The sequence below is a fragment of the Eschscholzia californica genome, unplaced genomic scaffold (genome assembly GCF_041429995.1).
Source record: "Eschscholzia californica isolate CP2 unplaced genomic scaffold, dmEscCali1.0.p SCAF_1, whole genome shotgun sequence".
In the NCBI taxonomy this organism is placed as follows: Eukaryota; Viridiplantae; Streptophyta; class Magnoliopsida; order Ranunculales; family Papaveraceae; genus Eschscholzia; species Eschscholzia californica.
In genome coordinates, this window is record NW_028238198.1 from 65,679,903 (window position 1) to 65,749,827 (window position 69,925).

At 36.2% G+C, this 69,925-nt stretch overlaps 7 protein-coding genes, 1 non-coding gene and 1 pseudogene across 14 annotated transcripts in view; 5 read left to right on the plus strand and 4 right to left on the minus strand.

The window, feature by feature from the left end:
* Positions 1 to 1,975: 1,975 nt before the first annotated feature.
* LOC147568347 (uncharacterized) lies at positions 1,976 to 15,695 on the minus strand. The gene is made up of 16 exons (XM_086654808.1): positions 14,915 to 15,695; positions 13,622 to 13,684; positions 13,403 to 13,512; positions 13,143 to 13,207; positions 11,972 to 12,024; positions 11,810 to 11,863; positions 10,691 to 10,750; positions 10,465 to 10,511; positions 10,159 to 10,375; positions 8,583 to 8,901; positions 7,585 to 7,632; positions 5,541 to 6,291; positions 5,002 to 5,124; positions 4,106 to 4,206; positions 3,748 to 3,820; positions 1,976 to 3,693 (listed from the first exon to the last, which is right to left on the minus strand). Exons 1-9 carry the CDS (start codon positions 15,563 to 15,565, stop codon positions 10,237 to 10,239), a joined length of 1,242 nt encoding a protein of 413 aa, XP_086510934.1. The 5' UTR covers positions 15,566 to 15,695; the 3' UTR covers positions 1,976 to 3,693; positions 3,748 to 3,820; positions 4,106 to 4,206; positions 5,002 to 5,124; positions 5,541 to 6,291; positions 7,585 to 7,632; positions 8,583 to 8,901; positions 10,159 to 10,236.
* A 105-nt stretch (positions 15,696 to 15,800) lies between these two features.
* On the minus strand, positions 15,801 to 16,535 carry GNA1 (glucose-6-phosphate acetyltransferase 1). The gene has a single exon (XM_086654809.1). The coding sequence runs from the start codon at positions 16,407 to 16,409 to the stop codon at positions 15,942 to 15,944; it is 468 nt and encodes a 155-aa protein (XP_086510935.1). The 5' UTR covers positions 16,410 to 16,535; the 3' UTR covers positions 15,801 to 15,941.
* Positions 16,536 to 16,544: 9 nt separating this feature from the next.
* On the plus strand, positions 16,545 to 16,618 carry TRNAV-AAC (transfer RNA valine (anticodon AAC)). Its single transcript has one exon. It is a non-coding gene; the product is annotated as a tRNA-Val (tRNA).
* Positions 16,619 to 18,304: 1,686 nt separating this feature from the next.
* On the minus strand, positions 18,305 to 21,174 carry LOC147568350 (cytochrome b-c1 complex subunit 9, mitochondrial-like). The gene is made up of 3 exons (XM_086654810.1): positions 20,954 to 21,174; positions 20,563 to 20,610; positions 18,305 to 18,620 (listed from the first exon to the last, which is right to left on the minus strand). The coding sequence occupies exons 1-3, from the start codon at positions 21,071 to 21,073 to the stop codon at positions 18,570 to 18,572; spliced, it is 219 nt and encodes a 72-aa protein (XP_086510936.1). The 5' UTR covers positions 21,074 to 21,174; the 3' UTR covers positions 18,305 to 18,569.
* A 1,905-nt stretch (positions 21,175 to 23,079) lies between these two features.
* On the minus strand, positions 23,080 to 28,065 carry LOC147568351 (cell division protein FtsZ homolog 2-2, chloroplastic-like). Of its 4 annotated transcripts, none has more exons than XM_086654811.1 (8): positions 27,735 to 28,065; positions 26,779 to 27,551; positions 25,598 to 25,897; positions 25,144 to 25,234; positions 24,624 to 24,748; positions 23,868 to 23,960; positions 23,476 to 23,544; positions 23,080 to 23,400 (listed from the first exon to the last, which is right to left on the minus strand). In XM_086654811.1, the coding sequence occupies exons 2-8, from the start codon at positions 27,427 to 27,429 to the stop codon at positions 23,257 to 23,259; spliced, it is 1,473 nt and encodes a 490-aa protein (XP_086510937.1). In that variant the 5' UTR covers positions 27,430 to 27,551; positions 27,735 to 28,065; the 3' UTR covers positions 23,080 to 23,256. The 4 variants fall into 4 exon arrangements, with proteins under 4 accessions (XP_086510937.1, XP_086510939.1, XP_086510938.1 ...); XM_086654813.1 differs by having other exon boundaries at positions 23,080 to 23,388; positions 27,735 to 28,060; XM_086654812.1 differs by having other exon boundaries at positions 27,835 to 28,022.
* A 1,821-nt stretch (positions 28,066 to 29,886) lies between these two features.
* On the plus strand, positions 29,887 to 31,209 carry LOC147568352 (uncharacterized). The gene is made up of 2 exons (XM_086659384.1): positions 29,887 to 30,520; positions 30,887 to 31,209. The coding sequence occupies exons 1-2, from the start codon at positions 29,887 to 29,889 to the stop codon at positions 31,207 to 31,209; spliced, it is 957 nt and encodes a 318-aa protein (XP_086515510.1).
* Positions 31,210 to 36,196: 4,987 nt separating this feature from the next.
* On the plus strand, positions 36,197 to 40,725 carry LOC147568353 (pentatricopeptide repeat-containing protein At1g33350 pseudogene; annotated as a pseudogene). 2 transcript variants are annotated; one of them, XR_015231022.1, is made up of 3 exons: positions 36,226 to 37,988; positions 39,674 to 40,050; positions 40,536 to 40,725. The product of XR_015231022.1 is annotated as a pentatricopeptide repeat-containing protein At1g33350 pseudogene, transcript variant X1 (transcript). The 2 variants fall into 2 exon arrangements; XR_015231023.1 differs by having other exon boundaries at positions 36,197 to 37,988; positions 39,674 to 40,687.
* A 6,612-nt stretch (positions 40,726 to 47,337) lies between these two features.
* Positions 47,338 to 52,753, plus strand: LOC147568354 (transcription factor TGA2.2-like). 2 transcript variants are annotated; one of them, XM_086654817.1, is made up of 13 exons: positions 47,338 to 47,686; positions 47,898 to 48,059; positions 48,225 to 48,316; positions 48,633 to 48,709; positions 48,811 to 49,059; positions 49,818 to 49,862; positions 50,147 to 50,206; positions 50,285 to 50,362; positions 50,492 to 50,540; positions 50,929 to 51,200; positions 51,829 to 52,098; positions 52,213 to 52,355; positions 52,452 to 52,753. In XM_086654817.1, exons 2-13 carry the CDS (start codon positions 47,944 to 47,946, stop codon positions 52,543 to 52,545), a joined length of 1,545 nt encoding a protein of 514 aa, XP_086510943.1. In that variant the 5' UTR covers positions 47,338 to 47,686; positions 47,898 to 47,943; the 3' UTR covers positions 52,546 to 52,753. The 2 variants fall into 2 exon arrangements, with proteins under 2 accessions (XP_086510943.1, XP_086510944.1); XM_086654818.1 differs by having other exon boundaries at positions 47,418 to 47,657.
* Positions 52,754 to 68,812: 16,059 nt separating this feature from the next.
* The window catches only part of LOC147568355 (uncharacterized), a 5,927-nt gene continuing 4,814 nt past the window's right edge, over positions 68,813 to 69,925 (plus strand). The window contains exon 1 of the mRNA XM_086659400.1: positions 68,813 to 69,278. Coding sequence (XP_086515526.1) covers positions 68,813 to 69,278 — 466 coding nt within the window. The remainder of the gene's footprint in view (positions 69,279 to 69,925) is intronic.

A 69,925-nucleotide genomic window follows, 5' to 3' on the forward strand; every position in this document is an offset into this window, starting at 1 on the left:
TCCAGAGGACTATATGACTATAACCAACGATCATCATATATTCATATGTCTATAAAATTCAACGGTCAACTTTTAAAAATGAGGACAATTTAGTCGGTCAACCTATTCGGTCACTCGTACCGGTCGGTTAGCAGTCGGTCCTTCGACATAGAATTTTGACCGTGACCGTCCGCCAATTCTTTCGGGCCGGTCGGACACTGACCGTTATGACCATCGGGTGCCCATGGACACTTTTTATCTCGGTCGAACAGATCGGATAGCGGTCTTTCGGATCTTTTTCCCACCCCTACTCTTAAGTGTTCCACCAAAAGGAAAGGTTTCCTTTACCGAGACCATCTTCGTCTGAGACCGTGGAGAATATTTCGGTGGCCACTACGCGGACAACCAATTTTTTTATGTGGACAACTATTTTCGGTTCGGTTGCGAGTCAATTATATTTAATTTAGTTGATTTTTATTTAATAAAGGGACAACTCTATAAAGATTCGAATATTAATTTTAACTAATCTGAGGACCATTTAACAAATACAATAATTAGAAATGAAAACCCTAATTGTTGAAGTATGTAGAAGCTGAATACATCTCGTCTCTGACTCTGAACAGTCAAATGATCTTTCAACCAACCAAACCTTGAGAGGTTATTAATAATAAATGATAGGAGGATGAGGATCATAATCTGTTCCATCTTTAGGTTATTAATACTAAATCGAAGGAGGGGATAATAACCGGTTTCAACTTCCAACTTGGGGGAGCAGTGAAAAGGTATTTCATATTTCTAGAGAGAGAGAAAAGTTCTAAAGAGAGTGATGTGGTGATATTGGGAGACAAGAAATCTTCTCACCTCTTAAAAAAAGTTGTGTATTTCTAAATGGATCATTATCTAATGCCCTACAATAGCCAATCCAGGATTCTCCCTCTTCTTGGTGAAGAGGATGACGAAGACGAATCTAAAACGGGTTTTAATTGAGTTGTGGATTTGGTTGTTGTTTTTTCTGAAATTAGTTTTGGTTTTGAAGTTCTAGGGCTGTTTAATTCTTTGAAGAAGAAATATAATAAAGTTAGGATTTAAGGAAGAAAGGAGGGAGGATTTTAAATAAAATCTCTAACTTTTTTAGTTGAAAAATAATAAAGTTAGAAGACAAGTTGAAAAATAACAAGACTGATGTTCCCTTAAAATGGTTCCATTTAATTTTTTTAATTTTTTTAGTTGTTCATATATAATTGTTGTCCGTATAAAAAAATTGGTTGTCCACGTATTGGCCATCAATATTTCAAGCAAAATTCTAAATAGCTTGATTGAGGGAAGATGTTACATCTCATACTTCGCTCTCAATCGAGGGTCTGAAACCGTCGAGCGAGGGGTTTATCTCAGGAGAAAGGGTTTCTACGAAGAGAATCATTCCCTTTGCTGGAACACTAAGAGAGAAAGAGAAGAAAATGGCGGTGGTGGAAGAAGAGGAAAATATCTGAATTTTTTTGTGAAGGATCATCACATCATTGATGATAATTCGCCAGTTTCCCTTGTCGGCGTAAATGAAGAAAGGAGGAGCGGCATCTAAGACTTTCCTACCCGATTTTGAATGCTCCATAGACCTTTAGGATGTCCATAAGCACCCTCGTAAAATATGAGATTGATTTAAAACAATCAACTCTATTTCGGTCTGAAACACTTTTTTTTTTGTCTGAAACACTTGGTACCATAGCCTAAGGATTTTCATGTTCCATTACTATTCTTCTAATGTAAAATATTTACAAAAGATGTAATTACTTTAACATTTACCACTTACTTAATGTAGAGTTGTTTTCATACATAGAATTCAGTCCAATATTTCTTACTAAACCATAATATAAGAAATTTTGTATGTGGAAATTTAAATTGTTTTTAAGTAACTGAGAACTACATGAATGGACTCTGTTGAATGATTGTTGTAAGTTTGTTGTTTACAGAATAAAAAAAAAATGTAAACATAGAATTCAGATCAAATATAAGGTTGATTAGAAAACCCGACTGACTGGTCCAGCCAAAGAGGAATTGTCCATCAAAACTAGGTTCGTTTTTGCGACTTCGACACTAAGGACATATAGGGATGCAGATCCATTCAAGATAAATGATGCAGAAGTGTATATAAAAGAAAACAAAAAAAGTTCAACCTCATCAAAACTTCATAGCTCAAGCTAGTCACAGTGATCCTCCAACTTAGAAATCAAGATCTTCAAGACCTGAGATTGTAACTACTTAATAAAAATAAAACCCCAGCAATAGTTTAAGATCAATGATCAAAGAACAATGTACGAAAACCATATTCCGAAATGGGTTTCTACTCTCTAATGGTCACTAGTTCAAATCATCTTACTTCCACTGACGCCCGAGGAAGTAGAAAGTCTTAAATAACCACCGCACTTCCTGCACATTCATGAGTCGTACATAGAATTATCACCATAATCTTGAATTTCCCTTCCAAAATGGAATTTGGCAAAACATAATTGACATAAACTTCTAAACCTGGAGGTCCATGTTGGTTAACCGTATTCTGAAACACGGAAAACTTGATCCTCTTCCCCAGGGATCCCAGAGGAGGGGTGAATCGCGTGAAAGTAGGATACTTCAAATTCGGGGGGTGCTAACAATTTAATACTTTGTGGCTGCAGAATCTTTCAGTTTGTGCTCCTCCTATTATCAAGCCACTGCATATGAGTCGCCGGCTCATTCTTCAACAGGTACGCGGTCAGATCCCTGGTCTCCTCCCACTGCTTGGGGCTTCCAATGCCAATAAAAAGTAACCCATCCAATGGTATTTAACATCCAGAAAACTGCATGATGGACTCCCCTGAAAAAAACATTGGTGCGTGTGTAAACGAGGTGCTCTACCTAACTGAGCTATAGCCCTTGTGCCTTCGCGGTAGCTTCATCGATGTTACGTACCAAATAAAAGGCCTGCTCAGGAAGACCATCTAATTCTCCTTGCTTAACACATGCAAGTCGGACGGGAAGTGGTGTTTCCAGTGGCGGACGGGTGAGTAACATCGGTTTCTTCCTCACTTCCCCCCCCCCCCCCCCCCCCCCTTTCTTCCGTTTCTGAGGTTTCTTTCAGTTTCTTAGTGATTGACATCACATCTCAACTCATGAGAAAAGCTCTATGTCTTTTTTGTTTTCCTTGCTTGTTGATTCCCGGCGGAGGTGGAATCCATAGTTTACTGAACTCGTGTTATTGTGTTTATCACATCTTGACGATGTATAAATGTCTTTCTCATGACTTCCTAGAACCGTAGTCTAACCTTCCAAAAGAAAACAATACCACCAGGTTTATGGAAATCAGAAGTTCCACCGAGAACATGAGGGCCTAAGAGACAGACCTAAAAAGAACACTCGACAAAAGTGTAAGACTACGAAAGGAGATTGCAGTTAAACAAATATAATAACGTTTACTAAGTATTAGGATCGAATCTTGTTCGCCACCTCAGGAAATACTAACTTTCCTCAACTACCTACATGCATGTATTCTAGATGACGCTGCATTTTACCCTGTGAATATATCAAGCTCTAGGAAAACAAGACCGTCCTTTCTTCTTCAGAAACTCAAGGATTTCGACTGTGCTACCTTCGGAGAGAGAAGGGCGTCGATTGATTCCACCGAGATTTACTTCTCCATTGCCTAACTGACTTCCCTGCATTTTACCCTGAAATCGGAATTATCTGGAAGAATTCAATTCGATTCAAGGAAAGAAGTAGGAGAAGAAAGTGAGTCACCTGGAGAGGAGTCCTTCCTTCAGTTTCTTCCTGTCGCTTGAATCCGGTAGCAATTAGAGTTATACTAAGTAACCTGGATTCATACATCCAGGAAAGGGTTATTATGAAACAATATTACTTTGGAAAAATGGAGGATTAGTCTTAATCGGATCATGAATTCTAGATGACGCTGATTTCGTGAGTTTTAAGAGGAGCCCTAAGGAACAGCCTGAATGTGTCGAAACTCGAAAGATAAATTTCGACTGTTATTTTACTGTGGCTTGAAGTGGCTTGTGAGCAAACATTTGAGATTTAAACCCTGTAGTTTGGTAATTGTACGATAATGCTATTATAAATTTCAAGAGTTCTAAGTACTGACCCGAAACTTACTTGACCACTGAGTGACTGATCAACAGCTCCAAATATTGAGTTTGCATTTGGATCAACGAGGTCGTATATCACCTCCGCTGCGGCATTTACCTGGGCCAAACAGATGCAAAAAGTAGGAACAAGTGACATTAATCTAACTTCGTAGAATAAAAGTAGGTAACGGAAGCATAGTATTCAATAGACTGAAAACACAGCAAGACAAACATATTAAATAATGGTTTCATGTGGCAACAGAAGAAGAAGAAAAGAGAAAGATACAGAAATTAATTTAGCTCTTGACAGTAACCATTGAAATTTTGAGAAAATAGCTAACTCAAACTTATATCCAAGACAAAAGGGATATAATGAATCCGAGGTGAAATGCGTTGAGATTGTTTGCCCGTAGCGTATTTAATTATGCATTTCAATCAGGAGCTGGTTTGCGGCGTTTGCCTCAGATTTTCCCGTGTCATTTATAGGTGTAAATTAAGTAAAGGTAGTTCCGGGTGGCCTCTAGAGTTTGTTCCTATGGACTTTAGGGTTCATATGTATTGTTTCCATTGCGGTTTAGGAGACTATTCCATTTTGATGTGTTAATGCCATTTATTCACGACAGTTACGTGTTTATTCCAAAAAAAAAGTTATCAAGAACAAACTTAAATCGAAGAAAAAGAGAAAAGCAGAAAATAGGACAGAGTGAGGTATTATCAGTTTGAATTGTTTATCCAGATCATGTTGCTTTATTTGCGGTTTTACTACATTTTTTCAGGTTACTATAACAATGTGATTATTATAACCCATTGAGAAATGTTCTTCGGGTTTATGAACAATAAGTGAAAAAACAAACGTAATGATGAAGGAGTGACAGAAATAGGTAAAACCCAGATGACTAGTAAAACAGCATACCTATACAAAGTTAAATCAGGACCACCGGTGATGTTCCATACGATTCCAGTTGCCCTTTCATACCAATGTCTAGTAAAGGAGATTGAATCGCATTTAATGCAGCATCTCTTGCCCTAGTCTTGCCTGCAAAGAAATGATTACCATCATACCATTGAAATCTTTAACCAGGAAGTGGGAAGATAAAAACATGTTTTCTTTTTAACATGATGAAGTAAGGAGCTAATAATAGAAACTATGACTGTCGGTGGCCAACAAGAAGTCATCAATTTAAGCAAATTATCTTCTATTATTATTCTCCTAATCGGCAATCAGGTAAATGATTATATAAGAAATGGTATTTCTGTACAAATCAGCGAGGGTATCTGATAGAGGAAAATTTAAGAACGACTTCAACACTATATGGCAATATGGCATGCATGGAATATGTTTTGAATTTCATTCGCAAAACAAAGCATCTAACAAATAATACACATAAACACACATTAATATATATACGTATATATAGTCTAAATCTTTTTAACAAATAGACTATTTATTACCTGTTGCAGTTCCTATACCCATTAAAGAAGAACCAGCATTTGCCATAATTGCTCCAACATCTGCAAAATCAACGTTCACCAGACCTGGAACCTGCAAATAGTGAAGTCCAGTACCAACGACAAAATAGGATTATATGCAGAAGTTGTCATGAAACGAGGAAATCAAAGAGATTATGAAGAATTTAAAGGTCTTGCCATAAATGACCACTTCATCATCCACCTAATTGTAGCATGTACTTTCAAGGAAACCAATAAACATAAAGGAAAGTTGGGCTGAGATTTTGAAAAATCCTAGCATTCAATACATAATTATTTTCCGTGATCATGTAAGTAGAATGGTTTTATCCCTCCATTTGACCTAACTATGCAACTAGACCACTTTTTCATTTTTTTGTATAAATGAAAGTACTGTATTTGTATAACTATAACGACTTTAGGCATTCCATAGCGTAATTATTTCAGAAATACCACGAACACCTTGACGAAGTATATCATCGGTCGAGTTAAAGGCTTCTTCTGTTACAGGTGTAGATTGGGAAACAGCAGTCAACAACTTGTCTTTTCGAATGACTATCAATATATCAACATTTTCTCTCAAAGCAGCAATTCCTTCTTGGGCTTGAACTACTCTCCGTCTTCCCTCAAAGGAGAACAGAGTTGTGACGATACCAACAGTCAAGATACCCATTGACTTCGCAATTCCTGCTATAACAGGGGCCCCACCAGTGGCAGTTCCTCCGCCCATTCTAGCCTGCATACTCAATTTCACAATAAACACTAGGAAGAATAACAAAAGGTAAGAACCAAAATAACTGAAGAAAAAAGAGGAATAATGCCTTGTATTGCAATGGTTAATTTGTATTTGTACTTTTTCTAATGTTCGCATAGAAGTAAGCAACAAGATTATAATCTGGTATATCCCTCCACACTGAAAGTGGATCACCTAAAGTAGATTATATGTCTCATATAGGACGGCATTTTTTTTGCTTCAATATAGGACAGCATTGTCCTTCATAGAACGCTAGAATTTCCTAACTGGAGGATTTTGTCCTACCAACTCTGAAGAAAACAAAGAACTCCAAAAGTATAAAGCCTAAGTAGCCTCACATGCTAATGTAAAATGCAAGAAAGACAAAAATCTATGGTATTTATTTATGGGTAATTTAAATAATCATAGTTTACATTCACTCCCATAGATACTTCTTTTAAGGTTTTAAAGCCGCATCAACACTCAGATACTCGTGTCAGATACTCAGATATTCTTGCCGAATACTCGCTGTTACATCAGTGGGTATAACGTGATATATGTATGTATCTTCGGTGAATATGGTTCGGCTGGTCTGTTTAGGGTTAAATCAGTAACTGCAGTAGTGGGAGCTTCAAGTCCCAAAGGAATGAAATAACCTAGGGAAGCTACTATCTCACACAATAATATGGGGTATCTGGGAAACATGAAACGAAGCAATGGATAATAGAAAGATTCAGACATGTTCAATCACATTCGATATTTTTAGTGCAAAGCAGGCACATTTTTGTAACAATTTAGTTTCTAAATTTATTTTGGGATGCCCTGTGCCAAACTTTGGTTCCAAACTTAATATTCTTTGTTCAAAAAGATATCTGGCACGTAATCATGAGAAAAGTACAAAATATATTTCAGGTTAAAATTTTTCATAAATTACACAAAAATAGCAAAATTTGTAAGTAAAAATTGCAAGGACATAATAGCTAGGGCAATGAAACATTAATAACTATTCCTTATCCTGTTTAGACCTTTCCACTCCACGTACCTCATACAACGTCTGATACCAGAACTAATAACCATACAAGTTTCCATGTTGAATTATTTGAAAAATTATACTCAAAAGCAGTTTTCTCTCTTACCATGGACATTCATGTTTCAAGTCACAAAGCTGACCAATAAAAAACACATTAGCTAGCAAATTGCCTATTATAGCTCTGCAAATGATTCACAAAGCAAAGGTGGCACAGGAACAAAAAAGTTCAAAAGAGGATTGGAATAATCAAATACATAGTCTGTTACCTGAGCTCTATGAGAATGAAAAACTGTCGCTTTTGTAGCATTGCACGGCTGCAAAGAGAACAGGATAACTTAAGTCGAGCGGTGTGCTACTTTAAAAGAAAAATGAGTAATCTTGGTAACAGAAAGAGCTCGTAGTCAGAAAAGAAAATATTATCAGCCTCCAAAGCCATACAGCTTTGGCATCCTCCGCTCCACAATTAACCATAAGCCAGTTCTAGAATAAGAAAATATTATCGGCCTCCAAAGCCATACAGCTTTGGTATCCTCCGCCCCACAATTAACCATAAGCCAGTTCTAGAATAAGAAAATAGTTATATATTTATTAGGGGATTCACAAGACTCGTGGTTGTTCGATAAAAAGGCCGTCAAAGGAGCTTTGGTGTTTTTTACCTCTTAACAGACTACATCTTAGCTTGCAGAACAACCTGGGAAGAGGGTCCCTAAGTGAACTGCCAAAATTGATTCTTCAGAAGGGAATTACATGGCACGTTGGTTTCGTCAGGAAGCAAGAACTTATGTAAAAAACTTAAGGTCTATTAATCTTCATGTGTATCAGTTACACAGCACATAATGATAAAAGTCGTGTCTGCCATGTTTCTTATCGAAATATTTAGTGCTACTTTCCAACATAGGAAGTTGATTACCAACCAAAATGTTCAGATTAGTGCATTGTCTTGAGACCAATGAAACCTCAAGTGAACAGTAGAAATTAGGCAGTAGAAACATAGAAGCGTGTACTTTTTTCCCCGACTGGGTGGAATCAAAGCATGCAAGAAGAAAAAATGAAAAAAATCTACTATGTGAAATGCACAGAAAGTATTCAAGCACAAACTTAGGATCTCCTATCGATGATCCACATAAAGAAATGCGACATGCCACCATAACATTCAGGAATGATAGACAGGAAATAGATGATAACTACCACACTGTAAGAAATGCGACATGCCACCATGTAGCACATATTAATATACTCCAAAGTTTAAGATTCATGAACATACTTTCTAGGATCAGCTCATTCGGATGATAATTTTCTTGTCTTCGTAAATTGTAGAGTTGCAGAGGGAGTAAGATTGTGTCCACCTACTGATTGAGGGCATTCGGGTCCTTTAGAAGACTTAGGCGTACCAGTTGAAACACCAGTACAGTTAGGGTTTGAAACACCAGTACAGTTGGGGTTTGATGCATCATGTTCCATCAACTCTGATACAGAAGATGTCTCCGAACCATTGCTCCCTGCATTATGCCTCCCATTTGGCAAATCATTCTCTTTGAGAAATGGTTTAGATATCTTCCCCCTTTCATTACTTGAAGGAGCACCTGGCTCACGTTGGCAAGTGGTGACTTGTTAGCATACTTTAAGATAGGCACAGAAGAGAAAAATGAAATACTACTTCAAAATGGAAATAAGCACACGTACAAAAGGAGCACCTAAACACGTTGGTGACTTGATCAGAGAATTGGATGATGATGAACATGATTATCTCTAAATTTCAATTTTTGTAGGCTTAGAGCAATTAAATTTAGGTATTGGCATGAGTTCAATCCCGAAGTATAGAAAAATATCCGGTGAATTTTTTTCTGCTGGGTGGACATTTGTTGTTTTTTGTTGGGTCTACTTACAAAAGACGAAGTAATTCAATTCCCAATAAGATGAAGCTAAGCAGATATTGCACAGAGCACATCAGAAACAAAATGTTTCGGGTGAAGAAAAGAATCATAAATTTTCTTGTTCGGTGGAGTACATCTAAAATTTCCAATGTTTGGATGACCTGAAGTTCCAAATGTTTTTCTTATCATGGTGTCTAGAACTTGGTATTGTATTCTATCTCAGGTCTAAACATTTTTATATATAGTTATTCTTAGTCATTAGGTACTTAATTTCCCTATGACTGAGGCCCAGGAAGCCCGAAATATTGATGCATTTAGGTGGACTATGGGCAAAAATATTGCATATATGCCTAGCCTGGCCCCATCGTGTCCTATATATACTCGGGTACCTAGACCGTGGCAACCCCTAGTACCATGCTAGTGAAGAGGACTACACTAACCGAAAATTGAGGCTTGAGAGGAATTGCATTTGGTACAATCTAAAGTTTAAGCAAAAGCACTTTAGCATGGCTTGGTACTCGCCGCTGACTAAGATATGGAGCCATGGCTTGTCTGTTTTTCTCTGTTCCCAAAGGATGAATCAACCAAACATGAAACTAATACATAAACAACCAATCTTGTTGAGTAAATCATAGCTAGAAAGGATAAAAGGAAGAGATGTGATGACATGCAATCAGAAAACTTCCACCTATATGTTTGCTTTAACATCACTCACATGCCTAATTGTCTAATAACAAAAACAAAGATCTAGGGGCATCCGGTTATATGGTTCAAGTGTTCAACACTATGTAAGAACTAAAAGGTGGGTCTAAGGTCTAAACAGTCTTGAAAAGATCTAGGGGCATTTTTTCTTTTTAATATATTCATTCAAAAGTTTCAAAAAAAAATATTGGTAGCTAGTACGCTCTATCCTGAAAGTAGTCCTTAATAAAAGATCCTCAGACTCTTGTGGTATTACAGACCAACCTTTCTGTAACTTCTGACTAGATAGATGACATGTAGGCTCAACATCCATTGGAGATTCTACAGGCATGGCTGGTAAAATCATTTCAGCATCATCCATAAAAACCTCATTAGTAGCCACACCATCACCTTCAGGCGACCCAAGTTTAAGATATGTGGATGTACATGTGTTTCATTTTGAGAACTGTTCATTGAATTTCTACGTCTTCTTGGTTTTGAGCTGCACAATTCACAAGTAACTTAACCAGCTCCTAAGAAATTTATACAACCAATGTATACAACGAAATGCAGTCCAATGCTAGAAATTACCAGAACTCAAACGGTTCAGACTTTAGGTCAACTCCATCCGCAGTCATCTAAAGGAGAACATGAGAGGGGCACATTTTCAGAGAGACAACAACAAAATAAAAGATTCTTTTCAACATCTTTAAGCTCAGCGTATAGTTTCAAAAGGATATGATCTACATAACCTTAATATCAGTACAAGGATGCCAAAAAGTACTGTAAGAGGAATTTTTAGATACAGAAACCTGACCTCAGGTGTCCAAATATCTGTTCTTAGAGAAACATTTACAGCCTGGAATTCATCTGATTCCTACACCATAATTAGGGATGTCAACGGGGCGGGTTTGGGACGGGTTACCTCTTTCCCAAGTCCGCCCCGTTAGTAAACGGGTTTTACCATTCCCGTTCCAATAGTTAATCGGGGCGGGTATTTAATTACCATACCCGTTCCGATTAGAAATTAATTAACCATTACCGACCCGCCCCGCCCCGTTTAACATGAAACGGTGCGGGGCGGGTCGGATTTAAACATAAATTTCATATTTTTATTTCAAATAAGTTAGATTAATCAAAATAATATAAATATTATAAACAAAATTTTATACTACCTCCGTCCCAAATTAAGAGTCCACTATTCCTTTTTTGGATGTCCCAAATTAAGAGTCTCATTCCTAATATATCATATAAAATCCCTTATTTTTCCATGAATACCCTTTCTATGATATCTTTAATATATGGTGCATTAATTAAGTTAATTAAGATATTTGACATTTCCAATACAAAAGTTAGTTTTTCTTTGTAATCTTTCAATTACTTCAAGAAAAAGTTAATTACTTCAAGCAAAGTTACATGTATTTCTAGAATGGAAATTATAATCCTTAAATTACTTCAAGAAAAGTATTCAAATAAATAAGGGTAAACTTGGAAAAAGAAAAAAAATGAAAATAAGTTGGATTACCGATATGGGACTCTTAATTTGGGACGGAGGGAGTACCATTTTGGTTTTATCAACTATAAACACTACAACTTATTACATAATATAAAATATAAAATAGTTAAATTGATGATATAAGATAAAAAGTTTTAGAAACCTATTGTATATATAATAATACATAACATATATAATCGGGGCGGGGCGGGTTTTACTACCTAATCTCAAACCCGCCCCGAACCCGGTAAATGGTTTTATCTTCATACCATTACCGTCCCATTTAATAAACGGGGCGGTAAAACCCGTTCCATTAGGGGCGGATTCGGGAAAAAACCCACCGGTTCGGACTAAATTGCCACCCCTAACCATAATTAGCCAAAATTTAACTTCAGGTTCATAAGAGCAGCAGGATCACAAAAGACGTCAGAAGTTACATACCCAGAACTCAAAGTTGAATAGGTCATGGCTTGCAAGCAAGTGAGATCTCATACCCTACAAACAAAAGTTAAGCCAAAGCACAAAAGCCTGAATATCAGATCTTTGTTTATGACCAAATGAAACAACAAAGATTGGCTCAGATGTATGAAACTAATATACAACCCCAAAGCTTGCACACTTCAACAAGCAAAAAGGACGGGAGAAGTCTTCAGTAACTGCAATTGAGGAAATGTATTGGGTTAGTAGCTGGAATCTCTGAAAAAGGGAAGGAGGAGAACTTAGATGAACAATACAAATGAATTAAACATCTTGTCTTGAAGACTGCAAGAGCAGTTGTACGTCAACGAGGCAATCAGAGACTACGAAGAGCTACAATACACAAGAACGTGCATGTGGCAGGATACTACTTAGGTCGCAGAAAATTTTGATGACAATCGCTTTAAATAGAGGATTATATGATGACATCTATCTACGGAGTTGTGGGATGTATATGTAAATATTATATATATGTAAATGCATATGTAGTGCTAGGTCACATATAAATCACAATTTTACTCAAGAGGAGTTGGAAAAATGGAAGGAGAAGCGAACAATTAATTCACATAAAATTATTTAGATCGGATCATCGGAACAAGTTCACAAACAACATGAACCCTAACTAGTTTGGATATAAATCACAAAGTTGCACCATCATAAAAAAGAAGGAAAGGAAAGAAAACATTTTATTCGGATTTGATATATATATCACAATTATAAAATATTTGTTCTACAACATTAAAACAAGTAACTTATAGCTATCTATCTTATTCTTATAATAAAATAATTCAGGTCTAATGCAATCAGAAAGGCGATAAATGGAGAGAGGTTCTTTTTTTTTTGAAAACTTTGAATTAATATTGAGGAAAAAGAATAGAGAATACACGGGAAGAAAGAAAGGAAAGGAACAAAAATGGGGAGCTACATAAAATTACATCCAAGTAAAAACAGCCCCCCCCCCCCCCCCCCCAATTCGATACAAAATCGAGATAAGTATACGCTCTAGCCCAACCTATAGCTACTAGCCCCAATTCGATACAAAATGGAGAGAGCTACTAGCCACATAAAGCTCAGCCCCAGAAGAAAAAAATGAACGAACAACATTAGAAGTCACTAATTGCACCGAGCCAAAAAATGTATGAAAACTGAAAAGTCTATCAGGACGCAGTATGTAGTCCAAGCAAAATATTCTGAGTCTTGCAATATTTAATTGGACTTATTGAAGTGGAGAAGTGAACATTAATGGAACAGACAAATTGCTGAAGAAAAGTATGTTGGAAAATTTAGTCATGCTTACCTTCCGTCTTCATCGATTTGTTGTTGTAGTACTTGTAGTTGAAAACGATATTTCCAGTTCTCAACCTGGAAGACGGAAGCAACAAATTGATAAATCCATAAAACGCACTTCTGACGTCTCTCATTCTCTCACTTTAAATATTATAGATGAAATCAAAATTTAAAAATAAAAAATGAAAAAATTAAGAGAAAATTTTCAAGGTAAACAACAAAGAAAACATGACTCAAATAACTTAGAAAAGACGACTAGGGAAACCTTACCTGAAAATCCGAGCTAATGACGACATAGGAACATTTTCATAAGAATAAGAGTTGTAAGCAGATCTTTCTCTTGCCCCCACCTCTTGAGCAGAAATATTAACTTGCACTTCCTATAATAACGCATAGAAAATCGATTCGCGAATTCTTCAGATCTTGGAACAGTTTGCCAGAACAGTAAGCTAACCTTAAGCAAATCACAAAACAGGAGAATAAACATACCATGGTCTCGGATAAATGAGGAACCTGGAATGATATACGGCTACCCTCGATTAAATAACTAGGCTGCAAGAAAATAATGTCAAAACACAACCAAATAAACAGAAGACTAAATAATGAGTAATGACCAAGTAAAGATAAAGAGACTGACAATTCTGAACATGCATCATTTAGAGTTCTACGTAGATTGAGCATTGCCTTCAGGACAGGACAGAAACAAGTTCAGAATAACTAAAAAAATCGAAGAACTTCAATAGATTATGGGTTTTTATATGTAAAAGATATCTTAACGTCCTTGCTGACTCTCATTCGGTCATTCCCTTACCATCTATTATCACAGACTGGTTCACATTCAACTACACTTTAGGTATAGCCTAAGAAAGCGCCATATAGCAGGCACGTATTGAAACACTGGGAGGACCAAACTATTGATCAAGGCAACTCCAGAAAAATGACTACCTAGACTCCTACGTATTTCCCCCAGTAAGGAGGCGAGACCTAGACAACTTGACAAACATTAATCTTCTTGTGTTGGTGGACTTATATCACCCATCCATAAAAGGAAAAAACAACCAAGGCCTGTAAATATCATAAATAGAAATTTTTGATTAAATTATTCCAAGTTACTAGAGGACCAACTCCAAAATGTATGGTTCTGACTTGTTGACTGCAGACAAAATATGGTTACCGAAGAACATTGTATTAGACTTGCAATACAATGCATAAGAATGTTAACTAAGAAACCAACTGATACCAATACGAGCCTGAAGCTACCAATACAATCCTGAAGCTACCAATACAAGCTCTGTCCCATGCTTAATTCATGGAGAACCTCGAAGTGACTTTTATTATTATCTATATCCAATTCCATTAATTTAATATCCTATTTGGTGTCATTGACATAAGAGTAGTCTATATGGTTCTGAAATTTATTGAGACCAGCTCCAAATGCGTTGTTGACAGACTGGAGTTGCTCGAGGATTTTCTTTATTTAAACAATAAAGCTTAATACTGCTAGTGAAATCCAAAAGTTGCCAATTAAAAATCCCCATTTCTACAGTCTTCTGAATTGTAGGTGAAGCATCGAGACCTAGTAACCTTGTGTGCAGGAGATCAGAATTTTTTTTTTTACAAAAATGCTGCTTGGATTGCGATATCAACTCCATGGACCTCTCTACTCACTGCTGATTGGTTTTTAGTTAGAAGCCTACTAACTTAATAAGTTAACGTCAAACATAGGTTATAACAAGGTTGAAGAATATAATCACAAAGCGTATAATTCAACATTTATCTTACCGTTACAAATACCATGTCGGACCCATAAAGAGCCTCTTCTATTGATTCTTTGCTTTCCTTTGCAGCATTCATGCCAATATCTGGGTTCCCATCGGCACCCAGACCCCTAGTTAGCTCCTGACCAATTTGCAAGCGGTTATCAGGAAACACAGGAGAAATCTTCATTGCTTGGATATCAGTGTTGACTATCCAAAACTCCACACCTTTCATGGAACTTTCAATCATTCTATTGACAGCATTAGACCCACCACCACCAGCACCAATAACTTTTATCTTCGGTTCGTTGTAATTATCTGGTGTTGATGAATCTATTAAGTTCTCGGTAATACTTCCACCTGAACTCTCCTTTTTCGGACTAATAACTGGGTCATATCTCTCAACTCCTTGGAGCAAAGACACTTCAGGGCGAAGATTCATGAAAGGCTCGTTATTGTGAAATGAATTAACTCCATGGGAGTTGACTGAACATCTGAAACGAGAAGATATCGAAGCAATTCTTTTACCAGCACCAGAAGTCCCATTTTCTAACATCTTCAGAGGACTAATTCTAACCATACGATTCTCATTAAAAGTTCTTCCACTTAGAACAGTTAATACTCCCACAGAGTTCATAATGTCAGCAGAAGAAAAACAACGCAAGTTAGTTGCCATCTTAGTAGGAAAGCAAAACCCAAATCTCTAGGGTTTTGATAAATGAGAAATTAAGAACGTTTCCGGAGAAATTCAGATACCCAAATGCCTAAATTTCTATACACCCATCACCAACACTACCATCTAAAACCTGTCCAATTTTTTTTTTCAAATGAAATAATTAAAAACAAGAGATCAAGGAAAGAAAAATAATGCATTTTGATCTATCATTAGGACATAAACAGTGTAAACTAAATTAGATCAAGAATTAACAGATTGATTCATGTTTAATATAAATTTGGGTACAAAATGATTGCATAATCATGTAAAATCTAAGGTTATTTTCAGAAACTGAGATGATAATCAAATACTGATTCAAATCAGAAGAAAGAATCATTTAACAATTAAAATACTTAGACATCTCAATACCCTTTTGTTCAAACCCACATTTCTCATAAAACCCTTTGTTTTTCTCATCACAATCAAGAATCACCTTATAACAACCCATTGATTTAGCTCGTTCACTAAGAAATTCAACAACTTTTTGCCCTAATTTCAACCCTCTTGCATTTGAATCCACAACAACATCCTCAATGTGACCTACTTTCCCACAACTCCTCAAAAATTTCTTCTCAACAAATAAACATCCAGTTGCGATTATCTTCTTGGATTGATCGTCTTCAATGACGGCTATAAAATGGTCTTCGCCATTAAAGCTTAATTCTTGAAATCTCGCTTCAAATTCTTCATCTGAGATAGAATCACAAATGCTAAGTTGTTGGAGAAGCTCAACGAAACCCTTGGATTTGTCTGAAATCTGCAATCTTCTGATCTCAAACGGTTCATTTTCTCCTCCCATTGTCATTGTCTTCGGATTATGATCAATCTGAGGAATTTCAAGATTAGGTTTTCAAATCTCAGGCAGGTAATTGAAGAATATCAACACAATCCAACTCCTGTGATACCTATGTAATATAAAGCTGATAATTTCACCATCCAAGGTTTCGTGGGGTAGTTGGTTATCACGTCAGTCTAACACACTGAAGGTCTCCGGTTTGAACCCGGGCGAAGCCATTCAACTCCGTTTTTTTGTTTTTTATATTTTCAAGTTCTTTTGTTAGTGTTTCAACAAAAAAAAAAAAAAAAGTTCTTTTGTTAGTGGATAATTTCATGCCTTCTACTATTTTTTTTGGCCAGCGCTTTGGAGAAAGCTAAATAATTTCCGGGATGTGAAGACTTGGTCAAAAATTTGACAATTTTATTTAGCGGAAAAGCAAAATACTTCTCCACCTCACCTCACTCTCTCTCCACCTCACCTCTTTATCTTCTCCGATTAGGTCGCCGGCCGGAAAATCCACCTCAGCTCTCTCTCTCTCCACCTCACCTCACTCTATCTCCACCTCACCTCACTCTATCTCCACCTCACTTTTTTATCTTCTCCGATTAGGTCGCCGCCCGGAAAATTTTCCGGCCGGCGACCATGAAAATAAAAATTTCCCGGCGAAGGGAAATCCCTTCACCGGAGTTTCTATAGAGAGAGAGAGTGAATTTTTTTTTTCTTTTTTTTCATGATCGTCGCCCGGAAAATTTTCCAGTCGGCGACCTAATCGGAGAAGACAAAGAGGTGAGGTGGAGAGAGAGTGAGGTGAGGTGGAGTGTTTTTTTTATTTCCCCTTGAAATTTATTTCTCCAGAAAATTTCTAAAATTCTATATATTCCCTTTAAAATTTCACACCCCGGAAACTATTTAGCTTTTCCCAAAGCGCTGGCCTTTTTTTAGGAAGATATATTATCAAAATACATTTATCTCCAAATGATTATGATTGGGAGATAAGAAGAAGAGGGAGAAAACCAACCAGAGAGACAGAAGATGAAGTGCAAACCCTAAAAACAGGGTTCCGTCGTTGAAGCTGACTCGGCCAAATCAGTATTTCATGTTGGTATAGAATTGGACAGACATTAGAAAAGCTAGTAGCGATTTCGGCTTTTAATACTCTTCTGTTGATACGGAAAGTGTGTTTTTTTTTTTTGTGAAATCATTGAAACCCTTTTCATTCATAAGTGAATAAATCACTGATTTACATGGATAATTGTTAATTCCTTCGGTTCAGCGACATGAGAGTTACATAATACGGAAAGTGTGTTTAAGAGAGTACGAATTCAATGCTTACTTCTGATTTACACGAATTCAATGCTTACTTCTGATTTACACAAAATCAACGTTCTTAATTTTTTAATAAACCTTCGATCTGTAGATGGATTTTTTTCGTTCATGGTAGGCAACCATTTTCTTTTATGCTTTTAAAGATAATGGTTCTAACCAATGTTAATATGTCATGGTTGAAGTTTTTAAATTTGAAGATAGAAACTGCAATAAAATTGCAAGAGAGATCAATTTGAAACAATAGCTTTGCAGAAAAGACGCACTCAACTTGGATAGCTGGGTTAGGTTAACTCTTATATGCTTTGGAATGGATCTAAAATCAACCAAAGTCAATATAGCATATCTGAAATGTGACACAGAGAATCTAGACCTCTAGTCTCACTTTGTATCTCAATTTGAAGGAAAAGAAATATGAGCCGGAAAAGAAATATGAGCCAGAGTATCTACAATTTTAAAAAATTCAAAATGTTTTTATCCTCCCAAACACATGGGATGAGAAGTGATTCAGATTAAGGAGCTTTACTGAGACGATAAATGGGTAACCAAATATATCGTGATGAATCAAGATAATCGAAAGTTTATGCTAAAGAAATAAATGAAGAGTTAAAATTGGTTTCAATATATTGAATACCAGTAAAACAGAGATAAGACCATGAAGACATTCTGATAAATGTACTCTATTCCATATAAAACAGAAAGAGATTACAAAAGTTTTACCCAAAATCAATCGAGCTATTATTAAATCATCAGCAAAATGCTTCCGCAATTACTGATACCTCAAGAACAATAATCAGTTCGGCATTTCAAAGTCCAAAATTCAACAACGAAAAAAACACTTGTAGAAGAGTATTGCTGATATATTCATTCTTCGGATTGCCTTGTTCCCAATACTGAAATATCCTCGTATCGCTTCTGCATTATACATAAACACAAAATGTTTCAGTTAAAAATGACATTGTAGGAATAAAAATTTACCACTACTAGAATTCTTCAAGAAAAAGAAATCACGGTACTATTTCCAAGAATTCATTATTACAACATCAGATAGCCTTAGTTCCATGTTTTCAAATAGAGGAGAAAGAAAAGCCTCCTTCATGCTGGCATTTAATCCAGCTAGGCCAGCAAGACAGAAAAGTCACTACTATTTCACTAACCCGTCACAACCTAATTATGCTAAAGCAAACACAATTGAGTAGCAAATGACAATAACTATAATTTATATCAAGCAAATATGCATCCTTTTATCTTATACGCTCCCGAACTTCCTTTTTGAGCAGTTCTCTGGTCTAATATCAAAGTTTCGAACATGGGAACCCCCACCACCACTCTATTAATTGTTATGCAATAAAAACTAAAATCATATGCTTGGTTAGTGTAGCTCCATGAACGTCGAAGCTTTGACATCTAGCTCTATTTTGGTGGCATAGGTGATGATGATGCAGATGAAGAGGTTTCAAAATGGAGCTTCAAAGACATTTCTGTAGAACTTTTTTCGCACACCATGATCCGTAGTTTCTCCGACACCCTATATAGAGTTTTTGTTTCTACTGTTTGACAAAATTTAATCACCATGAGCTATATGAATGAATGCAATTGTAGAGAAGGCCGTATCAGTTGATTGTTGTTGTTCCTAAAGCAAGATTATCTAAAAGCTCTAGCCTCTAGAGTTCTAATTTCTTAGACACCCATTGCTTTTTCCTCCAAGTGGAGCAAATATCTTCCGAGGTTCTGTGATGTGAAGGCGTTCAATGGCTAGGGGACTGGTGCTGTTGTCAATTGATAAGATGAAGGCATTCTCGGCTTCTGGTCTCCCATTGGATTATCCTAGTGATCTTCTGTCCCTTTTCTCTCTCTTCATGCAATAAGAAACTACCCAAGAACTACATTTCTTTCTCTCTCACTCACTTTCTCAACAATCTATATTGAGATGCAACTTTTTGCAATATCACAATATCATTCATGCTTCAGAACAATATCATTCATGCTTCAGAAAATTGAGATGCTCCTACAGTTTCTAAGAAATTCCGGAATAGCAAAAAAAGTCCAGATCATGAATGAAATGACAGAAATGTACTAAAAGTCATTAGACTAAGAACCGAAGATTCAATTCCTACATCTTTGTCAAGTGTTAACAAGGAGTCAAGGATAATATATTGTGATCCCACAAAACCCATAGTAATTAACAAATCTCGTATAAAATGTGGTGTCAAACTCCGTAGTGATTCTCAAATGGGAAATGATAGAGTGCCCAGCAATTTTGCCCATTAAAATGCCCAACTTTCCTTATTTAGAAATAAAAGCGGTCCCCACCGTAGTCAAACTTTGAAAAACCCTTGTCTTTTAGTGATTCCACATCAGCTGGGCAATTTAATGGGCTAAAAACTGGGCACTCTAGCATCTCCCTTCTCAAATTATACGAAGAATAGTTCATCATCAGAACATCGGATTCGAAAATGATATACAAGGGAAATCCTAGGCAGATTTGAGAAGGAATCTCAAATCAACGACCAGGGTTAATTTGTCAACTTCATCTTCATTTGTGTCCTAAATCAAGATGAAGTTTCGTCCGTTGATTCGGTATTCTCCCAAATATGCTTGGGATTTCCTTGCTCTATCACTACCCTATCGTTTTTGGATATCTATTCGCTGTCGAGGTGAAAAACTCAATAAAAGAATTAGAAGTTCCATTACAAAACCCTTAAAAAACAGAACCTCTTCAACAAGGTTGGGTAGGTCTCTTCAGATAGCAAAGTTTAGAAACAAGTATGAGTAGTTAATATCAATATAGACTAAAAAACTCATGAATTTAGATTAACGAATAGAATTTAAATAAGAAATGATTTAGAAATTGTACCCCGACGTTGTTCATTTCCCATAGCCTATGAACTCCATAATCCACAGCCTGAAACCAATAAACTGAGTTACCAATCTATCAATCGAATCATAAAAACATTAAACAGGTAACAATTGAATTAGGGCATACGGTTTCTTTCTTACAAGATTCATGGATTCTAAGGACAAACACGGGAAACGTAACATTAACCCTAGAGATTAGGTATCCGAAGAATTTTTTTAGGTTTTAGATCCGAACAGAATTCTAACAAAATAAGAAACTCGAAACATCAAATCCTTAATAGATCAAACACAAAAACTATCAAATCGGAAGAATTTACGAACGAAAAAAGTTCAGATGATCAGGAACGAATGAATCAGAAGTGGATAAATTGAATAAAGAGAAACCCTACTCGTTCACCGAGGAAAGCGCCGGCAATAACAAAAGTAACGTAGACGGAGTTCCGACGCATCAAAACTCTGTAGATGCCTTCGAAGAGTCCTCCTCCGGTTCTTCTCGCCGTAGTTTCCATGGTTGTAGCTCTTTACTTTCTCTCTCTAAAGTTTTCTCTTTCTAGTTTCTCCTGAGCGAAAGCCACCCCAATGAACGAATAAAAATGCGATGCTCTTGATTGAACCCGGAATTAGGGTCCATATATATGATCCGGTTTCTACATTTTGTGGCACTTTCAGTGACGCATTTTTTGGCGACGGTTTTCGAACTTTTTTCTTTTTATTTGTAAAAGTTAGCTGAGAGCTTGTGCCGTTCCAATGGTTCACTCAAACTCTAACACGAGATGACTTTTTGGACATTTTGTTTAAAAAATATTTTTTAACAGGACATTTCGTTAGACACTCTATTACGAGGTGGTTGTATTTTTTTATAAAGTCTCAATATAGGCACTCTAAAATTAAAGTGTATTCTTGAGTTTTTTAAGTGGCACCTAAATACTCTAAACTTTAAATCAACAAAACTCTTGTTTTGTAACTACTTTTTCTTTATTGAATTTAAGAGTAACACGTGTATTAAATAGACGTGTTTTAGAGATCTCCATTAGAGATTAAAATAAAATAAAATTTGAGTGTCTCTATTTTGACATTTAAGAATGAGAATCTTAATTACAACTAGAACTTTTAGAGTTTTTCTTCGAATTGGACTCTCTATTTGACACTTCGTGAAGATTTTTTTAGAGATTTTGTTAAAAAATTCTCTAATGGGACTTTCTACTTGACACTTCGTGATGATGTCGATAATTTATTATAGAGACTCTTAAGAGACAGTCTAAAATTGGAGTGTCTTTTTTAGGCTCTCTAAATGTCACTCTAAAATTTAAACCAATAGAAACCCTTGTTTTTCTAATTACTTTTTTCATATCGAATATAAGAGCAACATGTGAATTAAGCAGATGTATTTTAGAGATATCATATGGAGACAAAAAAAAGGTTATAGTGTATCTATATTGTCACTTAAGAAAGAGAATCTCCATTGCCACTTGACAACTAAGACTTTCAGAATTTTTCTTTAGAGTGTTCCGTTAAAGATGCTCTTATGGTGGGTACGGGGTTGGGTCGGGTGACCACGGGCTTATTTCCTCATCCATTGGGCGGGTGAGCCCAGTCTGGGTCCAAAATTTTATGTCCATCATATTTGTTATGCAGACTTCACCGTATAGTTTTATTAAAATCTTAGTGTTCACAATCCATCCAAATCCATAAAGTCTTTCAGGTATGCCATGTACGTGTTCGGTTACATAATCTAAAAGGAGTGCGCCTTTACGAGTCACTCAAGAGTGGCACTTTCGGACACTGCTAACATAAAGGCATTAATGTCGAGGCCCAATAGATCACTTAAGCTTAATGGAAATTTGAAAAACTCAGACGGTTATAAATATAAGTCATCCTAACATATGTTATCTCTTTATGATATGTGATTAAATCACTTATATTTCCTCTTTATTTTTTAATGGAGAACATCAATAAGCAGGTGTTGTCAGATAAACACTATGGGTAAGATCCGAACGAGACCCACTTATCTCATCAAGCCAAGACCCACTTATCTCATCAAGCCAATCGAGTTGGATCTGCGCTTAAATTTCGAGTGTCCATGGACTCTAACAAACTCATGTGTCTATGGGGGATTTGAGTCCTCTGGCTTTTTCCTTGATTCTGAAGTCAAAGGCTTGTTGAGGAAGTTTGAACCTAGAACACCTCGAAACTCAGATCTTTAGGTTAAAAAAGAATTTCTTAACCATAGTCCAGGGTGTTTGGCTTTGGTCGATGTTCGTGGAACCTTTAACGTCACTCGGCACAACTTCCAGTCTGATTGTTTATGTTGTTTGGATCTGAGTCGTTTGAGCAGGCTTATTTTGGTCAGAGGTGTGACATACATTTTTTTTTAAGTTTATTCTACATAAATTATTTGGCGCAAAACCAATCGTCATTATGTATGTAAACCGTTGCTGAAAGTAGAACATACTCAAATGTCCCGATCTAAAATGTCCCAATCTAAAAGCCATACTCAAATATCTTGAACAGAATATGAAGTCAGAACTCAAATCCAACCTGATATTTATTAGAGAACAAATAACAGAGAGTGGTCTTTTTTAGACAATCACTAAACCAAAATGAAGAGTTCTAAAAGAAGAGTTAAACTTCTAGTAAAATGGAGAAAGGTATGAAACAATGAAAGAAGAAAGTATATATTACAGTGAATATATCAAGCTCTAGGAAAACGAGAGCGTCCTTTCTTTTTTAGGAACTCGGGGATTTCGACTGTGCTACCTTCGGAAAAAGAAGGGCGTCGATTCATTCCTCCGAGATTTACTTCTCCGCTTCCTAACTGATTTCCCTGCAATTTACCCTGAGAACGTATATCAGAATTCTATGGAATAATTCAATTATATTCAAGTTAAAGTAGGGGAAGAAAGTGAGTCACCTGAAGAGGAGTCCTTCCTTCACTTTCTTCCTGTCGTTTGAATCCGGTAGCAATCAGAGTTATACTAACCTGATTTCACACAACCAGGAAATGGTTATTACGAAACACAATTACTCCGGAAAATGGAGGATTAAGTCTAATCGGACCATGAATTCTAGATGACATTGACTTAGTCGAAAAAAATGAAGTACGTGATAGTTTTAAGAGGAAAGGAGGGTCATCCATATTTTTTGTCCCTTCGAAACAGGCTGAATGTGTTGAAAGTCGAAAGATTGAATTCGACTGTTACTTTACTATGGCTCGAAGTGGCTTATGAGCAAGCATGGGATTTAAAACCTGTATTTTGGTAATAGTTTGATAATGCTATTATAATTTCTAGAGCTGAAACTTACTTGACCACTGAGTGACTGATCAACAACAGCTCCAAATATTAAGTTTGCATTTGGATCAACAAGGTCGTATATCACCTCCGCTGCTGCATTTACCTGGGCCAAACAGACGCGCAAAGTAGAACAAGGGTCATTAATCTAACTTCGTAAAATAAAAGCAGGAAACGAAAGCATAGAATTGTAATAGACTGAATACACAGCAAGCCAAAAAGATTAAGAGGCTACAAGGTTTTTGAGTGAAATAATGGTTTCAAATAACCCTTGAATTTTTTAGAAGATAGCTAACTAAAACTTACATTCAAGGATGATATGGATTTAATGAATCCCCGGTGAAATGCGGTGAGATAGTTTGTCGGTTGCACATGTAATTTATAGATGTAAATTAAGTAAAGGTAGTTCTCGATGGCCTCTAGAGTTCGTTTCTACGACTTTTAGAGTTCAAATGTATTGTGTCCATGGCGGTTTAGGAGATTATTCCATCTTGATGCATCAATGCCATAATTGTAATGTTTCACAAAAGTTACGAGTTCATTCCAAAAAAAAATATTATCAAAAAAAATTAAATCGAAGAAAGAAGAGAAGAAGCAGAAAATAGGACAGTGCCTTTATTTGCCTTCGACTACATTTTTTAGGTTACTATAACAATGTGATTATTATAATCCATTGAGAAATGTTCTTCAGGTTTATGTACAATAAGTAGTAAAAAAATGTAAAAACGGAGGAGAGAGTTAAATCCCGGATCACTAGAAAACAGCATACCTCATACAAAGTTAGATCACTACCACCGGTGATGTTCCATACGATTCCAGTTGCCCGTTCAATACCAATATCTAATAAAGGAGATTGGATCGCATTTAATGCAGCATCTCTTGCCCGGGTCTTGCCTGCAAAGAAACGATAACCATCATACTATTGAAACCTATATCCAGGAAATGGGAAAATAAAAACATGTGTTATTTTTAACATATGAAGTAAGGAGCTACTAATAGAAACTATGAGTGTCTGCGGCAAACAAGAAGTTATCAAATGAAGCATATTATCTTCTACTATTCTCCTAATCGGCAAACAGGTGACATGATTATATAATAAATGGTATTTCTATACAAATCGGCGAGGGAATCTAATAGAGGAAAATGTAAGAACGACCTCAACACTATACGGCATGCATGGAATTTGTTTTGAATTTCATTTGCAAAATAGAGCATCTAGCAAATAATATATATACATTTATATACGTATATTTAGTTTAGATCTTTTGAACAAGAAGACTATTTATTACCTGTTGCAGTTCCTATACCCATTAAAGAAGAACCAGCATTTGCCATAATTGCTCGAACATCTGCAAAATCAACGTTCACCAGACCTGGAACCTGCAAATGGTAAAAAGTCCAGTATCGACGACAAGATGGGATTATATGTTATCAGGAAATGAGAAAATCAAAGATATTCTACGAAGAATTTCAAAAGGTCTTGTCATAAATGACCACTCCATCATCCACTTAATTCTGGCGTGTATTTTCAAGGAAGCTAATAAACATAAAGGAAAGTTGGGGCGAGATTTGGGAGAATCCTAGCATTCAATACGTATCTGTTTTCCGTGACACGTAACTATAATGTTTTCTCCCTCCATTTATCCTAACTATACAATCATGCCACTTTTTCCGTTGTTTTTATAAATGAAATTATGGAAGTACTGTATTTGTATAACTATAACAACTTTAGGCATTCCATACCGTAATTATATCAGAAATACCACGAACACCTTGACGAAGTATATCATCGGCCAAGTTAAAAGCTTCTGTAACAGGTGTAGATTGGGAAACAGCAGTCAACAACTTGTCGTTTGGAATGACTATCAATGTATCAACATTTTCTCTCAAAGCAGCAATTCCTTCTTGTGCTTGAACTGCTCTCCTTCTTCCCTCGAAGGAGAACGGAGTTGTGACAATACCAACAGTCAAGATACCCATTGACTTCGCAATCCCTGCTATAACTGGGGCTCCACCAGTGCCAGTTCCTCCGCCCATTCCAGCCTGCATACACAATTAACTATAAACACTAGGAAGAAGAAGAAAAAAGGTAAGAACCAAAATAACTGAAGAAAAAAGGAATATTGTCTTGTATCACAATGATGGTTAATTTGTATTTGTACTTTTCCTAATGCACGTGTAAAAGAAAGCAACAAGGTAATAATTTGGTATACCCATCCACACTGAAACTGGATCACCAAATGTGATTTTGGTGATCCACTCCAGAAGTACAAAGCCAGACCCTCGTGGAAGTTGTGATTTGGCACCTCAAAACAAGCCAGCCCTTCATTTGAGAAAAATAGCCTACAAAACACTCGCTTACAGATGGCTTGCCATTTACAACTTCCCTTTTGGAGGTTACATCAACCTATCCTAGTTGACCAACTTAAATGATCAAACCCGATGACGTTTTTTTTCCAGACAGTATGAATGAAAATTAAAAAAGAAAACTAATTACAAGTAAGGACGATAATTGCTTCAAATCGAAGCACTAGGAATAACACAAAAGACCCCCAAAAAACAGCCTCCATTTGGCTCAGAGAAGACTTACATGGTTGCTATTTGTTAATATAGCCTCGCATGCTAATGTAAAATGTTAGAAAGGCATAAACCTACAAAATTTAGTTATGGGTAATTTAAATAATCCTAGTTTACATTCACCGGAATATCGAACTTGTCAAACCTAGTAACCTTGTTCAGGAGATCAGAAGAAATTTTTAAAAATTCTGTTTGGATTGCGAAATGGATTCCATCGACCTGACTATTCATTGCTAATTGGCTTTGAGTTAGAAGCCTACTAACTTAATAAGTTAACGTCAAACATATGTTATAACAAGGTTGAAGAATATAATCACAAAGAGTATAATTCAAACATTTAATCTTACCGTTACAAATACCATGTCGGACCCATAAAGAGCCTCTTCTATTGATTCTTTGCTTTCCTTTGCTGCATTCATGCCAATATCTGGGTTCCCACCGGCACCAAGACCCCTAGTTAGCTCCAGACCAATTTGCAGGCGATTATCAGGAAACACAGGTGATATCCTCATTGCTTGGATATCAGTGTTGACTATCCAAAACTCCACACCTTTCATGGAACTTTCAATCATTCTATTGACAGCATTAGACCCACCACCACCAACACCAATAACTTTTATCTTTGCTGCGTTGTAATTATCTGGTGTCGATGAATCTATTAAGTTCTCGGTAATACTTCCACCTGAACTCTCCTTTTTCGGACTAATAACTGGGTCATTTCTCTCAACTCCTCTGAGCAAGGATACTTCAGGGCGAAGATTCAAGAAAGGGTCATTATTGTGAAATGAATTAACTCCATGGGAGTTGACTGAACATCTGAAACGAGAAGATGTCGAAACAATTCTTTTACCAGCACCAAAAATCCCACTTTCTAACATCTTCTGAGGACTAATTCTAACCATACGATTCTCAGTAAAAGTTCTTCCACTTAGAACAGGTAATACTCCCACAGAGTTCATAATGTCAGCAGAAGAAAAACAAGGCAAGTGAGTTGCCATCTTAGTAGAAAGGTAAAACCCAAATTTCTAGGGTTTTGATAAATGAGATTGTTTCCTGAGAAATTCAGATACCCAAATACCTAAATTTCTATACACCCATCACCAACTCTACCTTCTAAAACCTGTCCAATTTTTTTAAATGAAACAATTAAAAACAAGAAAATGGAACTTGAAAAAAAAAACCATTTCAGAAAGTTTTCAACAATATGAAATGAAAAGAACAAAACCCATGAAGCAATCACGATTCAAGATACTGATAATAATTGCAAAATGACCCAAATACAATTGAAAGAACCGTGAAATACCTAATTGCACCAAAACCACTAGTGAGACGACCGCATTTCTTGAAATCAAAGCTGGAAATAAGCTTTTGATTAAAGAGGAAGATTAGGGTAGAAAGATTACTTGATCTTGTTTGGTGCTTCTCCAGGCTCTCTCTGTTGTCTGGGTTTTGGGGTTAGAGAGAGAGAGATGACTGTGAAGTGTGATGTATTAAATGGGGAAAGGGGAGTATCGAGTTTTCATGGTGTGGAGGAGGTGTAAACAAACTAGTTAAGGTGGGGTCTGGAAAAGCTCACACTCAGGAATCAAGTGATTGGATCTCCTTCCTTCTCTCCTAATTACCAAAATCAAGAAGGGTTATTTCCCTAATGGCTCCCAACTTTGTGACCAGCTTCCCGCCTGGCCCCCTACTTTACGAGAAATACCCATATGGCCCCCTTCCGTTATAACACCGTTACTCTCTCTCCTCTATCTCATTTTCTCTCTCTGCCACATCATCTCACCTCGCCCCGTCATCATCTTCTTCGGCAGGGTCGCCGGCCGGCCAAATTTCCGGCCGGCAACCTTCAAATAAAAAAAAAACTTCTCTCTCCTCTCTCTCTAGAATTTTTTTTTTTAATTTCCTCACCTCTATCTCTCTCTCTAAAACTCCGGCGAAGGGGTTTCCCTTCGCCGGAGCTAGGTCTGTTCAACAAACAGACCTAGATCTGCTCACGAACAGACCTAGCTCCGGCGAAGGGAAACCCCTTCGCCGGAGTTTTAGAGAGAGAGAGGTGAGGAAAAAAAAAATTTCTAGAGAGAGGAGAGAGAATTTTTTTTTTTATTTGAAGGTCGCCGGCCGGAAATTTGGCCGGCCGGCGACCTTGCCGAAGAAGATGATGACGGGGCGAGGTGAGATGATGTGGCAGAGAGAGAAAATGAGATAGAGGAGAGAGAGTAACGGTGTTATAACGGAAGGGGGCCATATGGGTATTTCTCGTAAAGTAGGGGGCCAGGCGGGAAGCTGGTCACAAAGTTGGGGGCCATTAGGGAAATAACCCAATCAAGAAATTGAGGTCTAAGGGTTGGTCTTGGTAAACATGTCAAGTCTCTCGCCAAATGCTTTGGCGTTTAGAAAATAAAAGAATGCTAGAAAAATACTCAATCTAGTTTGACCATTACAAGTCTCATAGTAATCATTAGTTTGTTTCGGACAGAGAGAAATAGTGGCGGTCATCTTCGATCAATCATACTCACAGTTGCTTACTCTCTAAATCCAAAAGCCCACCCCGACTGATTTCAGACCAATTAGCCTTCTCAACACTACCTACAAGATAATCACCAAAATTTTAGCCAATCGTCTGAAAACCCTTCTGCTGACATCATTTCTCCTTTTCAAGCCGCCTACATTCCTGATAGGCAAATTACAGATAATATCATTATCAACCAGGAATTAGTCCATTCATTAAAAAAAATCAAAGGCTCCAAGAGTTACTTCGGGCTTAAACTCGACATGTCAAAAGCCTTTGATAGGATCGAGTGGAATTACATTGAGATCATCATGAGTAAATTGGGTTTTTCTAACCACTAGATTAGACTCATCCATTCTTGTATTGCCTCCTCTTCTACGGCGGTTCTGATCAGTGGGTGTCCTAGTGCTTCCTTTAATGTTAGTAGGGGAATTAGACAAGGAGACCCTCTCTCCCCTTTCATTTTCACTCTTGTCATGGAGGGTCTCAGCAGGCTGCTTGAGAATAATAATTCCACTGATCATTTCATAGGCTTTCCAATCTCTAACTCCAATATCACAATCAACCACCTTCTCTTTGTAGATGACTACATCATCTTCGGTCAAAACTCGCTCGAGAATATTCACAATCTTAAGAACATCCTTCAAACCTTCAGCGAGGTCTTAGGCCAAATGATCAACTACTCCAAGTCCACAATTTTTTCTCTAAGAATTCTCATCATAAATTTAAGAGAATGATCATTCGAGCTCTTAAAGTTAGACAATCCTCTTCCATAGATAAATACCTTGGCACTAATCTCTTTATTGGTCCCAACAAAAAGCAAGCCTTCTCCTCTCTTCTGTCGCAAATCTAATGCAAACTTTCTAAATGGCATACTAATCTCCTCTCTCAAGCTGGTCGCTCTATTGTTATTTCAGCAATTGTTGCGGCTGTTCCCCAATAACAAATGCAATGTTTTACCCTTCCTAAGGGTATTAGGAATAGCATCGAGACCCTCCAAAGGTCTTTATGGTGGGAAAAATCCAAAACCATTCACACAGTCAACTGGTCTCATATCTGTCTTCCCCGCAAACTTGAGGGGTTAGGTTTTCGTCTTCCAAATCTGGATAATCAAGCTTTCATTGGAAAATTAGCCTGGAAACTCATCAGTAATCCTCAGGCCCTCTGGGTTAAAATTCTCAAAGATAAATACTACCCCAATAATCAAACACCTGCTTCCCCCAAAGCTAACCACTTATGGCGTTGGAAGTCTCTCTATAAACAATACACGCAAATCTCTAGTTTGATCTTCTGGGACATTAATCAGGGAACTAATATCAACATTTGGCATGATTACTGGATCCCTGGTCACCCTCCACCCATACACAATTCCAGAAATGTTGATATCAATCAGGTGGCCCAACTCATCAATCAAAATACTTGGAATATTAATCTTGTTAATCAATGTTTTAATTCAGATATTGCTAATGCGATTTCTAGTATTAACTTGCAAGACCACAAAGATGATGAAGCGAAATGGCCTTTAACTAAATCGGGCAATCACACCATCAGTTCAATCTATTATCATTTAAGGACTACAGGTAATCACAATAATACTGATAGGGTGGGTTGGAATTTCATATGGCATATCAATACAACTCCGAGAATCAAATTATTCTTGTGGAAATACTGTACTAATAGCTTACCCTTTCGAGGTAAAATCGGTAAATTTATATGCTAAAATTATATGGTTCCTTTGGAAAACGAGATGTGAGAAATGCTTCTCAAACCAGGCTTCTACTCCAATGAACATAATCACAAGAATCAAAGCCACACCCACAAAAACTATGAAAGCTATAACAACAACTATGAAAAAGAAAAAACAAAAACCATCATGGAACCTCCTGTGACACCCTTCATAAAAATTAATGTAGATGCATCTTTCACTATCTTTTCAAAATCTGCAGGTATAGCTGTATTATTCATGACGGTAAAGCGAAATTCATTATGGCACTCTCAGACAGTACGAGGACAAAACACAGAAGAATGTGAATCCATAATTATTCTCAAAGCTATGCAATGGGCTATAGATTTAAAATTTCAGCACATTCACATTGAAAGCGACAATAAGAACGTGATCAACCACATCATGAATAGCAAAAACCATGTGCAATGGCAGTCGAGAAAGCACATAGATGAAATCTCAGATCTCAAAAGCTCGTTCGACGACATCAAATTCTCTTTCACACTAGGACAAAACAACAAACAAGCATATGCTCTTGCCAAATGAAGTCGGAAGAACAATCGTAGACGTATTTGGACTGATGTTTTAGAGTTAAAGAGCATTGTTTAGCTCTTTGTGTTTCCTTCAACAAAAAAAATGTGAAGAAGGTGGAGATGGGTGGATGTTTTCATTAAAAAAATGGTGAAGTTTCGAAATGAATAGCTCTCTAGATTTCTGTCCTATTGAATCTGAAGAATTACTTGATGTATCTTTAGTTTCTTGTTAACAACAACGATTTCTAGTGTTCCCTAAATATGTCGGTTCTTTTAGGTTTTTGTCCTATGCGCAAATCGTGTTGTTCGTGCAAATTTATGTAAACTATGCAATTATACACAAACTCACCTAAACTATTGGTAAATCTTATATAATAAGAGCACTTCCAATGCAAAATTCAATCTTAAAATTTCAAGTGCCACCTAAGAGCATCTCCAATGGAAAACTCTAGCAAACACTCAAAAAGTTTAGTTGTCAAATAAAGATTCTCTTTCCTAAGTGTCAATATAGAAACACTCTAAATTTTTTTGATCTCCAATGGAGATCTCTAAAATCTATCTACTTAATACATATGTCACTCGTAAATTAAATATGTAAAAAGTTGTTGAAAAGAGAAGGTTTCTATTGGTTTAAATTTTAAAATGACAATTAGAGAGTCTCAAAGAGACACTCTAGTTTTAGAGTTTCTCTCTCTCTCTAGACACTCTATAGTAAATGTGTCCACCTCATAATAGAGTGTTTAACAAAGTGTCCCATTGGAGATTGCTTTTTAACAAAAACTAAAAAGTCATATGTGGCACTCTAAGTGTTAGAGCATATTCAATGTTAAACGCCAAAACTAAAAAAAAATCTCTATTCATCCTATGTGTCAAGTTCTAGTTGAGATTCTCACTCCTTAGTGGCGGAAATAGAGATCTTCAATTTTTTTTGTCTCCAATGTAAAACTCTAAACTTAGTTACTTATGTGAAGGATTTATCCGTTCGGTCTGAAGGAGATGGCCTTCCGAAGGAGTGTCCTTCCGAAGGAGTGTCCTTCGACCAAGGTGGCAATGCGATCAATTTGTCAGTTAGGATAACGATGACCACACGTAAAGATCATCCAGTCCGGTCCAATTAGGGGTCGTAATGCTTTGCTAGAAGCCAACTACGATCGTCGGATTAAGGAGATGATTCGCGGCTAACATAGACCGGATCCTACAACGGGTTACACATAAGAGTGGTAGCTTGATCGGAGAGAATTGACTAGACGGGAACTGGCTAAAGGTGGATGAGATCCAGCTGGAAAGGCCGAAAGGATCCGAATGGAGATTCGGGACAAGATAGAAAAGAAGGCTCATTGGGCCGGCCATGAGATGGCCGACCAGAGTAAGTGGGCCGGCCATATAAGGCCCATGGTGGGCTGCCCTGGCCGGCCACACTTAAGGGATTATCAAAATACCCCAAAAGGGTATTTTGGTAATTATCTTTTCTGTGACCCGAAAATAGAAAACCTAATCTGAATGGGATTCTAATTAGGGTTTGTCTATATATTGGGTCAGTAGAGAACAGAAAAGGTGTGGATTTCTCTCTAGTGGAAAAATATACAACTCTCTCTCTCTCTAAATATACAGCTATTGGAGAGAGAGGAAGATAGAGAAAAAGCTCCCGTTCTATCAATCTAGTCAAGAAGAAGAGTTCTTCTCAACCTTCTAGTAAGTCCTAGCAGTCTGAAAGGAAGGGAGATCAAGTCTATTCACTCGGTGTCTCAAGTAGAGGAGCTACAATTGGAGCTCTCGATCTTTACATGCGATTGGAATGGTTCGAGGGAAAAACGCGTTAAGGTATTTATCCCTCTTCTAGTTCATTGATTAGTTTATGCATATGATCCTGGGCAATCTAGTGTTAAACATATGATGTTTGAGATTCCGCTTAGAACACTAGTTAGTGTATAGGATACACAAAACCCTACATTATGTGGCGTAGTTATTTTTGTAAATAAAAAGTTAGTTATTTTAAAAAATATATAAGACTCAACTTCTATTGGTTGAGAATCAAATATTGATGAGTTGGACAATTAGAGCATCTCCAATGCAAGACTCAAACTCTAAATCTTAGAGTGCCACATAGGATTTTTTTGAGTTTTTCTCTAAAATTCATCTCCAATGCAAAACTCAACATGAATCTCTAAAGTGATGTGTCAAGATTCATTTTAGAGATCCTTAAGAGGACGCTCTAAGTTTAGAGTGTCCTCTTGAGTTTCTCTAAGTGCCACATAAGCAAATCAATTAGTTTTAAACTAAAATATACGTTTTTAGAGTTTCTCTTGAGTGTTGCATTGGAGATGGTTTTGAAATAGAGTGTCTCTAAATGGCCAAATAGGAAAGAGACTATTTAGAGATCCATTTTTCACACTTAACACATAGGATTTTTAGAGTTTTTTTTTAGTCCTGCATTGGAGATGCTCTAAGAGATATCTTAAGAGGACACTCTAGAAATAGAGTGTCCTCTTGGGATATCTCTATTCCACCCTCGACACGTCATCTTAGAGATCCAAAATAGAGTGTTGCATTGGAGAGAGTTTTTAAGAAAAAAACTCTAAAAATCATATGTGGCATTCAGAGTTTCTAAGATTGAGTGTTGCATTGGAGATGCTCTTAGAGATTGAGTGTCCCATTGGAGATGCTCTAAGACTTTAGAGTTTTTTATCCAATGCAAAACTCAATTGAGATCTTTAGATGGTGTGGAAGCATTTAATTTTGAGATGTCTCAATTACAGTGGTGCGGCTAAGATTTGGGGGCTCGGTGCGAGATTTTGATCGGGGTCCCTAAAAAATAGTATGAAAAAGAATTAAAACACATAATATATAAGTACATAACAGTTTGCCCATAATATCTTGAACACAATCATACAAAAACGTATTAAGCAAGAATTTATGCATGAGCGTACTATTTGCATAACTAATTTACTTAAAAAATTGAAATCTTGTAATCCAGTTATGTATCAAAAGTACAATTCTCTACTAGACTACTACAATGGACAATCACGATGATTTCAATAAATATTCAATCATATAAATTTCGATTCAATAAGTATTCATATAACAAAATAAGTATGGGATATACAGAGATATAAAAATAGTTTTTGCATTAATACATAGATCGGAATAAAGAAAGAAACATGTGTATTTCAAAGCAAAAAATAATAAATCTATATTTTATCGAGAAAATATGTGTCTACAACAATTGTTTGTTTAATTCTTTAAGTTAACGAAGAGTTTCTTATAAGTTGGCGTTGATAGGTTGAATGGATTGTATAGGCACTTTTGAAAGTTGCTTTAGCCGAGACCCAAATATCTTGGAGTGCCCAAAGAGATATTTATGTGAAATGGGCAAAGGGAATCGAACCCGGGACGCTTGATGCATTCAACCTAACCGCGTACCAACTAGACAACGCCAGCATCTTGTAATAAATCTATACTTACAGATATATGACCTTATTGACACGGAAAAGGGCCCCTAAGGTGAGGGGGTCCGCTGCGGTCGCACCTGTGGCACCCCCCATCCACGCCCCTGCTCAATTACAAACTCTGTTTTTGAGATTCTTTTTGAGAGTCTTAAGTGTCTTAGTCATCAAATTTTATTTTCCGACCAATAGAAAATCTTTCTTTATCAACCCCTTTTTCCTATTAAATGCATGTATGACATGTGTAACTAATAAAGTTTTTTTGAGTGTTGCATTAGAGAAGGACTTAAATTAGAGACACTCAATTTATCCCTATAGGACTTAAATTAGAGACACTGAATTGTCTTTGTAAACTTGGGAGAACAAGCTTAAGGGTTTGTCTGTTCCGTGAAAATAGTTCAATCAGAAAAAGATAGTTTGGTTTAGAGAGAGAAAGTGACGAAAATGAAACAAAATAAAACGAGTTTTTAGGGAGAGTGTCGAACGAAATTCATTTTTTGTGATGCAGTAAACCAGGTTCCTTTCCCATGAAAAATCAATTTTCACATTTTATTTTAGGATTTTTGAGTCAACAGTCCAAAATCTGGGGGGTAAACCCAAAAAAAATCCACTCTTGCCCAAAAATTAGTTGCAGGTCCAAATGTCAGTTTTTTTTTTTATTCCCCTCTTGCCCTTGGACAAGACATGCTGACGTTTCCTGGAAAAAAAAAAATGACTGGTAAATAAAATAATTTACCAATACACGAAAAATTCAAAGTTTCAAAATTTTTTTGAAAATTTGAAACGAAATTTCAAATTCCCGCCCAGCAAACCATCTCTTCCCGGTAAATAAAATAATTTCCCGTACACGAAAAATTCCAATTTTCAATTTTTTTTGAAATTTTCAAACGAAATTTTTTTTTCGAAATTTTCAAATGAAATTTCAAATTCCCGGGCAAATTTTCAAATTTTTTTGAAAATTTTAAATTCCCGCCTAGCAAAAGTGTCTAGTACAGAAAAATATTTCCAGTAAATAAAGTAATTTCCCGGTCACAAATTTTTTTTTTCGAAGTTTTGAAATTTTCAAACGAAATTTCAAATTCCCGCCCAAATTTTCAAATTTTTTTACGAAATTTCAAATTCGCGCCCAAAGTTTCAAATTTTTTTACGAAATTTCAAATTCCCGCCCAGCAAAAATGTCTAGTACAGAAAAAAATTTCCAGTAAATAAAATAATTTCCCGAAAATAATTTCGTTTTCCGGGAATTTTTCGGTGGCTGTTCAGTAATTTTCTGAACAGTACAGATTCTGATGGACGGGTTGTCAGATTATATATTTTTCAGAAAAAAAATCGTTTCCCGAGAATTTTCGATGGCAATTTTGTAATTTTCGATGGCATGAACGGTAAATACTTTATTTTCTAAGGGCCCTTTACGTAATTTTGACCCCCCAAACTGACACATTGGACCTCCCTTACATTTTTAGGCAACTTTGGGTGGGATTTTCATTTTGGCCCCCTTTCTGGATCAATGGCCCAACCCCTCTTTATTTTAATCCATCAAAGTGAAAACTCGATTCTACAGACACTACTTTCCACTTAAGTAGTACACAAAATAAAAAGAATAGCCTAATTGCGATCTCTTCTAATAGATGGTAACTCAGGTGAAGTTCCAAAACCTCTTCTCCCATCCAAAATATTACCATCAAATATTACCTTACTACTATTATTTAACCAATAAATTTCAGAACATAACTTCATGGTCTTTAGCCATTAAAACAGCTTCTTCTCCTCAACAAGCTTTAACTCTTTACAAACAAATGCTAAACCAATCCATCCCTTTTGAAAATTACTCAATTGTATTTGCTCTTAAATCATTTACCCATTCATTTTCATCCCAAAATCTCTCTCTAATTCGTCACCTTCATACCCATTTACTCAAAATTGGATTCTGTTCTGATGTTCATGTTGCAACTTCTCTTCTCCGTTCTTATGGGGTCTGTTATTTCTATGATGCACGCAAACTGTTTGATGAAATGCCTGAAAGAAATGTTATCGCTTTTAATACCATGATTAATGCTTATGCCAAGTCACTAGACTTAAAGAAAGCTCGTCTGATTTTCGATGAGATGCCCGTTAAAGATATTGCTTCATATTCTGCAATGATATCCGGGTACTTGAATAATGGGAATTGGAATGAAGGGGTGAAACTCTTTCAAGAAATGATTGTAAAAGATTCATTAAAACCTGATTATATAATTTTAATATCGATCTTATCTGGTTGTACAAGAATTAGTTCACTAGGATTATTGTTGGGTAAATCTATTCATTGTTTTATAGAGAAGAATGGGTGGGAATTGAATGTCGAACTTGGGACAGTTCTTGTTGATGTTTATGCAAAATGTGGATTCTTGAGAGGCGCTTTTCGGGTCTTTGAGAAGATGAACGAAAGAAACGTAGTTACTTGGAGTGTTATGATTTGTGGGTTTGGAAATCATGGGTATAGTGATGAAGCATTTTTAGTGTTCAAACAAATGAAAAAGGCTGGTATTAAACCTAATGAAATTACATTTACAGGAATTCTTTGTGCATGTAACCACGCTGGTTTGATCGAAAAGGGGAAGAAATACTTCAAAGAAATGATTGAAGAGTATAAAATCGAACCAGGGATCCGACATTATGGGTGTATGGTTGATCTATTAGGTAAGGGAGGGAGATTAGAGGAAGCATACGAACTGATTAAATCTATGAAACTTGAGCCTGATATAGTTATATGGGGTTCTGTATTAGCAGCATGTAAAGTTCATAATCAGTTTGAAACGGCTGAAAGAGTGATCGAACGGGTTCTGGAAGTGGCGAAGCCGGAGAGTGATGGAGGAGTGTATGCTCTTATTTCTGATATATATACTATGAATGGGAAATGGGAAGAAGCAGAGAGGGTAAGGGAACTGATGGTAAAGAAAGTTAGAGGATATAGCTTTGTGAGATCTTGAACAATGACGGGATAAATGCAGTAAGGGTGTCTCGGAGCATGTACTTGTTTCGATCTGTCCCCCGACCCGTGCCCGGGTGTCAGTTTGTGCTCCAACAGAAGAAAAGCTCCGTTCCCCGCATAAGGGAGCCGCCTTATGGTATGGGCAGATCGCTTTCCTTCATACAGCTAACACCCCAGCACGTTTATGACAACGGGTTTGACTTATGAGGGAAGTGTAGATATCCAACTCAAAAGTAATACGAAGGCAAGCCGTTACCCTAACAGATACAGCAGCTGACAGAATATGCCATCTTCTCCAACAAAGACAACGTCAGTTCCTCAAGCTTGGAATCAAAGCTCATGGCTGCAATGGCTTATCGTGCACCCTAAATTACGCAGGTTCTCCCCCTCTCTCTGTACTATGTCTATCTGTTTCATTGTTGCTCATAACATATGAAAGTTAATCCCATTTGTTTACTTTGGATATCCTTTTTCAATCTTGTGAAGTTTCCAAGTACCTTGGATCATAGAATGAATGTAATAAAGTCTTTTTGTTATTTTTTTGGTGATTCCTGTTATCTTTGGTCCTTGTTCTGTACAATTGTATGTTAAAATTGTTGAAGAACAATGCCTTAATCAAATTCTAGTGTTTCCAACTCGATTTGAAAGGACACTCGTGAACCATCCAAATCAAGAAACACCCAAACCACAAAACACCCAAATCACACAAACTCCATCTAATTGACGGAAAGGAAGCACAGAGTAATATATTTATATATATATACATATGTTTTTAGAGGTACACCTGTTCATGCAAAGAAACTATATACTCGAAAGAACATAGTAGTTTATTCATACGTACATATCGAATTTATCAGAGTGGTACTAAAAAAGGTAACTCATACAGTCATACTCCATGTTCACTCTTTTGTTGGCACTTTGAGGGTTATTCACTTCCGTAACCATTTGACGATCAATATCTACACTCCCTTTTTCGGTCAGTAGAATTAAGAAGGTATCAGATGAAGGATATAATTGGAAAGTTCTGTAGGTTATTGGCAAATTTAAGCTCCATTCACATCCTCGAGAAACCAGTGTTCAAATCAAATCCATTTGCTTTGCTAGTTAATAATCAATACTGAAGATCTTTGTACCTTGTTGGCTATTACCTTTGAGAACATCAGTCTGTGTCAGTCTCAATTCGTCCATGTCAGTCTCAATTCGGTCAAGATATTGATTGATCCAAAGGCACTAATGCATGTTATAGCCTTATAGGAAGCAATATTTCTTACCAGTTTTTATTTCTTTTCCATGGATAAATTGTACTGCTAACTAGTGCGTAAAATATTCGTGACCTCCTCTTTCCTCAATAAAGTAGATGTACAAAGCACGAACGAAGTTAGGAGAGCTAGTTCATGGGAAGTAGATACTTGATCCCACCTTGAAGCAATTATTCATCCAATGTTACACTCTGATTAAAAAAAAATCAAATGCTGATTACTTGTTCTGAACTGTCAGATATATTTGTTCAACAGTACGTCTGTTCATAATCTGCAAGTCTTGACTCTTGAGATATCAGTCAACTACTGCTTGTTGTGTACAAACTAGAAGACTTGAAGTCCTCATTAACATTGTAAGAAACCAAACTAGGGGTAAAATTCTTTTGTTCTTAAGATACTAATAATGGGAAAATTGAATTTGGAGGACAAAGTTAGTAAAAGAGACTCATTTTGTGGTTTTGACTTTATAATACAGATGTTAATGCAGTTTTACGAAAGCAAAGTAACATAAAATTGGATGGTCTGGTATCCGATTTTAGCCAATATTTTAAATCTCCCTCTTTAGCGGTAACACAACTTAAAGCTGTGATTGGAGCTCAAGGAATGAAAGAGCTTTCTAATCGGAGATTTCACCATATTTATCTGTTTGTCCAGTTTGAGCTTATTTCCGACATGCATAAATCATAGTTCACGTTATATAAAACAATAGTGAACGACTAACATTTGTATTGAGTTAAGAATTATAACTCACTCGAAGAATGTGTTTGTGGGTATTTGACGCATTTTCGTTTTGTTTGAAAATAGGTCGGAGTTTGTATTTGTAAATCCAAACCCCAAAGGTGAGCGTGGCAATGGAGAATCATTTTTGGTAACAGGTAGCACCAGTGGAGCTGCTAACCGAAATGTTAGCCAAGTCCCATAACAAAGATAACAGAGCTTCCAACTAAACTACTCCAAGAATGGTGACAGATTTTATGACCAAGGCCCAGTTGGGTTTGTATGTACAAGATATACAAGAAATTTCAATTCTAATAACTGCAAAATTATTTGTGACATCGTTTCTGAAAGATAGATGGATCCTTTTACAATATCCATGTTGAATCTTTGTAAACAGGATCAATGAATCATAAGAAGAAGATATAAGGTCAGCATTTTCCATGGAAAAATTCTCTGCTGTCAAGGTTATATAGTAACTTCTAATATTCTTGTTTTGAATTCCCGAAAAATACTTTGCCTGTGTGGGTGTTAGATGAAAATGCTTTCGAAGTAAAGGGTAAAATAGTTTAATACATGCTGGGTCTCGTGGCCTGGAGAGATTTCCAGTCTTTAAACTGGCCATTAGTAGTAGTTCAGCTGGTTCTAACTTGGAATAGATCATTAAAACTTCAAGTACCCCGTTCGCGGTCCTTACACCATGGGCCTTTTAAGATCAGTCGGGTTGTGGCCCTGGAAGCACAGCCCATCAGAAAAGGTGTTAAAATAATGTTGTGAATCGACATAAAAGCGAAATAATTAATCGATTATCTAATGTGTCCTTGAAAGAAATATTTTTTTGAAAAGAGGCCATTTTGTGATTGTGGCAGGGAAACAATATCCTGTGAGGCTAACAGACCACGTTTTGATTTGGTCAGCAGCCTAACAATATTCTCTCTCTTTCTCTTTGCAGGAATCATGCATGTAAAAGTGCACACACTGATTTCTAGGGTTTACTCATGTATGTATCTATACATGTGTATATAAGTATATTATACTCAATAATTTGTGTTTGGGCAGCTACTGCCTTTTCTACTATTTGCCATTTATATCATTTTGGCCCCATTTTCGTCTGTTTTATTTAAACAATGACATTCAAGTCGCTCTTGTTATTTTAATTTGTCATTCCTACTCTCGGAAAAAGATTTTAGTGAAATGCGGAAATGTTAGTACTCCGAAGATAATTCAAGCTCGCTTTTGAAAAGTAAATTTGGAGGCCAAATGTTCCATTTGGCAAATCTTGAATATGAGAAGATTTCATTTAAAAAAACTAAATAAAAAAGTTCAAAACCTACCTATTTGGGTAAAAAGCAATTAGCATGCATGATTTTGAACAAATTTAACATAAACTTATTTATTTTGTCATAATAAATAATAAATTCGACTTTTTTTAAAGGGTCAACTTTACAAAATAACCATTTGAAGAAAAAGTTGAACAACTCCTTAGCTACTTTCTTGTATGATTAGCTTGGATGGATCTAATTAATCAGTTTATATTTGGATTATTATAATAACCTCTTAAACAATAAATATATTAAGATTAGTAGTTTGCCATTCTTTTGGCCGTCTCAAATTATGAATAGTATCGACGTGAAGAACATTTTAGAGTTGGGTTAAGTCGAGTTTCTTTCTTGCTTTTGCTTAATGCATCTAAATAAGTTGGGGTTTTGGGTTCATTTTGACTTATTTAAATTTGAATAAGTCAATATAAAGGATATTTATCTTGGGTCAAAGAGTGATCTTTCTTAATAATGAAAGGTCAAGGGACAACTAATTCTCAACCTTTATGACTTTGATCATCCATAAATCTTTGCTTCTAAAAAGCAATTAGTTCTTAATTTGTTAAAATAATATGAAAATAAAATTAGGAAAGAAACCCTAATTAATTTTAAAATTATTAAAAAAGCATTAAATTAAGATTATGAAAGAAACATTTTCTATTTAAAGACTTTCTCATGATGTCATATTATTTAGACTAATCCAAAATGACAAACAACTTATTATACCTTAATCAAAACACAAATAGAAGGCATTTATAAATATTTTTAGTGCTTTCCTAAGGGATACGCAATAATTTGATCAAGATTAAGTAAAAATGTTCTTAACCCACCACTCACAACTAATTTTTAGCTTAGTTTATAATTGATTAGATTTCGATTAATCATTGATATATCATTCCCTTGATGAGATCTATAAGTGTAATGATCTAAAGTCTACATTATTAATTGAAATATTAGTTCATAAAGAACTAGACTTTACCAAACCATAGTCTTCTTATGGAATATGAGCATTAATCAAGAAATTTATCAGTGATATATTTATTTAGTATTTAATTTTGATAAATTTATTAAAAAATCAAAAGAAACAAACCGAGCAATCAAAGAAACAGATTGGGATAAGGGAGAGTAGGTTTCAGACGAATCTACAACTTCAAGTTGAGAAATAAAACAAGATACGAGTATATTAATTAAGAAGAATTTTTTCTTAAATGAAGATTAAGTTGTTAGGTCTAAAAAAACAGTTTACCTAAATCATCAAAGTACTTAAATAATGATTAAAATTTCAAAAACCCTTTTTGGCAATTATTGTTATGACCAAAAGGAATAATAGTTCAAGGGCATATCACCTACAACTAAGGTAGTAGATAAAAGGAATAATTCCTTAAGGGGCCATAATATCTTCCAATGTAGTTGTAACTTCTAAGAGATCATGGGTCCATCACCTACAATCTACATCTCTCTCTCCATAGAAACTCCATCTCTCTCTCTCTACAAAAGCCAAATTTGTAATAACTTTCTAGTAGTGTATATTGTCTTCAAGCCTAACTTCCTTAGCTTTTAAAGTTTATGGTTTTCTATATAATCCAATTTTTTATGGGGAATTCTATATGGGTCCAAAAGTTCTTATTATTTAGACATAACGCCCATTCTAAAGTTCACCTGCCAACAAAATTATGAACGTCACTTGTATTATGACGGTTACTATGCAATATAGACTATGTAAAAATTAAAATTCTCTGTAAAATAAAATAAAGAGTTTTTTGAGCTTACCCCTTCAACACTAATTAGTAATTGAGTTTACTCCCTTCAGTAATTGGTAATAGAGTTTACCCCCTTGAATTTAAATTTTTTCTCAAAATTACTAAGGACATGTTTGACATGAGATAATAAAATCATAAATTAAATAATATACAAACAAAATAAATCTTTACTGATTACATTTGAGACCAAATCAAACAATAAAGTAACGTGGAATAACCACTACGAAACATATTGAAGAATAATTGCTCTTAATTGTCACAACTATTTAACGTACGCCAAACACAACTTTTGTGTTTTTGGTAAAAATAATAAAATTAAGGGGGTAAATTCAATTATCCATCATTGAGGGGGGTAAACTCAATTACCATTTAGTAAGGAAGGGTAAGCTCAAAAAACCCAATATAATTCCCTTTACATGTGGGTGGGCTGGTGGCAAACAATCTCTAGGGGTGATCTAAGTAGTTGTTTATTTATTGGGGGTGATTTGAAAAAATAAAGAAACTTTTCTGAATATAAATTTTGGGTCGAAACAAAAGAAATTTGAATTTTTTTGTTTCTTCCAAACATTTAAACTCTAAGCTCAACAAAAAGAAAACATTTAAACTTTTAGGTTGTGTTTGATAGCAACTCGGGGAAAAGGAAAAAAAATAGAGAAAAAGTTTCTCCAAGAAACATTTACTCCGTGAAACATTTTGTCCATAAACATTTCAATTTTTTTTTTTCCAGTTTGGTTTTGCTAAGTGAAAAAAAATTGTTTTCTAATTTTTCTACTTTCCACTGCTTGGTTCACTAATGAAAAAAAAAATTTGAATTTCAACGTTTCCGTTTTAAGGTTAACATTTTCTTGTCTGGTTCTAAAATGCTAACACCAATATTGATAATAAGTATCAAGTTGATTATTTGGTTCACTTGAAGCAACAATTGGAGTCCCGTAGATAACAAGTACCGAACTTGATTTTAGTTGAAGAATTGGCATTTCTTCATATCTTGAATTTTTTGCGAAGTTATGATTTTAGGTCATCAATGGATCTGGTTCGAACTCCCTCTCCTTCCTCTCCCACTACCGCCATTAATTTCGGCGACCCCCAACACAAATTCCGGCGACATTTCCACCATCTCCGCAACACTTCTTCCTTTCCCATCTTTTCTTTCTCTCCCGCTCTCCTCTTTTTCTCTCTCTATCTCTTTCTCTATCTTCTCTCTCCTTAACTCCGGCGAAGGGGAGGAACCCTTCGTCGGAGCTTTGGTTTACAGACGCGTCTGGTTTGTTTTTCAAACCAGATCTCGCCTTATTTGAGACCAGACGAATCCAGGTTGATTTCCTCTAGAAACCAAAGCTCCGGCAAAAGGCTACTCCCCTTCGCCGGAGTTAAGGAGAGAGAAAAAGAAACCAGATATGTCATTTGGAAACCAGAATCCGGTGAAGGGACTCCTCCCCTTCGCCGGAAATAGAAGATAGAGAAAGAAGACAGAGGGAAGAAAGAGAGAGAAGAAAGAGGGAGATAGAAGAAAGAGAGAGATGAGAAATTCTGGGGAGACTCGCCGACCGGCGATATAAAGGGAGGGTGTGTTTAGGAGAACATTTTTAGTTTTTCGCCTTTGATATTTTATTCTCCGAAATTTTTTCTTATTCCACCAAATCACGAACCTTATTTTTTTGCACTTAGAAGAGTTATACTTATAAAGGGCAAGCAAAAAGTACAAAATATTAAATTCAAAATTGAGAAATTATATTTTGCACTTTGTAAGTGTTGAAAAAGACTAATACACCTCTAGAAGATTATATAAATATGTCATCCCAATATTACTTTGAGAAACCTATTAAACATTCAAATCTAGATTTCTAAGTCATGTTTTCAGAGAAAAGGTCGCTCACCAACCGAAAAGAGAGAAACTAGGTTAACTCTTTATTCCTAATAGTGGTATTAGAATTGTACTTTATTCGTTACATTCCGTGACATACCATGATCATTTTAATTTGTCACTATATTTGTGAAAGTTTAACTTTAGTGTTTATATTTTGAAAAGTAAAAATATATTAGAATGAAGTATTCAACACTATCAAATTGTAGAAACCATACGGTGACATAGCCAATTTGCCTATTTCTATAGCATTTGTAAGTGATTCCAATTGCACTTACATGTGATGAAAAACAAACATTATACCACTTTAGAATGACAGCATTTAGTAAGTGATGACCACTTACTAATTGATAGCACTTGTAATTGCTAAAAAAAAAAAAATCAAATAACCACTAAGGTTTTTCTAAAGTAGTTTGGGAAATTTGAGAGTGAATGTTCTAACTCAACCTCCTACCAATAGGAGTTTTTTTTTGAAGTTCTACCAATAGGAGTTGTATATGGGTTTGTAGTCCAGTTGATTTTGCACTCCTCTAAAACATTGAAAGGTAGTGGACTCAAATCTCACAAGTCGCACTTTACTCTTTAGATATGTTTCAAGTAATTTATAGGTGTAATGTCTCCGACAAAATAAAAAGTAAATTTTCATGACCTTAAGGGCTTGTTGTTGTGGTTTGTTTAGGGTTTGTTTTAGTCACTAAGGTCTATATGTTGTTCTCACTGTGGTATATGAAGCTTACTTTGTCCGCTTGATGTACCAATATCATATGATGCATTGATGTTTCTAAGGTCAATATGTTAGTTTAGGCCTTCTTATGTCAAAGGAAAAAAAGGAATTCTGAAACTATCTCACCTTTTTTTTTTTTGTTGAACTAACCTTTTTTTTTTTTGTTGAAAGAAACTATCTCACCTTGGTTGCCCTTGGATTGAACTATGTATATATATTAAGTGATTGGGATATAAGCTTTGTGAAAAAAGTATTGCTGCTTATGAAAGAGTAACATGATGGTATGATTTATGTAGATTCTCTAAAATTCCCATCAATAACTATAGAAAATCTCTCAACCCATAAAGTATTAATAATTCTTTGTCTTTGGCAAGTTATCATTCATCATCATACAAAGTACGTACGTACAAATACTACGTATCAAGATCATAGAACAATTTCTCATCAAAAAAAAAAGATCATAGAACAACTAATAGAAACTGCATAACAAAAATCCTACTGTTACTGATAAATAATTGCGCTGGTAATATTATTACATAGAACCACAAAAAAATTTGGTTAGTGTGACTTTGCTCTTTTTTTTTGTTGCAATTTGTGACTTTGGTTTGTCACGTCAAATTTGATAATTACTCATATAAAAATCGTACTTAAATATGAGCCAAAAATACAATATTTTTCTGATCACTTACAACAAAATTTTGATTTATAAAAACAACATCAACTAATTATATTCTTTAACAAAAAAAATAAATTATATTCCAAAAAGTTGTATCCATGGAAATTGATTTATAGTATCATAAAAGGGAGATCTTAACATTGACCCCCACTTTTATATCAATATTAGTACTACACCCCCGTTTTTATAGTACTTTTGATTTACACCTTCACGTGGACGGAAAACGTTAACTTCTAGTTAAATGTCAGTTGTGCGAATCACACATGTGAATCAAGACAAAAATACAAAATTTTCGATTTATACCCCCACGTGGACGGAAAACGTTAACTTCTAGGTAAATGTCAGCCCTGGGAATCGCACATGTGAATCAGGACAAAAGTGCCCTTATTTACATTTTTATTGCCATCTCAATACCTTCTTCTTTTTTCTTCAATTAATTAACTTCATCAACCACAGACAAATATTTCCTTCATCGACTGCCACCACCATTGTCATCATCGTCTTCATCTTCTCCGACCTACAGAACCATTGCCACAATCTTAATCTTCACAAACTGCTTGAACTAATTTTCTTGATAATGAATCTTATAATCTTCATCATCTCCTAGTCCATCATTATCAGCACTACTCAGACAGTGTTTTTGTGAAATTTTGTGAAAAAAGGTATCAACAACTTATACATCCTAAAATGGAGTCATCTCATTTTAAAATCACATACCGAAGTATCAACAACTTATACATCCCAAAATGGAGTCATCTCTTATAAAAAACATGGACCAGAATGAGCTTGTCTTGAAATCATGGCGATCTTCGGCTATTGTCACCATCACCACCACCATCATCATCATCTTCTTAATCAACTCCTGATTTTGATTTCTTCTATGAGCTGACCTTTAACTCAATTAGATTTAATCAACCAAAGAAGGCATACAACTTTGATCACTGACTAAAATTCCTAAGGTTGATGGTGTCTTATGAAGATAGAGATTGTGTTGGTGGCTGTGCAGGGGTGGTGACAGTCGATTACGGAATAGTTGTCTGTGGTTGATGAAGTTGATTAATGGAAGAAAAAAGAAGGTATTGAGATGGAAATTAAAACGCAAATAAAGGCATTTTTACCCTGATTCACATGTGTAATCCCACGACTGACATTTACCTAGAAGTTAACATTTTACGTCCACGTGGGGGTATAAATTAAAAGTTTTAAAAAATGGGGGTGTAGTCCTAATATCGATATAACAGTGGGAGTCAATGTCAAAATCATACATAAGGGCATTTTTGTTCTGAGCACAACTGACATTTAACTAGAATTTAACGTTTTCCGTTTACGTGGGGATGTAAATCAGAAGTTGTAGAAAAAGGGAGTGTAGTCCTAAGAACAATATAAAAGTGGGAGTCAATGTCAAAATCTTGTGTAAATATGTTGGGCCATTAACTTTCTAGAATTACTTTGAAACAATATTTCAAAGGTGAGATTTCCTTTGACATAAATGAGTTTCAAAATTTGATAATATTAACTACTCCTCCACAGGGTGCCAACAAAACAACCTAACAGAATAATCAGGTTTCAAGGAAGAGAGAGAGAGAGATAAAGCTTTGAGTAGAGAGAGAGAGAGAGCCTTCAAGGATCAAGAGGTGCAAAGAGAGTTAAATACAAAAAAAGAGAAGAAAAAAAACTAGACACCATGAAGTCATACTTGAAAAGAAAGCTTTGAACTTTCACTTCTCTATGGTCTCTCTCTCTCTCTCTATCTCTCTGAGGTGGGTTATAAGGCTTTCATTTTCTATCTTGAAGAAAATTTCCTCAAATTTTCCAAAAAGAAAACTGGAAGTACTTGCTCAAAATTAGCTATAGGAACATGAGGATATTTGAAAAAACTCTTCAAAAAGCCTATCAACTCTTTCCAATTTTTTTCTTTCTTTTCCAATTTATTTCTTTCTCTGAAATTAATTTGTTTCTTATTTGTTGCAGAAAAAATCATAGAGTTATTAAGATGATCTAAAGGTGAAGTATATGCATGGCTAGTCATCATAGAGTTGGAGAGATTAATCAAAGAGATTCAAGACAATCAAATCAACATATATCATATGATATTCAACATGGGATTCCAACTTCTTCATCTAACAATTTCATGTACTTGTCTTTTTTTAACTTATACTCTCATTTTCAACAAAATCTAAGCATAAAAATCACACCTTTTTTTAGGGGTTTAACTATTTTTCTCATTTTTAGTCTGATTTTCTTCTTTTCTTGTTATGGGTATTGATTGAAGTTCATGGTTTTTTTTTATTTTTTCAGTAGTCAACAAGGACCCTCTTTTGATTTTGGAGAACTTGAAGAAGCAATTGTGTTTCAAGGAGTTAATCTTAGACATGATGAAGCCCAAAAATGTAAACCCTTTCTCTATAATTTGATTCTTTTCTTCTTTCATTATTAAAGTTTCTTAAGATTTGATCATAACCAACTCCTTAAAACAGAGAAAGAGAGAGAGGGTAGTGAGAGAAAGTAGAGAGAGAGAGAGAGGTTTGACATAGTCTACACAATCATTCTCATACAAGAAACTAGAATGGCATGAGACCCCAAACACAAAAAACTGTCTCTTAACTGCAGAAAAAAATTAGACTTTTTGGTTATTGAAAATTCTGGGTAGTCTTGATTCTTGATGATTCTCTGAGATTTTACTTTTTTTTTTTGTGATTCTTGCAGCTTTTTTCAGTACAAGACCAGCTGCAACTCTGGAAATGTTCCCTTCATGGCCAATGAGATTTCAGCCAACTCCAATAGTACTTTTTTCTCATCTTTGACCATTTTTTTTTCTCTGTTTTGATCTTCAACTTGCTTCATTTTTAATGTGATTTTGAATACCCATTTGATTATTGTGTAGGGAAATTCAAAATCAGGTGGAGATAGTACTGATTCAGGATCAGCTGCTCATAATCAAAATGCATTTTCTACTCAAATAGAACCAGAATCTCCTATTAGTACAGAGTTATCAAATCAATTTCATGATCAAAATCAACACTATCATCAACAAAAACAGTTAGTAGAGATGGCAGCAAGTGATGCAAATAGAGCAGGAAGTTCTCAGAATCATAATCAGAATCAAAATCAACAACCCAAAGCATTAGATAAGGTTTAATTCCTTCTAAAAACTACTGCTTTTTAATCTCCTTTTCTATCTAAAAACAGTGTCCCAAAAGCTTAGGAAAAGTTGGTTCCTGTATTTACTAGCTAGCTTGCTACTACACAAAGAGCTTAAAACCCTAAAATTGTAGCTAATTTACCTACCCAAATGGCTCAAAATAACATTTAAAGGAAGGGTTTATAAGTCTAATTAAGAAGGTTCAAATGAAGGAATTACTGGTAAGTTGGAACCTAGCTAGGTTGAAGCTCAAATGTCTATAAATGGATAGAAATCATTTTGTTTTTGTATCTTGAAGTCCCCAGGAATTTTTTTGCTGTTTTTATGTTTTAAGAATCTGATTATGATCATTATTTCTGACATTATCTTTGAATATACTGAAAACCCAATTCTCAAAACAAACTCATGATAGTAAAAGGAAAATCAACAGCAAAAGTTTTTTTACTTTTCAGACATCATTTTCAACTCAACAAATCTGAAAGTTGAAAGGAAGAACTTTCAATCAGTATCTTCATCTTGATCCTCTCCTAAAATTAGGGTCTTTGACACTTTGTGTTATGGAGCACAAGGGTTAAGTTTAGAGGAAAAGTACTTTATTTTTTCACATATTCTAACACTCAATTTACATCACTCCAGTGTCATTCTTGCCTAAAATAAAATAAAATAAAAAATAAGAAGTAAAAAAACTAAACATCAAAACTAAAAATGACAAAAACCCTAATGTTTTTGGTTTTTCTTTGAATTTGCAGAGGAAGGGACCTGGTTCAAGTTCAAGCAAACCACTTGATGCAAAGGTAATTAACCACCTTTTTTCTCGCTACCCGTCTTCGCCTACAATCCTCTCAGATCAAAGGGGTTCCCACGGGTTGCTCGCTCGTGGGGTGGACATGAGCCTATCTACATTTAACATTCTCATCATGTGAGAGGGCTATAAGCACAGACATGAACGTGATATCCATCTGTAAACCTAGTAACATTCTCTCATGTATATATGATAATAAGTTGATTGGAATTAAAACTTCATCTATTTCTAAGTTCAAATTTAACCTCATCTTTGTTATAAAATTTTGTTATTCAGATATTGAGAAGGTTAGCTCAAAACAGAGAAGCAGCAAGAAAGAGTAGACTGAGAAAAAAGGTGGGTCGGATTCCGATCACCCTTTCATTGCCTGAAAAAGTCCAAACACTAAAAATCTCATATACCCATTTTGTGCAGGCTTATGTACAACAACTTGAATCTAGTAGGATTAAACTTGCTCAGTTAGAACAAGATCTCCAAAGAGCTAGATCTCAGGTACTAAGTAACTTCCTAATATTTTAGTATAAAGCTAATTTTTTTTTTTGTAATAATTAATTTCTACAAATAATTGAATTTCAATATATATTTTTTTAATTCATTTTGGGTTTTTTGTTGTTTGTTAAGGGACTTTTCTTAGCCTCAGTAGGTGGTGCAGGTGGAAATGTCAATTCTGGTATATTCTCAATTATTTATTTATTTTTAATAAATTTCTTTTCTTAAATACTTATATTTACTAAGTTATTTTATATTTCTTTCAACAAAAAAAAAAGTTATTTTATATTTAATCTTTTATATATTTATAGACTATTTATTATTATATTCTTTTATACATAATCTAGAAGAGACATTTTCAGACAATTTTATATGTTTCACCAACAATATTCTCCAAATGAAAGTGGTTTTGGATTTTAGGCCCTTTATTACAAGTTTGTACATTAGAGAGAGACAAAACTTAGAAAAAGATGTGGCATATTGTTACTCTATACATTATAATTCATTTGGTTTTACAACCCCAAACCTCAAACCCTAAACCCTAAATCTAACACATTCGGAAAATACAGATACAACAGTGTTTGACATGGAATATGCAAGATGGTTAGAAGATGATCAAAGACGTATGTCTGAGCTCCGAGCTGGTTTACAAGCTCACCTTTCCGATGGTGATCTTCGGTTAATTCTTGACGGTTATCTCTCACACTATGACGAAATATTCCGCCTCAAAGAACTCGCTACGAAGTCTGATGTCTTCCATCTTATCACTGGAATGTGGACATCTCCCGCTGAACGTTGCTTCCTGTGGATGGGTGGTTTTCGTCCCTCCGAACTCATTAAGGTCATTACTATTCTCTTCTTCTAATGAGGCTTTCGTGCATGCATATAGTTTTGTTACTAAATTTTTGAAGAAGATGAGAAATTATATAAATGTTACATATTATGTGGTCCGACATTCTATGCTAATTGTAGCGTATGTTCGTTTTGACACTTCAGAGTATCATGAATAGAACATGTTTGTAGGAAATTGTGTGTAATCCCATATAAGTTGCACCATTTGATGCAGTTCAAACCCACAATGGGTGAGAGGTAAAATGTAATGCTCCTTATAAAGGATTAGACACTCTTTCCTAGCAACATTTATGATAATGAGTGCCAAAGCAAACGATACTAGTAGCAACACCGAACACACACACACACACACACACACACACACACACTCCTATTATAAGACTAGGTTTTATAAACAAATTAATGGATTTATCGTACGTTTCTAGTCGGTAAAACGGAATGTTTGTTTTATATTTGTGCAGATTTATAAGTAGGCCTACTATTCCTTGTAGTCTTCTTCTTCTTCTTCTTCTTCTTTAGTATTAGTGTATCAGTGTATGATACTTTTTTTGCTTTTCTTAACATATTGTTTGCTCTGATATTAATTTGTTGATTTTCAACTCAAAACTAATTTGCAGATATTAATCCCGCAATTAGACCCACTAACGGAGCAACAATTGGTGGGCATATGTAGTCTGCAACAATCTACTCAGCAAGGAGAGGAAGCTCTCTCACAGGGTCTTGAACAACTTCAACACTCTTTGTCCGAGACCATCTCGAGAGGTGCTGGCAGTGGCGGTGGTGGTGGTTCTTTCTCTCATCATGAACCACCAAATGTCGGAGAGTTCATGGGTCATATGGCTCTTGGTTTGAGCAAACTCTCAAACTTAGAAAGCTTCCTTCGCCAAGTAAGAAGATTATCTCTAACTTATCTTACACCTTTGTTACACTCAACTTATCTTACACCTTAGTTACACCTCATTTATCAAACTAATGAATGAATTCTGATTGTTATATATTAGGCTGATAATTTGAGGCAGCAGACGCTTCATCAGTTATATCGGATATTAACAGTACGACAAGCTGCTCGATGTTTCCTAGCAATTGGGGAGTACTATAACCGATTACGAGCACTTAGTTCTCTTTGGGCATCTAGGCCCCGCGAGTAAGCTATTCTCACGAATGCATTCAATCTCAATTAGTCCTTTTAGGCATTTTTAGGCATATGCATATATGTTAATATCCTAATATGAATTTGCAGGAATATGACATATATCAATGAGGAAAGCGAGTGCCAAACGAACCCCGAATTGCATATGGTTCAGTCTCAGCATAGTCTTTTCTCAAACTTTTAATGATCATCTTGAATTGTTGTTTGAATGACGATCGATGAAGACTAAGAAGATGAAGATGGTGAAGTACTAGATGGAATTATATATCGACGGGTGTGTAATCAATGTATTATACCGATAGTTAAGACGAGGAAAGAATGTATCTTTTGATACAATGGATAATTGAACTCCTACTTAAGCTAACAAAGAAAGGAAAATGATTAGTTAGTCATTCTCTCTCTCTCCCCTCTTCTTTAGAAGGTTGTTATGAACTTATCAATGAAAGAAGGAAATTTTAAAGGCACCACTAAAAACTTGTATGCTCCCACAAGTTTATTACACGGATAAACCCACTCTACCCAAATTCAGGTTTTTCTAAGCTCACAAACACTACTAGTACACATGACAATTGACACATTAATTAAAAAATAAACTAAGTGATTGACTATACTGGCAAGTGCCAACAGGCTAATTTCACTGTATCTCTGTCATCTTTATCGCTACCGCCATCGTATGTGACTCTGTCCTCTTATATTTCATCTCAGTATCGTCTCCTCTGCTCATTTTTTTCTTTCTCTTAGTCGACCGCAGAAAAACCCTATTGTTGTCGATCTCCTCTTTGTCTCGTGTGAATGGAATATAAACTCTGATGGTTTCTGATGAAATCCTTGTGGAAGGTATGAAACCTCCAAAATACATGGATTAAAACTAAAAAAGGGAACGGCTAAAAACACTCGAAATATATAATTATATGGTAGTCTCTCGGGAGATTTGCTGTTTGGACTCCCTTTCATATAATTGACTTGCTGTTTGGACTTCCTTTTTCAGTGTTCCACTCTGGACTCCCTTTTTTAAAAAACAAGGTTAAATATAACCATTTCAAAAATCATGACAGTTTTACCCTCTACTTGCCGTAACTGTTACCCCTTCATCTTTCTTCCGAATTTCTCATAGGACCTATCCCTTCTCATCTTCAGATTCCTCACTGATTCTTAGTTTGACTGTTCTTCCTATTTGGTTAAGAGCTACTGAACAAGGAGTTGCTAATGAAGAACAAAAACTTAGCCAACTTATGCTTGATTACTTACTAAAAAAAGGTGAAACACTTTATCTTCTTCAAATCTAATTTCAGTGGAAATATGGAAATTGAAGTATTGAACCCCGAGTTTAGATTGAAGTTCGAAGTTAGAGAGAGAGAAAGGATTTTATCTGTTCTGAATTCTTTTGATTTTTCTCTTTGTCTTGATTGTTTCTTTATTTTACTGATTTGTGGAGTTCTTTGTTTTGTTTGTTTGTTAATCATTTTGTATTCTCCTTTTGATTATGTTGATTAATCAACCTTTTTATTTAAACTAATCCTACAAAATTTCTATTGTCATTCACTTTCTCTCTTAAAAGTATGAATAATTGTAATGATTGTGCAATTAAAAGTTGTAATGAAAATCTCAGAGAAAATATCATCCATTAAAAATTCCTACAATTTCTTTGAATTAAATCCATTCCTCATCTTCATCTCTTTAGTCTGCTCGCAACTAGAAGAACAAGTCGAAGCTTTACTAGTTTGCAGTTTCACTTTAATGGTGAATTGACCCTTGATCATCACTTCATATGAGAAAGAATTCCTGTTTCATTTGTTAAATTGAGCAATCTAGAAGATATTTCAATTAGTCATAATCAAATTAATGGAACAATACCTGAAGAACTCGGCAAACTATTGAATCCCCAAAAGTTGAATTTATCTCAATTCATTTAATGTTTCTTATAAGAACCCAACAAATCATCTCCCCTTCTATCTCTACAAGCTTTCTCTATCTATCTCTAACAGTTCACCTGTCTTCAACTTGGGAGGTTTGCGTAATTATATTAATGGTTGGTAGGATAAATTTGGATTATTGTTTGGGCCGTGACTGTTATTGAATGAAGGAAAAAAATGAGTTAAACAAAAGAGGAAGATGGGTCCAAATTAATTTAAATAAATTAGGGAGTCCAAACTGCAATATCAATTATTTAAAGGTAAAGTGGAAATTTTGTAAAATATAACTTTAGAGACGGAATGTTTTATAGTGATTCCGTCAAAAGGGAGTCCAAAGTGCAACACTGGAAAAAGGGAGTCCAAATAGCAAGTCAGTTATACGAAAGGGAGTCCAAACTGCAAATCTCCTTAGTCTCTCTACATTTATATTGTTACAATATGTGTCTTAGTTCAACAAAAAAAAAAAAAAACATTGACTCTCATTTTGCCACTCCGATCTTACCCTTACGCTTTAAAAAAAGAAAAAAAGATCTTACCATTACGCTTTCCACAAAAAAAAGGATCTTACCCTCACAACAGTACTAAGCTTGAGCTAACACTTGTATTTGAGGCCTTAGATGCCCCTATCTCTAATGTGGGACGATCGCATCAACCCCATCTTAGAGATGATTTGTCCTATACTCTGGTATCACTTGTAACGACTCATACACCATCAATTACTGTTGTTGTCCATTCTTTTACCATCTATGCCCAAATCCGATGGCTACAGAGTTTTGACGTTCTTGACAAAGGTTATATGAGTCCACCCAAAAGACTTCGGTACTTACTAAATTTGAGGACCCGACGATCTCATTAGTTATGATCTTACAAGAGAAAGAGTAAGAAATGTTGTTCCTCTGGTTATGAGTCGATTTCACTTTATCTCTGTCTTGTCGTGACTAAGACAAAGACAGAGTCTGGGTTGAAGTAAGAGCTTTCCTTTCTCTAAGTTATAGAGAGATAGACAATAAGTGAATACTATCTTGTCAGTAATCCTTCTTTCGCATTAACTGAGATAAATAAAGTTAAGAAGAAGAATTTATGTAGTCGTTTCAAGAATAAATTCTCTTTCCTTAAAACATTTTACACCCCCGTAACAATAGCAACAGTTAGGGTGCATGCCTTCGGTATACAACAACTATTCTTTCAGAATTTTAAGATAGTACTTATCTTCTAAAGCGGGTGAACCTTCGTAAATAATACGAGCTCTTGGACTAATGTGAATGGATCTTCTAGACACGTGAATGTTATAACTTCACTCGGATACTTCTCTTCAGAATTCTATACACACTAAAATATTTCTAAAATCAGAAATACTAGAATACTGATTTTAGAATAGGAGACAAGAAGAAAATAAACGAAATTCACTCGGAGACTTCTTTCTTCAGAATTCAAAATAAATATTTCTAAAATCAGAATTATATTCCAAACACAATAGAATACTGATTTTGAAGAGAAGAGAATAAGAAAATGAATTGAATGAAAAATGATGTGGGTTTGGGTTGTTTAAATAGGACTCGAATAGGTACATGTGTCTTTTGGGGCCAATGGTATCCCCTCAAATGGCGAACTTTGAAGGAGAAGTTCTTCGATGAAAGATGCAATGCAAACAATTTATTGGATAGGACAATTGATAAAGAGGATCATCAAGTCCGGACGATTTAGGGGTCGTAGTGTTTAGCCAGAAACCAACTACGATCGTCGAACTACTAAGTAATTCGCGGCTAACTTCGACCGGATCATACATCGGGTTACAAAAAAAATGTCTATCTGATCGGATGACATGACTAGTGGGATGAGACATATGATGGTTGGTAAGACCCATAAATATGTCCCATAGGCCTAAAAGAAGTTTAGGCAAAGATAGTACAAAAGGCCCGAATGAACTCAATGAAGAGAATTTTGGGGCGTGGCTTAAAAGAGGTTTTAGGACCCATTATAGCCGCCCATGCTCGGCCGACCTACCTATAGAGGCCGACCAGATCTGCCCAAGATGGCCATGATGTGGCCGACCATAAACAAGGAAATTAAGAAAATAGAAACTACTTTTTATTTTCGTCTATTTTCCTTAATCTTATTCAAAAAGGACTTTTAGGAAACCTAATTAGGGTTGAACTCTAACTTAGGGTTCTATTTTCATTGCTAATTTTCTTTCTATGTAATGGCAAACTCAAATTATAATTTTTTATTTATTAATAGTTATTGTTATTTTTTCTTTTACAGATATAGTATTTTGAATAATTTAATGTGAAGACGATTTACTTGAGGTTTCTAACAATATTTGAACAACTTCCTATAAAGTTAACATAGCATAACTTTTCATAGTTTTTCCATTATTTTCTTTTTGAATAATTCATTAAATTTTTTTATGTAGTATAATCTCACTTATTACTCTCTTTATTTTTAACAGATTTAGAAGAAATGTGTTGAAGAACTACTAAGAGTGGTAATTGATGTGACATGAAATATCACATTTGGAGCGCCTAACTTGGACTAATTAGTCCTTTTCGAGTGTTATCAATAATATTTTATGTGTTTTTCTTATTAGGTATCATATTTGGAGTTTAACATGAAATTCAGAATAAAAGGAGCGAATTATCACTATCATTTCATGTGCCCAAAACGAGAGAAAATGACTTCAAACAAATCAAATTACAAGTGGAGTCAATGACGAGTCCGACGGTGAAAACGGAAGTCGAATCGGAGTTCAGACGGTGAAGTTATGAAAGAAAGAAGCCAAAGTCTTTTCTTGAAGGCACTCCCCTTGGTTCTAAATGTAGAGACAAGATGGAGGCACCCCTTGATTTCTCAACCAAGCCCAAAGCCCACAAAAAACCAAAGAAGAAGAAAATAGTAGAAAATATATGGGCACCCTTCTTTATGGTCCAAGTCAAAATAGTCGAATCTGAGTCAAAGTCAAGATGGACCTAGGGTTTGGGTACTCAAAAGAGAAGGAACTATTCATCATCTTCATCAACCGAGCAAGAAGTCAGAGAGAGAAAGAGGAGACTAGGGTTCTTGAGATTGGAAAGCTTTGAGTTGGGTTTGAAGAGAGAACAAGAGAGGAAGGTGAAGGAGGCCGGCCAGCACTAAGGCCGGCCTAAGCTTGGTCGGAACAATAGTAGCTCGGGTCTTTGAAGGAGCATGGAGCTCGACGCGTGAAGAAGCAGCTGCTAGCAGCAACCGGACGCGACCAAAGCTGCTCCGAACAGCAGCTTCTTCACGGGACAGTGGGCAGCTCGGAGCATCAAGGGTTGCTCGTGAAAGCTGCACACAAGCTCGGGATGCCTTCACGCTTCCTCAATGGCTCCGGTAGAGCACGAGAAGCACGGGAGAGTAGCAGCCTAGCATGGGACGGCTCGGACAACACTTTATTTGGTCGGATCTTGGCCGGAATTTCTATATCTTTGGTCGGAATTTCTTGGGTTTCCGGCCACTTTCTTGGTCGGAAACCTTAGGGCTTTTACTCCCCATGTCATGGACTTGCTTCCTATATGGTTTGATTTGATTTTGGGCTAGAAATTATAGAGAGAGGAAGCTAGGGTTTAGCTTTAATGGAGGTTGAGTTCTAAATGGAGAAGATGATGGTGGTCGCTATGGGGAACCCAGAAATTTGCTAAGGGGAGACCGGCTGCACCTTAAAGACTTATATTTTCCGACGATCTTAGCCTCGAACCACATCGAAAAAAGGGGGATTCTCTCATCATTTTCTTTCGATTTCTTATTCAATCACCATGTTTAGCTAACTTTAGTGTGTCGATTATATGAGATGAAATGTGATGAATTCGTGATTATGTTTAATATGATTTGATGTTTTGATTATAATTTGATGTTCATTTATTTCGATTATCGTTTTGATCGTATTTTCATGTGTCTTGTCAACCACTTCGCATAGTTAATAGACGAAACGAAGTATTCGATATCGATCGTAGTCTAAGTCATAATTTCATGTGTCTTGTCAGCACTTCACATAGTTAGGCGACTAGACAACACTTTCGATGACTCGGGATTAACCGATTTAGACGTTTGTTTGACTAAGTATGATCTCCGGATATACGTAGTACTTAGAGACATCTACTTTAGGAGTCGAACATCGATTATACTTTGAAACATTAGATCGGACTACATATAGTCGTAGGTTTACCATTATGGATTCCCGGGTTCGACACCTCTCTCATTTATTTGTTGCCTCCCGACTCTTGTTCCTCCTACTCTTCTCTCGAATATCTCTTGCTCATTTACTTTGAGTGTTTAGTAGTTTTATTTGTTTTCTTTATTTCCTCTTAAATCAATCATTAAAAACCCCCATTCATCTTTGTTCATTTCCTTTTTAGTCTAAGTTAACTAGTAATACCTAGACCGGCGAACGAGACTCCTTCGTTATCCGAATCACCTTCCTATCCTAGAATCGACTCCGGTTTTACCGGTTACTACTTGATACCTCCGCTTGGGTGTGCAACCTTTCCGGTGCATCTGCTAAGAATCTTCGCATATGGAGAAGCGATGTATTGGAATAGAGTGGTAACGCAAAGAATGTGAATGAATTACGATCTGCAGAGGTAGCAAATATTGATTACATGGACGAGGAACCCGTTATATATAATCAAAAGGAGAAGCAACCTAATGAAAAGTAAGAATTGATAATTGTAAAGCTTTTCTTGAAGTTGGATATTAGCTAGGTGGCCTTTTGATATCAAAATTTGTTTTTTTAGTGACTACTTTCAGGATGTAAACGGAGCCTAAAGATTCTTCTACACCATCGACTAAAATTAGGTCTGAGAAGAGGAAATTAAAGAAAATACATGAAGCTAAAGCTCATGAAGCAAAGCCTAATGTCGTGAAGACTAAAATGGTCAAAGAAAGACTTAGTAACGATGATCTGTTAAACTCATAAATGTCATTTGACCCGTACATTAGCTTACCATGAGTTGATAAAATACACACCCTAATCTAAAGAAACAGATTTTCTACTTGTATTGCCATTTCATTACATCCAATGACTTAAAAGGAAGGGATTTCACAACAAGAACAATTAATCAAATATCTGAAATTGAAACTCGAAATATACGGAAAAAATAATAGGCTGGCTATTAACACAGAAGAATCAAAATAGAATGAACAAGAAAAAATTAGGGTTACGTACTTGACCACCATGGGTGAACAAATAATTTGATACAGAAGATACAAAGAGGAACTAAGATCTAGAGAGGAAAATAACTAACCTCAAATGATCTATTGATGATTAAACCAGGATGAGGTGGAAGACCCCTAACCTCGACATCAGGAGTTTCAAATCACCTCTTTCCATCTCTCTATTCTCTCATTCGTTTTCTCAAAATAGGGAGAAGTAGGTTTGTTACGACGATTTTTGAACTAACCCTTAGTATTAGCAATCTTTACTAACGGGTTCTAGGAAACCGTCGCAAAATACTGTCGCTAAAAATCTCTTTTTTGTAGTGTTCATAAACTTTTATTAAGGTGTTTTATAGACTTGATACTCTATAATTTTTATTCAAGTGTTTTATCAGACTTGATACCTATAAACTTTTATTAAGATGTTTTTATCAAGCTTGATGCTTTATAAACTTTTATTGTTTAGGAGGATTTCGTGTTTAATTAGCATATAATGAATTTTATTAAGGATTTTTTAGACTTGATAATTCTTAAACTTTTATTAAGGTATTTTATGGACTTGATACTCTATAAATTTTATAAAGATATTTTATCAAACTTGATATTTATAAACTTTTATTAAGGTGTTTTTTTCAAGCTTGATGTTTTATAAACTTTTATTCTTTAGAATGATTTCATTTTTAATTAGCATAAAATGAATTTTATTAAGGTTTTATTAGATTTGATATTTTATAAACTTTTGTTGAGGTGTTTTATAGACTTGATACTCTATAAATTTTATTAAGGTGTTTTATCAGACTTGATACTTATAAACTTTTATTAAGGTATTTTTATCAAGCTTGATACTTATAAACTTTTATTGTTTAGAATGATTTCATGTTTAAGGAGATTATTATTAAATTTGCGCCATAAGTCTTACCGAAATATTCAAATTTGCGCCACGTGTTAGAGAAAGACCCGATTCTTGACCCAAACTTTGACTTGGTATATTTTTTCGTCTGCACTCCAATTTGACCTTTGTTTTCACCACGGGCTTGTCTTGGACTATACTTTTGAACCGAGTACTAAAATTTCTAGAACACCCTCATTTTAAATGACCAAAATGCTCTCAAGTGTGTCTTTCTCCCGATTTTATCTGTTTTTCGCGCTCAACACCAGGGGCGAGCCCACATAGGGGCCCGTGGGGTCACGTGCCCCCACGGCCCAAATGTGAGCTTCCTTTCCTATATGCATTATTAAATTTTAGTGCATTATTAAATTTGAGTGCCTATATAAATAGTTTTGGTCACTAATGCAGATTCATATCCCAGCCCAATAGTTGACAAAAAAATTCCGGCTCTTTTCAATCGCACATTCATTTGGCTACCCAACCAATACTTCACTATTTTACCCTCATCATTCAAATCCATACAAAACCTCTTAGCCACCAGTCCACCACTATGTTAAGTCTTAGGGTTTTTTCTTAGTTTTATGTTTGGTAGCTTTATTTCTTTGGATTGGGACAACTTATATAGGATAGTGGAGTTCATTTTTTTGGTTCTCATCCCATTCCAATTCACTTAGTCTTTTATACATTAGGATTTATAGTAAGCCCAGTTATACAAAACATTAGTTATTGATGTTACCCATTTTTTCTTGAATGCATTTAAGGTTTTTCATAGATTTAAAAGACATTTGACGATGCAATGAAGGTAAGTGATATATTAAAAATGCTTTTAATATTACGAGTCGAGAATAGAAATTTAATTTTGCTCTATTTCTTAATTTTTCAAAAATCATTATGAGACATTTTGAGCAAAAAGTACTTGTGAATCGTAGCCACAATGTAACAAGCCTAGTTCGATTAGAATTGCAAGAAAACACAATATAGATGAGAATTATGATGCTATTGGTGTGCCATCACCATCAACAAAACAAATAAATTGTTCATGAAATGCAAATAACACAATTGACTTTACAAACCTTGATTTTGGATGCCGAATTCAAATTCTATATATTTATCCTAATATTAGATATCAAGTTTGAAGAGCGTATCTACTTGAAAGGCCTTATCAAATTCGAAATCGTACGTATCCTACGACAAATGTTGGAAAAAAGCACGAAAGTTTAGTCCTGCATCGTTTAGTGAATATGCTCATGGATTAGAATATAATATATTTAAAGATGTTGAAATTTGTTTGATTTTTGTATTAACTACCCTTAAACTGTGCCCCCAACAAAAAAAAGTTCTGGCCTCGCCACTGCTCAACACCTTAGAACACATCTAGATAAGAGAAACAAGTAATTTATCAGAGTAACTGCTCGAACTAGACTAACTAGCCCGAGTTAAGAGGTTCAGATGAGACATTTTCATGTCTCATCACATAGGAAGACATGTATGCTATTGATGACCTTACATGAACATTCTAAAGTCATTGCCTCTATGAGCTGGAACCCTATCCATCCTTACGTGCTAATATCGTCAAGCAGCTACAAAACGATTCGTTTATAGGGGCGTGAGCTTTTAAAAAAAATTCAGAGGAAGAGAAATTACTTATTTGCACTGATATAGCTTTTATTGAGTGCAACAAGGATGTAATTAATGTTAGAACATATTAAGTGATGCATATATAATAATTAAAAGAAATTTAATAATAATCTCCTTAAACATGACATTGTTCTAAACAATAAAAATTTATAAGTATGAAGCTTGATAAAAATACCTTAATAAAAATTTATAAGTATAAAGTCCGATAAAACACCATAATAAAATTTATAGAGTATCAAGTTTAGAAAACACCTCAACGAAAGTTTATAAAATATCAAGTCTAATAAAACCTTAATAAAATTCATTCTATGCTAATTAAAAATGAAATCATTCTAAACAATAAAAGTTTATAAAGCATCAAACTAGATAAAAACACCTTAATAAAAGTTTATAAAATATCAAGTCTGATAAAACACGTTAATAAAAGTCTATAAAACACCTTAATAAATGTTTATAAAATATCAAGTCTAATAAAACCTTAATAAAATTCATTTTATGCTAATTAAACACGAAATCCTTCTAAACAATAAAAGTTTATTAAACATCAAGCTTGATAAAAACATCTTAAGCTATTGCTTCAAAACTCCGTTCCGGCATCGGATTGTAATAGGTAGAAAGACCTTTAAGAGGTTAAACTGCTATATCTGCGTCCTACAACATGGTCGGGAGATGAACCACATTGAAAGAGCACGAAGTCTATCATATATCAGGTACTAAACTAGGAATCAAGGTTGTTTGCCTTCGAAACATAGATGTTGCTCATTATGGTATGACACTTGCATTTTAGGGGTAAGATCATAAGTGAAGAGGTCTTTAGCTTTCATACGAACTTATCTACTTTAATTAATTATATATTGACATGCTTAAAGCCTGTACTATATGAACCATGCGTACCTATAATGTGGTTGTTGGACCTTTGTGTCTCGTGAGACTCGATGTTTGTAGGCGTCATCTATGGAAACCCTCACAAGACAACACTCGTCCTCTAGGGATAACATATGGGTTTAAAGGCTTGTTACATATGAGTCAGGACAGGTGATGTGACGTGAAAATGTCACATTTGGAGAGCCCAACTTAGACTAATTAGTCCGTTTCAGGTGTTAATTATATTTTATGTGTATTTTCTTGTTAGGTAACTTACATGGAGCTAGACACATAAGTCGAAATGAAAAGAGAAAATTGTCACTTTCATCTCATGTGGCCGAAACGGTAGAAAAAGCTATCAGAGGGATCAAACGACAAGTGGAGTCATTGGCGAGTCCGACGGTGAAAACGGAAGTCGATTCAGAGTTCGGACGAGGAAGTTATGAAAGAAGCCGAGGTCGTGTCTTGAAATTAGATTAGTAAAGAAGAAGATGAAGGCACCCTCTTGGGTTTTAAGTGAAGACCAAGCCCAAGTCCATAACCCATAAACTTAAAGAAGAATTTAAGAGCACCCCTCTTTAAGAAGACCAAGTCAAACTTTGAGACTTGTCAAGTCCAGGGTTAGAAGATATAACAAGTTTTCCAAGTCTGATTTGTGAAATGAAGGATCAAAGAGAGAAAAAGCTAGGGTTTGAAGTGTTCTTAGGTGCTTGAGAAGCTTGAGAGGGAGAAAAAGTGAAAAGGAAAAGGAGGTCACGATCAAGCTCAGTCGGCCAACACTGAAGGCCGGCCAAGCTTGGTCGGTGCATCAAAGCTGCTCCAGTATCACGAGCAGCTGCTCGGGTAACACAACAGCTGCTCGGGTAACGGCACAACTGCTCGGGTAGCACAGCAGTTGCTCGGGTTTTGAAGGACATTGGTGCTCGACCCGTGAAGAAGCACTTGATGGCTCGATCTAGCAAGGGGATGCGCAGGATAGCTCGGTTGGAGCAGCTAAATATAGCCAGATTTGAAGCTTCGTGCTCGGGATGGCCGCAACCAACTCAGAACATCACTTTTTTGCCGGAAAAAGCGGATTTGGCCAGAGTCATCTAGGGTATTCCTGGCCACTTTCTTGGCCGGAAAATTTAGGATTTTTACTCCCCATCCTAGTATCTTGCTTCTCATGTTGTTTGATCTCATTTTGGGTTAAAATTTCTAGAGAGAGAAAGCTAGGGTTAAGCTTTAATCGAGGTTGAGTTCTAAATGAAGAAGATGATGATGTTGATTGGGGAACCCTGATTTTTCTTAGGGGAGATCGGTTGCACCTAGATACTCATTTTTTTCGACGATCTTAGCCTCGAGCCACATCGGAAAAGGGAGATTCTCACTTCATCTTCTTGTCATTTATTACTCATTAACCATGTTTAGTTAACTTTAGTGTGTCGATTATGGGATGAAATGTGATGAATTTGTTCTCATAATGTTTTGATAATAAATTGATGTTCTCTTATTTTAGTTACTTGTTTTAATCGTTTTTCATGTGTCTTGTCAAGCACTTCGCATAGTTAATTGATTAGGCAAAGTGATTGTATCGATCGTAGTCTAGGTCAAAATTTCATGTGTCTTGTCATGCACTTCACATAGTTAGGCGACTAGACGACATTTTTGATGATTCGGTTTTATTTGTTTAGGAAGTTTGTTTGACTAAGTATTATCTCCGGACATACGTAGTACTTACGAGCACCCACCTTAGGAATCGAGACTAGGTTTGTGTCAATCCATTCGATTGGACCCACATAGTTGTAAGTTCACCACAACGGATTCCCGGAGTTCGACACCTTCTCACTTGTTGTTCCCCGACTCTTGTTCCTCCGACTCTTCTCTCGAATCTCTCTCGCCCTTTTACTATGATAGTTTAGTTTAGTTTTACTTGTGTTTCCTCTTGTATTGCTTCATCGATCAAAAACCCCCTTTATCTTTGTTGTTTTCCGTCTTAGTATAAGTTAGCTAGTGATATCTAAACCGGTGGATAACACCCTTCGATATCCAAACTACCTTCCTATCCTTGGATCGGCCCCGGCTTTGCCGGGTTACTACTTGATACCTCCGCTTGGTTGATTTTAAGTTTGAAACTTGTATGTTTCTAGAATCCTAGCCAATCTTAGAGTCCATACAAATTATGAATCTTTATCCAAGCACACCATTCATTTACTTGCATCCCTAAATTAATTGTATTAAAGCTACATTTTCTTATAAGACTTAAAGAAATAAAGTTCTAGGTATGCTATGGTTTTTATGGTTTTTCTAAAAATCATCCATTTACTTGGCAACGTATACTATCAAAATCCAGCGTATAAATCTTAGAAAGACCTGAGAGAACATATTAACTAAGGTCAATCTCATTTGACACCATGAAGGAGATGTCTTTCTACCAAAGATGCAATGCGAATGATTTGTCGGATAGGACAATTGATGAAGAAGTTCATCAAGTCCGAACGATTTAGGAATCATAGTGTTTAGCCAGAAACCAACTACGATCGTCGAATCACGAGGCGATTCGCGGCTAACTTCATCTGAATCCTACATCAGGGTACACCAAAGAGTGTCAATTTGATCGGAAGAAAGGACTAGAGGGATAAGACATATGAACATGGGTTGGACCCATAAAAATGTCCAAAAGGCCAAGCAAAAGGCGCGAACGATTTTTCTGAAATCCTAAGTCTGTTTCTATTTTGGTCTTTTAGGAAACCTAATTAGGGTTGGACTCTAACTTTCGGATTCTATATAAGGTCCTCGTTAGAACAAAATTAGGTGTAGAAAATTTTCAAAGAGATTTCTGACTTTACAACATCAAGTAGAGAAAGAATGAGAGAATAGTTCCCAACTATCTATCCAGTCTAAAGAAGAAGGTGTTCTTCGTCTAACCATCATTTAAGTTCTAGCTAAACTTGACGCTGGGAGATCAAGTTGATTACTCGGTGTCTCAAATAGAGGAGTTACACTTGGAGCTCTTGGTCTTCTTATATTAAACCGTGTAAGTCCGTGGGAAATAGCGATTAAGGTGTCGTTTGGCAACTAGAAGTAGAGGTACTTTTGCTTGTAGTAGAAGTTCTTTTAATTTAAAAAAAGTAAAAAAGAAAATTTTAAAGTATATTTGGCAAAAATATTACTTATAAGTAAAAAAGTCAAAAAGTTACTTTTGCTAATTTTATTTTTCTTTCTCATAGAGATACTTGATTTTAATTTGAATTTATTTATGATTTCTACAATTACTCTTGTATACGAAGTAGTGGTGATATTGGTAGTAGTGGTGGTGCCATGAAGGTATGGTTATGGGGTGTGGTGGTGGTTGAGGTTTGATGGTGGTGGTGGTGGTAGAGAGATATGATGGTGGCAACGGTGGTGGTGTAGGCATGATGATGGCGATAGTGGTGGAAGTACGGTGGTGGTGATGGTGGAAATACGGTGGTGGTGGTGGTGGATAAGGTATGTGAGTGATAGTGACGGAGTTATGGTGGTGGTGGTATGGTGATGGTGGTAAAGGTGGTGAATAAGATATGTAGGTTGTAATGATGGAGGTATGGTGGTAATGATGGAGGTACCGTGGTGGTGGTGAAGGTACCGTGGTGGTGGTGGTGAAGGTACAGTGGTGGTGGTGAAGGTACGATGCTGGTAGTGGCGGTGGAGCTACGAGGTGGTTGTTGTCGAGGTGTGGTGGTGTATGGTGGTGGTGGTACGAAGGTGGTGGTTAAGGTGTGGTGGTGGTAGTTGAGGTAAGGTGGTGGGGGAGGTGTAATGCTTGTTGTGGTGTGGTGAGGGTAGAACGGTACAGTAGAAGTTTAGTTGTGGTAGTGGAGCGGAGATAGACAAAAAATTCGTCTAAGAAAAATTCATGCATGTCTAAAAAAGTTACTTTACTTTGAAGTCAAAAGCTAAAAATTTTAACTTAAAAAAAAAAGTCAAATTTTAACTTAAATGAAGTCGATAATTTTTGCGTACCAAACTAACTTTTTGACTTTTCTACTTAAATAAGCAAAAAAGTAACTTATTTTAGTGTTGCCAAACGACACCTAAGCTAATTTGTAAACTAACTTAGTTCATATTAAGCTTATGCATGAGACCTTGGGTACTAGTGTTAGACATTAGATGTCTGAGATTCCGTTTAGAACTCTAAGAGACACCATAACTCAACACACCAAACATCTATTGGCATCTGGGTACAAATCGAACCCGTAAAAAACCCAAAGTAAGGCTTCAGATTCAGACTAGTTAGGAAGGCCTCGGACGGAGCCCAGTCTGAGTCCTTTGTTTGGGTCTCAGACTGGTTAGTCTGAAACTTTGCCTAAGGTCTCCAACGGGTCTGAGTCCGAGACCAACCCGAGAATAAGGTCCCTGAGAGTATTTTTAGTGGTGGTTTTGGATCAAGTTTTTGGAACCAGGGTTCTTTCTCTTTCTAACTCCTCATTATTGATCAAAGTTTGTTTGGGATCACATTTTTTTTCATGGTGGTTTTGTAGGGTTATGGTCGTGTCTACTAATGTCGTATAAGCGGAATCTCAGACATCTCATGTCTTGACATTAGTACGTCCCAAGATCATCATGCATGTGTTGACCAAAAACTACACCTGGGCCCTCGACGATAAAATGTCCATCGAGACGTCAAGCCCAACCCGGCTCGCTTGTCCTTGTTTGGGCCCAGCCCAGAAGTCTCTTAATGGGCACTCGTCAACTAGACCCTAAAACTCGTGTCAAGGCCCAATCACGTGCAAAGAGTTTCCACGTGCACAAAGCTCCACACGCCCGAATCTCCACACGTCTGGCGCTCGACACGTCTATATCTCCACGTACCACGTGTAAGAGATTATTTAATGAAGAGATACTCTACATGTCAAATATATCCATAATGACAAAGATATCAGACTTGGTCAACGTAACCCCAACAACGAATATTCCCCCATTATTGACATGCATAACATGGTAACGTCTCAAATAAATGTGAGACCATGCACATGCAGAGTAGTTGTCAGAGAACATGCACAACCGTTGTGCATGTACAGCCAGTGTACACGTCACCATATCCCAGGTATCTTGACATGCATTTACTCCGTAACGGTCAACCTTTACTCCTCCCAACGGATCACTCCTCAAGCCTATATAAAGAGGAGCACTTTCATTTCTCAGATCATCGAATACAGAGCAAAGCAACTCATACAAACTTCTTCTTCTCCACTCGCCCTCTGTTCTTCGATTATCCTCGAGACGTTTGCATACAAGTCCACCTGGTTCTGGTCCTCGACTCTACTAGACGCCTCAAGGGTGTTAAAGCTTATCTTGCTCGACGCTTCCTGCTCGACGCTTCCGGCTCGACGCTTCCTGCTCGACGCTTCCGGCTCGACGCTTCCTGCTCGACGCTTCCTGCTCGACGCTTCCGGCTCGACGCTTCCGGCTCGACGCTTCCTGCTCGACGCTTCCGGCTCGACGCTTCCTGCTCGACGCTTCCTGCTCGACGCTTCCGGCTCGACGCTTCCTGCTCGACGCTTCCAGACGTCTTCGAGGAGATCACAACCTTCTTCTTGCTCGACGCTACTGGTAACATCTACTCTCGTACTTCTGATCATTTCACTCCCGTAGATTCGAACTCCGGTCATTCTACGAGCCTAGCCACTCTCCGATAATACATCAACGGTTATACCCTCGGCTTTTCGTTTATTATCCATTGTAATACTTTGCTGACTTGACCGTCGGAGGGCCCTTGGCAGGCACCATCCCGGTGTCCCCCCAAGCCTTCACGGGTTTGTTTGTGTCTGTTCATCTTCTTTTGCAGGTTTCTTTCACACGTTGCTGGTGCCCATCAATCAAGAACTTGACGTTTGGAATTCCAGAAGACGTTTCAGCTACCGACCTTCTGACTTCCGACCCGTAGACTTCTCACCGTCTACAGTTTGGCGCCCACCGTGGGGCCTCAGCAACTAACAACGAAGACAATCAGCCAAATGGAAGAGAACATGACATCTGCTCCTCTTGACGTTTCTGCTCAACTTGCTCTACTTAACGCCCAAATGCGAGAGAACGCTGAACGTGTCAAGGCGTTAGAGGAAGAAAACCAACTGGTCAGAGCAGAGAACCAGTTACTCCAAGAAAAAATTACTGAAATTTCTATGATGACTCCAGGAGGTTCCAGAATTCATACCTCGAGAAATGCCCGACCAGTTCCTATAAGTACAGAAGAAGCAGGCCCCTCGAGTCAAGAAGTTCCTGTAACAGCTGGAGGATCGACTCCAGTCCCTACCGCTACTCCTGTCACACCATTACGTGTCACCCAGCACACGCATCAAACTCTTCCAACTACTACCCCCTTTTACTCTTCTCTCCCATATACTTTACCTACTGTGTATCCTATGACAAACGGATCAACTCAGGTTAATGTGTCTTCTGATTCACTTCCGTTTGCGTTTACAGGTACTCCTTTAGAACAGGCAATGGCAAAGAAATTGGCAGAGATGGAAGCGTTGATTACACGTATTCCAGGAATGCCCACTCCTTTCAAAAAGAGTCTTCCTCACAGTTACGCTGACTCGCCCTTTGTCGATGCTATCGCGTTGGTGGAGATGCCAAAGAAGTTTTCTTTCCCAAACATGAAGATATATGATGGTACGTCTGACCCAGATGACCACATTGCCTCTTATAAGCAGAGGATGTTCACAGCAGCTATTCCAAGAGACCTGCGTGAGGCATGCATGTGCAAAAGTTTTGGGTCTAGTCTCATCGGACCAGCATTACAGTGGTACACAAACCTCCCAAATAACTCAATTGCATCATTTGCCCAGTTGACGGACACCTTTGTCGAACAATTCGCCAGCAGCAAAAAGTTAGAAAAACTTTCTGGTGACTTGTACCGAGTCCACCAAAGAAGAGGAGAACCATTACGTGACTACGTGGGAAGATTTAACAGGGAGAAAGTATCTATCCCTTATTGTAACCAGGAAACTGCTGTAGACGCCTTCAGAAAAGGTCTTTTACCAGATGGAGAGCTTTACAAAGAACTCACAAAGTTCAACTGCACTACAATGGAAGACGTGTTAGCAAGGGCGTGGGTAGAAATTCGT

Excerpts from the sequence above, each read along its gene's own strand:
- LOC147568350 (XM_086654810.1), bottom strand. The coding sequence starts at position 21,073 with ATGGAAACTACGGCGAGAAGAACCGGAGGAGGACTCTTCGAAGGCATC. Across the intron at positions 20,611-20,953 it reads GCGCTTTCCTCGGTGAACGA|GCTGTGGATTATGGAGTTCA; the intron begins GTAGGGTTTCTC and ends TATTGGTTTCAG. Across the intron at positions 18,621-20,562 it reads GGGAAATGAACAACGTCGGG|AAGCGATACGAGGATATTTC; the intron begins GTACAATTTCTA and ends TGTATAATGCAG.
- LOC147568347 (XM_086654808.1), bottom strand. The coding sequence starts at position 15,565 with ATGGCAACTAACTTGCGTTGTTTTTCTTCTGCTGACATTATGAACTCT. Across the intron at positions 13,685-14,914 it reads CCGACATGGTATTTGTAACG|CCTAGTTATTTAATCGAGGG; the intron begins GTAAGATAAATG and ends ATTTTCTTGCAG. Across the intron at positions 12,025-13,142 it reads CAAATCGATGAAGACGGAAG|TTACTGAAGACTTCTCCCGT; the intron begins GTAAGCATGACT and ends CCTCAATTGCAG.
- GNA1 (XM_086654809.1), bottom strand. The coding sequence starts at position 16,409 with ATGACAATGGGAGGAGAAAATGAACCGTTTGAGATCAGAAGATTGCAG.
- LOC147568354 (XM_086654817.1), top strand. The coding sequence starts at position 47,944 with ATGGCTAGTCATCATAGAGTTGGAGAGATTAATCAAAGAGATTCAAGA. Across the intron at positions 48,710-48,810 it reads GATTTCAGCCAACTCCAATA|GGAAATTCAAAATCAGGTGG; the intron begins GTACTTTTTTCT and ends ATTATTGTGTAG. Across the intron at positions 52,356-52,451 it reads TGGGCATCTAGGCCCCGCGA|GAATATGACATATATCAATG; the intron begins GTAAGCTATTCT and ends ATGAATTTGCAG.
- LOC147568352 (XM_086659384.1), top strand. The coding sequence starts at position 29,887 with ATGCAATGTTTTACCCTTCCTAAGGGTATTAGGAATAGCATCGAGACC. Across the intron at positions 30,521-30,886 it reads TTATCATTTAAGGACTACAG|GTATAGCTGTATTATTCATG; the intron begins GTAATCACAATA and ends CAAAATCTGCAG.
- LOC147568351 (XM_086654811.1), bottom strand. The coding sequence starts at position 27,429 with ATGGCAACTCACTTGCCTTGTTTTTCTTCTGCTGACATTATGAACTCT. Across the intron at positions 24,749-25,143 it reads GGGTATAGGAACTGCAACAG|GCAAGACCCGGGCAAGAGAT; the intron begins GTAATAAATAGT and ends GTTTCTTTGCAG. Across the intron at positions 23,961-24,623 it reads GTGATCTAACTTTGTATGAG|GTAAATGCAGCAGCGGAGGT; the intron begins GTATGCTGTTTT and ends TGTTTGGCCCAG.